Source organism: Lolium perenne, chromosome 4, assembly GCF_019359855.2.
Source record: "Lolium perenne isolate Kyuss_39 chromosome 4, Kyuss_2.0, whole genome shotgun sequence".
Lineage (NCBI taxonomy): Eukaryota > Viridiplantae > Streptophyta > Magnoliopsida > Poales > Poaceae > Lolium > Lolium perenne.
Genome location: NC_067247.2, coordinates 300,155,908 through 300,227,996, shown reverse-complemented (window position 1 = coordinate 300,227,996; position 72,089 = coordinate 300,155,908). Strand labels below are relative to the sequence as shown.

The 72,089-nt window shown below is 44.8% G+C and overlaps 3 protein-coding genes across 3 annotated transcripts in view; 1 reads left to right on the top strand and 2 right to left on the bottom strand.

The window, feature by feature from the left end:
- Positions 1-1,990: 1,990 nt before the first annotated feature.
- On the bottom strand, positions 1,991-2,968 carry LOC127347757 (uncharacterized mitochondrial protein AtMg00810-like). The gene has a single exon (XM_051373915.1). The coding sequence runs from the start codon at positions 2,966-2,968 to the stop codon at positions 1,991-1,993; it is 978 nt and encodes a 325-aa protein (XP_051229875.1).
- Positions 2,969-33,932: 30,964 nt separating this feature from the next.
- Positions 33,933-39,089, top strand: LOC127295916 (protein SIEL). The gene is made up of 8 exons (XM_051325924.2): positions 33,933-35,063; positions 35,163-35,243; positions 35,697-35,921; positions 36,009-36,200; positions 36,329-36,469; positions 36,640-36,726; positions 37,488-37,939; positions 38,033-39,089. The coding sequence occupies exons 1-8, from the start codon at positions 34,764-34,766 to the stop codon at positions 38,952-38,954; spliced, it is 2,400 nt and encodes a 799-aa protein (XP_051181884.1). The 5' UTR covers positions 33,933-34,763; the 3' UTR covers positions 38,955-39,089.
- A 32,475-nt stretch (positions 39,090-71,564) lies between these two features.
- The window catches only part of LOC139830196 (uncharacterized), an 815-nt gene continuing 290 nt past the window's right edge, over positions 71,565-72,089 (bottom strand). The window contains exons 2-3 of the mRNA XM_071818201.1: positions 72,078-72,089; positions 71,565-71,976 (exon numbers count right to left, since the gene is read on the bottom strand). The exon at positions 72,078-72,089 is cut by the window's right edge and continues 137 nt beyond it. Coding sequence (XP_071674302.1) covers positions 71,565-71,976; positions 72,078-72,089 — 424 coding nt within the window. The remainder of the gene's footprint in view (positions 71,977-72,077) is intronic.

Sequence of the window (72,089 nt, the reverse complement as noted above, 5' to 3'; positions counted from 1 at the left end):
TTACATCTTTATTTACAGTAGCACTTACAGTGGTATTTACAGCTGAATACTTGGTTGTAGATAGCTAGCTTGCTTTTTTTTGGTGCTACAACTGAATACTTGGCTGCAACATAGCTGAATACCTAGCTTCAGAAATGCTATTGTAAATAAAGATTGTTCATATCCTAAAAGAATTTAAATTCAAAATTTGTGTAAATTCAGAAATTGTTGAAATTTGGAAATATTCAAATTGAAAACTATTCAAATTTGAAAATATTCACCACCGGGCCGGACTTCCTCAGGCAGCAGGCCGTCACCGACCTCACCAAGTGGGACTGCCTCTGGATCACCGTCGCATGGGGATTCCTCTTCCGCATCCTCTTCTACATCGCACTCGTGCTCGGGAGCAGGAACAAGAGGAGGTAATTCAAACGCCGTGCCCCGCCCTGCCGTCATCACTTTCTTGGATCCGGCTTAATCTGTTGGCGCAAACGATGTGGGACGCGCGGCTATCTCTCGAACGGCCTTGTCTTGTTATTTTTTCTTAATTTCTTGATTTTTCTTCGATTCAACCGCTTGTGGATTAAGATGGAACGGGAGCTAGCTGTTTGGTTCGTGTAAATTTGCTTGTAACTTGTACGTTATCATGCCAAGTTCAAACTGTAATCAGAGACCATATGATATGATTTTTTTTTCCTTCGAGGTTTCTTCTTACTCATTTTAACTTGTAACCCAACATGGACTCTCTGAGATTTCAGAAAAAAACAGAGTCGTCGTTAAGCTTCTCAAAGTCTATCGGAAATATATGACTACTAAACTCGTAACATCATCAGAGGAACTATCAGAAATGCAGACGTGTTTGGTGAGCAGAAATTCAGCTTACCAAGGAAGAAAATTAAATGAATCCTACCAACACGAGTGCATGTGGAATAAACGAGTTACACGCATGTTAGTTTTTGGTAGTTGTAGTTAGTTGGACGTTGATCCTATCAGAGGGCATGTACAATGCGGATGTTAAACCCAAGACCTACCGTAAAAATCCTTGCAGTTATGAGTTACGGTTTTGCTATGTGCAACTGAGATTTTTGTAAGTCTAAGTCACTTACAAAAATATGCCTTAAGTTGCATTTTTCTGTTAAAAAAATGCAATTGCACTTTTCTGATAGAAATGTGCAACTGAATCGAGTTGCACTTTTCTTTAAACTGTAGTTGCACTTCTCTGAGTTGACTGAGACTTAAGAAAATCTCAGTCAACTGAGACGTAGGCACACCCTATGAGTTATGCCCGATTCCCACCCGAGTCTGGGATCTTGGCTAGCGTCGACTCAACCTCTGGCATCGGGAGAGCCTGTAGATTCTTTTTGGGACAGTCTATTTGATATCTCAGTTGTTCTTCTTTACCCCCAACAGTGGAAAACATTAGATCGATAAAATTGTTGCCCCCCTTCCCATCGCTTCACAGATTTCCTGTTAGTTTTGAACGAAAAACTAGACAACTAGAAAACGGCCAGGATTTTACTAGGACTTTTTTTTGAAATCATATCTCAATAAATAAAACACACCAGCAAACCGCCTCATTAAAAACCTTCTGATCCCCTTAGGTACCCTGGTATGAAAAAGAGTGCGTCAAGAACTTGCTAGGTCCAAATCAATGTATTGTTACATCATCTACGAGGGTAGACAAAATAAAGCTAGGGGGATCATCGTCCCAATTACAATAGATTTTATCAATATAACCCTTCCTCGCTAGCTCGTGAGCCACTTTATTTGCTTCCCTCGGGCAGTGGACATAGGATACTTCACCTATAGATAATCCTAGATCAATACAATCTGCATAAATTGCTACCGAATTTGTCCACCACTGTTAAACGTAGAGACACAGGATGTTTGGGTGGGATTGGCTCAACGCTCTGGGGCGTGGCCTGCCTCAATATATATATGGGTACCAAAGGGTACGTACAGGTTACAAAATACATATACAGAATATACAGTCTAACACCCTCCCTCAATCTTAACTGTGATCTGAAGTATTCAGTAAGTTAGGATTGCGTCTACATCCTGTGAACAACGGAAGCGACAATGGTTTGGTGAAGATATCAGCAAGTTGATCTTTGGATGAGATAAACCTGATCTGGAGGAGCTTCTTGGTAACTCGTTCTCTCACAAAGTGATAATCAACTTCAATGTGTTTCGTTCGAGCATGAAAGACTGGGTTTGAGGACAAGTATGTAGCACCGATGTTGTCACACCAAAGAACATGTGGCTGTCTCTGGGCAATCCTCAACTCACACAGCAGAGATTGGACCCAAATGAGCTCCGCGGTGGCATTAGCAGCAGCCTTGTACTCAGCTTCGGTTATACTCCGAGACACTGTAGCTTGCTTGCGTGCACTCCAGATGATCAAGTTAGGACCAAAGAAGACTGCATGGCCCCCCGTTGATCGTCGGTCATCTGGGTTACCAGCCCAATCCGCATCACTGAAGGCCGAGAGCACAGCTGAAGGTGCCGGCCTCAGGTGAAGTCCAAATGTGAGAGTGGAACGAACATAGCGCAGGATGCGCTTGACAGCAGACCAATGAGTATCCCGTGGTGAATGAAGGTACTGACAGACACGGTTAACTGCATAGGAGACATCAGGCCGAGTGATGGTGAGGTACTGAAGACCCCCGACAACACTCCGATACTCAGTAGCATCAGCAGCAGACAGCAGAGTACCATCAGTAGCAGACAGAGTGTCAGTGGAAGACATAGGCGTAGTAGCAGCCTTGCATTCAAGCATGCCAGCACGCCGTAACAGATCCTGAGAGTACTTCTGCTGTGAAAGAGCAAGGCCATCACCCGGATAAGTGACCTCGAGCCCAAGGAAATAGTGTAGCTTGCCAAGATCCTTGATAGCAAAATCAGAACCAAGAGCCACAATGAGACGATCCGTAGCTGCAGCAGAGGAGCTAACCAGAATGATATCATCAACATAGACCAGAAGATACATGGTGACCTCTGGACGCTGAAGGAGGATCGGTGAAGTATCATCTGTAGATGGCACAAACCCATGTGAGTGAAGTGCAGCCGTGCATGCCATGCACGAGGAGCCTGCTTCAGGCCATAGAGTGCCTTGACCAAGCGACAGAGATGCTGTGGACGAGCAGAATCAACAAAACCAGGAGGCTGGCGCATGTATACCTCTTCCTCCAAGACGCCATGAAGAAAAGCATTCTGAACATCCATCTGACGAAGATCCCAACCTCGAGTAACCGCAAGTGAGAGAAGCAGCCGAATAGTGGTGGGTTTTACTACAAGACTGAACGTATCCTCATAGTCAAGCCCATACCGTTGCTTGAAGCCTTTTGCAACCAGCCGAGCCTTTATCGTTCAATAGAGCCATCAACATGCTTCTTGACTTTAAATATCCACTTGGAGTCAATAACGTTGACACCAGAACGAGGAGGAACCAGCTGCCAGGTACCATTCTTACGAAGAGCCTGAAACTCAAGGTCCATGGCAGCACGTCAGTGCGGGATGCTCATCGCAGCCTGGTAGTGACGGGGCTCAGCAGTTGGATCAGACTGCGCTTGAGCCAAGCAGGCAGCAATCCATGCTACAGTATCGTCAGTACGTTCCTTGGGCCGATGAATACCACTGCGACTGCGAGTGTGGGTACGCAGCGCAGCAGTGACAGGAGGCGGTGGAGGAGCGGAGCTTGACGTCGACGGTGATGACGACGTAGCTGAATGCTAGGAATCAGCGTCAGACTGCGATGCATAGCACGCGGGCGACGCCAGTGGCGGCCCAGGTGAAGACGGCCCAGCTATAGCGGAGGGCGTAGGCGACACACAAGGCGATGCGCAAGGCGGCTCAGGCCAAGCTGGGGTTGGCGAGGCGGGTGGTGAGCCAGGCGGGGGCGACGCAGGGGGCGGCCCATCCGCAGGAGGTGAGGGAGGCCGCACGGGCGACGGTGGCCTGGACGCCAGAGGCGGCGACGGAGGTGCCTCTGGGCGCGAAGCGGGTGCATGCGCCATGCACCGATCGACGTGAGCGTCGACTGGGGCATCCAGGACCTCCAGACGAGCGCCGCGAGCAGTACCTGCACCGTGGTTAGGCAATAATACAGGAGAATATGCAGCATCATCAAATTGGCCAGGACTAACAGGAGTGGAGTTTGTGGGTGGCACAGAATAAGATGATGGCATATTTGAGAAGGGAAATAGATTTTCATCGAAGACAACGTCACGAGAGATATAAACACGATTACTAGGAACGTGTAGGCACTTGTAGCCTTTGTGAAGCGCACTGTACCCAAGAAAGACACACTTTTTGGAACGAAATTCAAGCTTACAGTTATTATAAGACCTAAGATGAGGCCAACAAGCACAACCAAAAACTTTAAAGAACGTATAATCAGGGATTTCCTTAAACAATAGTTCAAGGGGTGTCTTCATGTGTAGGCTTCTAGTGGGAGTTCTGTTGATCAAGAAGCAAGCAGTGGAAAAAGCATCACTCCAAAAACGAAAAGGTACAGATCCATGAGCAAGAAGAGTTAGGCCAGTTTCAACTATGTGACGATGCTTGCGTTCCACCGCACCATTCTGCTGATGTGTATGAGGACAAGAAACACGATGTGAAATCCCAAGTTTGTTAAAGAAGGTGTTGAGATTGCGATATTCGCCCCCCCCCCCCCCCCCCAATCTGACTGAACATGAATGATCTTATGCTTGAGAAGGCGCTCTACATGCAATTGAAATTGCAAGAAAACAGTAAACACATCAGCTTTGCTCTTAAGTAAATACAACCAAGTAAATCGACTGTAGGCATCAATGAAACTGACATAATACTTATGACCACTAACAGAGGTTTGGGCAGGGCCCCATACATCCGAATAAACAAGTTCAAGTGGGTACTTAACGGTACGAGTGGAAGAAACAAAAGGTTGTGATGACTCTTTCCCTGCTGACAAGCATCGCAGACTGCTAAGATTTTATTACTAGATGATGTAGGAAGCTCATGACGACGTAGTACATGGCTGACTGTGGGGGATGCAGGATGACCAAGTCGCGCATGCCAATGAGCCGGCGATACGCGCACACCACTGAAGACCTCCGGGTCGGGCGACCCCGACGATGGCGCCTCCAGCGCATGTAGGCCCTGATGGACCCGACCTCTAAGCAGAACCTCCCGTGTGGCTCGGTCCTTAATGAGAAGATGAAAGGGATGAAACTCACAAAAAACATCATTATCATAAGTAAACTTACGAACAGATAATAAATTGTGAGTAACATGTGGAACACAAAGAACATTACGAAGGTGGAGTCTACGGGAGGTGCTAGAAAGGAGAGATGCCTGGCCAACATGAGTGATGGGCATACCTGAACCATCGGCGGTGCGGACCTTTTCATGCCACGGTAGGGCTCCTGCGAGTTGAGCTTGGCCATCTCACTAGTCATGTGATCCGTTGCACCGGTGTCGAAGTACCAGGTGGGGTCAACTGAGTAGGATGGCGTGTAGCCCGTGTAGTTGCCCGAGTAGCTATCGGCGATGGCGGCCTGCTTCTCGTTACCACGGCCGTCGTTGCCGATGCCGAGGAAGTCGCGTTTGAAGCGACGGTGGCACTTGGACGCCATATGTCCCTGGATGCCGCACAACTGGCAGGTGGGGCGAGGTCGACTGCCGCCATTAGTTGGCGGAGCAGGGGCGCGCGGCAGCCACTGGCCACCACCTCCAGCGGGCGGACCAGAGGGCGGGCGAGGCGCGGGCGCGCGGCTGCCACTGGGGGCGCCATGGTGCGCCGCGTGTGCAACAGCATGGTCCATGACCGGAGTTGAACAGCGCTCCTCGACGCGACGCTCGGTGTAGATGAGGCGGGAGTAGAGGTCCCGCTGCGGTATGGGCGTGTCCCGGCCGTTGACGTGCTCGACAAGGTTGTCGTAGTCGCTGTCGAGGCCGTGAAGGACTTACTCCGTGAACTCCTCATCACGAAGCGGCTGCCCAATGGATGTCATAGTGTCCGAGAGTGTCTTCACCTTGTTGAAGTAGTCATGCGCGGAGGAGTCGAGTTTCTTACAATCACCGAGTTGACGCCGAAGAGCCGTGCCGCGAGCGGTGGACTGCTGTGAGAACGTGTGCTCGAGCGTGCTCCATATGTCGAAGGAGGACGAGGCGAAGAGAACCGGGCCGACAACGCTCTCCGTCAATGACGACTGCAACGCGGAGACAATGGCCTGGTCCTGGGCAACCCAGGTACGGTGAAGGGGGTTTGGCACAACCACCCTCGTTCCATCCGCGAGGTACGCCGCGAACAAGCGCGATGGGCAGGGGAAGCCCCCATCCACATAGCTGTCAAGATAGCGGCTGCGGAGAAGCGGCGGAATCTGAGCACGTCAGTACAGATAGTTGTCCTGCGTGAGGCGCACGATGATGAGGTTCGCCAGTTGTAGAGCAGTCGGTGCAGCAGCAGCATCGGCGAGGGCCGGGGAGTCAGGCACCGCGGTGGCATGGGGCAGGACCGGAGCCTCCTGAGGCGCCGCGGCAACCCCAGCAGCTGCGGGATCGGCGGGCCAGAGAGGTTGGTCGGAAGTGCCGTGTACGGCACCATGGGCGCCGAAGGCGCAAACGACGGTGGCGGAGGCGGGAAGGATGGCGGCGTCACCGGTGTAGCCGGCGGCGGCGGGAAGAACCCACCAGAGAACGCCGCAGTACCAAGGTGCAGAGGGCGCGAGGAGAGCGCCGGAGCCATCTGGCTGGTGGCGGTAGCGGCAAGCAGAGCCGCCAGCGACGGTGGGATGAGCGGGGCCGTCGCGGCAGTGATGGTAGCGGGTAACGCAGGGAGGAGGAGGCCGATGCCCCGGGCTCAGTCATGATGGCGGCCGGAGAGGGTGAGCGGCAGCGGCGGTAGATGTGAGGGGCGGCGGCTAGGGTAGGATTTTTTGACCTAGTCTGATACACTGTTAAACGTAGAGACACAGGATGTTTGTAATATCCCAAGTAATGGGGTTACAAAAATAGTGGAAACAGATGTGTGCATTGCATTCATGCATAGAAAATCCGGGGAATTTTCACGCTTTAAAGTAAAACAGTCACATTAACTGAAGTTTCACTTGACCTTGGTGGAATTGAAGTAGCTCATCAAGTCAAGCGCTATAAATCTCAATGTGACTTTGTTTAAAACCTTGTTTTGGGTAGAGATGATTTGATCTAAAGGGTTAGATCAAATGGAACTAAAACCAACACAATAACATATTAATCAAGGATCAATTACTTGATCTTATTAAAGATCATAATATGGTATTATTTGCCATAACATATGAACATATATTCAATGGTAAATCAAGTAACAATAAAATGAAGAAACCATTCTTCACTTATCTTTTTCATGTCTTAAAACTAATCCATGATCCTACCATGCAACCTCATGGTATTCATTACACTTCAACATTGGAATTATAACAAGGAGATCCACTCAAGAAGTATATATTCTTCTCTATTCCAAATAGTTTTACATCAAACCTAAAGAGGTGAGAGTCCTATTTTGTTTAGGGAAGCAATGACAAACCTTGAGGCAAACCTTGGATATAAATATCCATATGATCACAACATTATCTTCAAGAGGAACCCTAGAGTATTATTCAAGACATTCCTTAGAGAGAGAAACCATTTATGTGAAACATAGATAATGGTGATCATATCAATCTCTATGGAGCCTAACCATAGGATAGTAATACAATCCTTTCCAAATGAGAGAGACTATCCATATCAATCCTAGCTTTAATTACTTAGGAATAAATTACCACCATTGAACTAAAGTATTAGGGTGTAAACCATTTCCCCTTGGAGTGGTGAGACAACCTAATATCACATGGAATAATACCATATCCATGAATTGATAAAGTAAGGAAGAGATTAATTCAACCAAGATAGCCAAGTGGAGTTTTAGACTTGATACCTATTGAGATATTGTGAGTACACCATAAACCCTAGAATAATTATCCCTATGAAAGAGAGCTCAAGCTATGGTGCTACACTCAAGTTAGTTGAGGCAACACTTGAATTTGAGGGAGAGAACTATCCATATACCAGATGATTATATCATCATTGTTTAAGTAGAACCCTAACAGAATATCTCAGGTATTCTCCTTGGATATAAATTATTGAGGCAACCATAGAAGTCCCATCCAAGAAAGTAAAATAGAAGTGCTATATCCTAGATGATCAAGACAATGCTTGATCATGGGAGTGAGAACCCATTCCATGAGAAATAACTTAGGAAGCCAAACCTTGATCATTATAAATTAAGTAATGATCATAAACCCTTAGAAATTGAGGTAGAAGATATTAAGACCAAGTTGATCATGCTTAAACCATGATCATGCTCTTGAGGTATAGTTAAATCCTAATAGGATAAGTAGATATAATTCACCACATGAAGTCATAGGGAGGTAACAAGTAAGCAACCCTAGGCTTATATCCCAACCTTAACTTGTGAACCACTTGGTGATCATAAGTAGAATATTATCACATCTATATTCCACTTATTCCTCAATAAAAGAACATAAGAAAACCTTAGAGTAAACTCTATATTTTATATGGTGAGAAACCATTCATCCATATAACCAAAGTTAACTATAAAAGAACCATAATCACTTTAGTTACTTTAATGACAAATTGAGGATAGTAATAGAAGTCATTGGTAGAAAATAAAACCAATTCTGAAGTCCTTAGTAACTAAAGGAGAACATCAACTATTAAGGAAGTAACCACCTTATCATGCATAGGGGAGACTAAAACCTAGAACATATTTGATAATTAAACCATGTATGGTGATCAACCACTTATCTTTATAACCAAGGTCCAACCATGAGGAGAGTAATGTCTACTCTAGGTAATTCAAAGTGTTATTAAAATATAATACTAGTGCTTGATACGTCTCCGACGTATCGATAATTTCTTATGTTCCATGCCACATTATTGATGTTATCTACATGTTTTATGCACACTTTATGTCATATTCGTGCATTTTCTGGAACTAACCTATTAACAAGATGCCGAAGTGCCGCTTCTTTTTTCTGTTTTTGGTTTCAGAAATCCTAGTAAGGAAATATTCTCGGAATTGGACGAAATCAAAGCCCAGGGGCCTATTTTTCCACGAAGCTTCCAGAAGTCCGAAGGAGAGACGAAGAGGGGCCACGAGGGGGCCACACCCTAGGGCGGCGCGGCCCCCCCCTTGGCCGCGCGGCCCTATGGTGTGGGGCCCCCGTGCCGCCTCTTGACCTGCCCTTCCGCCTACAAATAGCCTCCGTGACGAAACCCCCAGTACCGAGAGCCACGATACGGAAAACCTTCCAGAGACGCCGCCGCCGCCGATCCCATCTCGGGGGATCCAGGAGATCGCCTCCGGCACCCTGCCGGAGAGGGGAATCATCTCCCGGAGGACTCTACGCCGCCATGGTCGCCTCCGGTGTGATGTGTGAGTAGTCTACCCTTGGACTATGGGTCCATAGCAGTAGCTAGATGGTTGTCTTCTCTCCATTGTGCTATCATTGTCGGATCTTGTGAGCTGCCTAACATGATCAAGATCATCTATCTGTAATTCTATATGTTGCGTTTGTTGGGATCCGATGAATAGAGAATACTTGTTATGTTGATTATCAAAGTTATATCTACGTGTTGTTTATGATCTTGCATGCTTTCCGTTACTAGTAGATGCTCTGGCCAAGTAGATGCTTGTAACTCCAAGAGGGAGTACTTATGCTCGATAGTGGGTTCATGCCGCATTGACACCTGGGACAGGTGACAGAAAGTTCTAAGGTTGTGTTGTCTTTGTTGCCACTAGGGATAAAACATTGATGCTATGTCTAAGGATGTAGTTGTTGATTACATTACGCACCATACTTAATGCAATTGTCTGTTGCTTTGCAACTTAATACTGGAGGGGGTTCGGATGATAACCTGAAGGTGGACTTTTTAGGCATAGATGCAGTTGGATGGCGGTCTATGTACTTTGTCGTAATGCCCAATTAAATCTCACTATACTCATCATGATATGTATGTGCATGGTCATGCCCTCTTTATTTGTCAATTGCCCAACTGTAATTTGTTCACCCAACATGCTGTTTGTCTTATGGGAGAGACACCTCTAGTGAACTGTGGACCCCGGTCCAATTCTCTTTACTGAAATACAATCTACTGCAATACTTGTTCTACTGTTTTCTGCAAACAATCATCTTCCACACAATACGGTTAATCCTTTGTTACAGCAAGCCGGTGAGATTGACAACCTCACTGTTTCGTTGGGGCAAAGTACTTTGGTTGTGTTGTGCAGGTTCCACGTTGGCGCCGGAATCCCTGGTGTTGCGCCGCACTACATCCCGCCGCCATCAACCTTCAACGTGCTTCTTGGCTCCTCCTGGTTCGATAAACCTTGGTTTCTTTCTGAGGGAAAACTTGCTGCTGTGCGCATCATACCTTCCTCTTGGGGTTCCCAACGAACGTGTGAGTTACACGCCATCAAGCATATTTTCTGGCGCCGTTGCCGGGGAGATCAAGACACACTGCAAGGGGAGTCTCCACTTCTCAATCTCTTTACTTTGTTTTTGTCTTGCTTAGTTTTATTTACTACTTTGTTTGCTGCACTAAATCAAGACACAAAAAAATTAGTTGCTAGTTTTACTTTACTTGCTATCTTGTTTGCTATATCAAAAACACAAAAAAATTAGTTTACTTGCATTTACTTTATCTAGTTTGCTTTATTTACTGTTGCTAAAATGGCCAACCCTGAAAATACTAAGTTGTGTGACTTCACAACCACAAATAATAATGATTTTTTATGCACACCTATTGCTCCACCTGCTACTACAGCAGAATTCTTTGAAATTAAACCTGAATCTTGTTATGCGAGAGCAATTTTCTGGTGTTAGTTCTGATGATGCTGCTGCCCATCTTAATAATTTTGTTGAACTATGTGAAATGCAAAAATATAAAGATGTAGATGGTGATATTATTAAACTAAAATTGTTCCCTTTCTCATTAAGAGGAAGAGCTAAAGATTGGTTGCTATCTCTGCCTAAGAATAGTATTGATTCATGGACTAAATGCAAGGATGCTTTTATTGGTAGATATTATCCCCCTGCTAAAATTATATCTTTGAGGAGTAGCATAATGAATTTTAAACAATTAGATACTGAACATGTTGCTCAAGCTTGGGAAAGAATGAAATCTCTGGTTAAAAATTGCCCAACCCATGGACTGACTACTTGGATGATCATCCAAACCTTCTATGCAGGACTAAATTTTTCTTCGCGGAATTTATTGGATTCAGCTGCTGGAGGTACCTTTATGTCCATCACTCTTGGTGAAGCAACAAAGCTTCTTGATAATATGATGATCAACTACTCTGAATGGCACACGGAAAGAGCTCCACAAGGTAAGAAGGTAAATTCTGTCGAAGAAACCTCTTCCTTGAGTGATAAGATTGATGCTATTATGTCTATGCTTGTGAATGATAGGACTAATATTGATCCTAATAATGTTCCATTAGCTTCATTGGTTGCACAAGAAGAACATGTTGATGTGAACTTCATTAAAAATAATAATTTCAACAACAATGCTTACCGGAACAATTCTAGTAACAACTATAGGCCATATCCTTATAATAATGGCAACGGCTACGGTAATTCTTATGGGAATTCTTACAACAATAATAGGAATTCACCCCCTAGACTTGAAGCCATGCTTAAAGAATTTATTAGTACACAAACTGTTTTTAACAAATCTGTTGAAGAAAAGCTTGGGAAAATTGATATACTTGCTTCTAAAGTTGATAGTCTTGCTGCTGATGTTGATCTTTTGAAATCAAAAGTTATGCCTAATGAGAATCATCATAATAAAATTGTTACTACAGCAAATGCCATCCAAGTTAGAATTAATGAGAATATAAGATTAATGGCTGAACTGCGTGCTAGGTGGGATAGAGAAGAAAATGAAAAACTAGCTAAAGAGAAGAATGTAGCTAAAGTTTGGACTATTACCACCACTAGTAATGCTAATGCTACACATGTTGCTGCACCTCCTACTAATACTAATAAAAGAATTGGTGTTAGCAATGTTTCCACTTCTAATGCAAAGCGCGAGAAACTGCTAAATCTAAAATCTGAAACTGCCTGTGATAAAGCTGCTGAAATTTTTTCCAACATTGGGGATGATGATCCCATTGCTTTAGAATATAATGGTTTGAATTTTGATGATTGCCACATCTCTGAAGTTATAAAGTTCTTGCAAAAACTTGCTAAAAGTCCTAATGATAGTGCTATAAATTTGGCTTTCACGCATCATATTACAAATGCTCTCATAAAAGCTAGAGAAGAGAAACTAGAGCGTGAAGCCTCTATTCCTAAAAAACTAGAGGATGGTTGGGAGCCCATCATTAAGATGAAGATTAAAGATTTTGATTGTAATGCTTTATGTGATCTTGGTGCAAGTATTTCTGTTATGCCTAAGAAAATTTATGATATGCTTGACTTGCCACCGCTGAAAAATTGTTATTTGGATGTTAATCTTGCTGATCATTCTACAAAGAAACCTTTGGGTAAAGTTGATAATGTTCGCATTACCGTTAACAATAACCTTGTTCCCGTTGATTTTGTTGTCTTGGATATTGAATGCAATGCATCTTGTCCCATTATATTGGGAAGACCTTTTCTTCGAACTGTTGGTGCTATCATTGATATGAAGGAAGGTAATATAAAATATCAATTTCCTCTCAAGAAAGGTATGGAACACTTCCCTAGAAAGAGAATGAAGTTACCTTTTGATTCTATTATGAGAACAAATTATGATGTTGACACTTCGTCTCTTGATAATACTTGATGCACACTTTCTGCGCCTAGCTGAAAGGCGTTAAAGAAAAGCGCTTATGGGAGACAACCCATGTTTTTACCTACAGTACTTTGTTTTTATTTTGTGTCTTGGAAGTTGTTTACTACTGTAGCAACCTCTCCTTATCTTAGTTTTGTGTTTTGTTGTGCCAAGTTAAGCCGTTGATAGAAAAGTAAGTACTAGATTTGGATTACTGCACAGTTCCAGATTTCTTTGCTGTCACAAATCTGGGTCTACTTCCCTGTAGGTAGCTCAGAAAATTAAGCCAATTTACGTGCATGATCCTCAGATATGTACGCAACTTTCATTCAATTTGAGCATTTTCATTTGAGCAAGTCTGGTGCCATTTTAAAATTCGTCAATACGAACTGTTCTGTTTTGACAGATTCTGCCTTTTATTTCGCATTGCCTCTTTTGCTATGTTGGATGAATTTCTTTGATCCACTAATGTCCAGTAGCATTATGCAATGTCCAGAAGTGTTAAGAATGATTGTGTCACCTCTGAATATGTTAATTTTTATTGTGCACTAACCCTCTAATGAGTTGTTTCGAGTTTGGTGTGGAGGAAGTTTTCAAGGATCAAGAGAGGAGTATGATGCAACATGATCAAGGAGAGTGAAAGCTCTAAGCTTGGGGATGCCCCGGTGGTTCACCCCTGCATATTATAAGAAGACTCAAGCGTCTAAGCTTGGGGATTCCCAAGGCATCCCCTTCTTCATCGACAACATTATCAGGTTCCTCCCCTGAAACTATATTTTTATTCCATCACATCTTATGTGCTTTTTCTTGGAGCGTCGGTTTGTTTTTGTTTTTGTTTTGTTTGAATAAAATGGATCCTAGCATTCACTTTATGGGAGAGAGACACGCTCCGCTGTAGCATATGGACAAGTATGTCCTTGGTTTCTACTCATAGTATTCATGGCGAAGTTTCTCCTTCGTTAAATTGTTATATGGTTGGAATTGGAAAATGATACATGTAGTAATTGCTATAAATGTCTTGGGTAATGTGATACTTGGCAATTGTTGTGCTCATGTTTAAGCTCTTGCATCATATGCTTTGCACCCATTAATGAAGAAATACATAGAGCATGCTAAAATTTGGTTTGCATATTTGGTTTCTCTAAGGTCTAGATAATTTCTAGTATTGAGTTTGAACAACAAGGAAGACGGTGTAGAGTCTTATAATGTTTTCAATATGTATTTTGTGTGAGTTTTGCTGCACCGGTTCATCCTTGTGTTTGTTTCAAATAACCTTGCTAGCCTAAACTTTGTATCGAGAGGGAATACTTCTCATGCATCCAAATACTTGAGCCAACCACTATGCCATTTGTGTCCACCATACCTACCTACTACATGGTATTTTCCGTCATTCTAAAGTAAATTGCTTGAGTGCTACCTTTAAAATTCCATCATTCACCTTTGCAATATATAGCTCATGGGACAAATAGCTTAAAAACTATTGTGGTATTGAATATGTAATTATGCACTTTATCTCTTATTAAGTTGCTTGTTGTGCGATAACCATGTTCACTGGGGACGCCATCAACTATTCATTGTTGAATTTCATGTGAGTTGCTATGCATGTCCGTCTTGTCTGAAGTAAGAGAGATCTACCACCTTATGGTTAAGCATGCATATGTTAGAGAAGAACATTGGGCCGCTAACTAAAGCCATGATCCATGGTGGAAGTTTCAGTTTTGGACATATATCCTCAATCTCAAATGAGAAAATTATTAATTGTTGTTACATGCTTATGCATAAAAGAGGAGTCCATTATCTGTTGTCTATGTTGTCCCGGTATGGATGTCTAAGTTGAAGAATAATCAATAGCGAGAAATCCAATGCGAGCTTTCTCCTTAGACCTTTGTACAGGCGGCATAGAGGTACCCCTTTGTGACACTTGGTTAAAACATGTGCATTGTGATGATCCGGTAGTCCAAGCTAATTAGGACAAGGTGCGGGCACTATTAGTACACTATGCATGAGGCTTGCAACTTATAAGATATAATTTACATGATGCATATGCTTTATTACTACCGTTGACAAAATTGTTTCATGTTTTCAAAATCAAAGCTCTAGCACAAATATAGCAATCGATGCTTTTCCTCTATGGAGGACCATTCTTTTACTTTCAATGTTGAGTCAGTTCACCTATTTCTCTCCACCTCAAGAAGCAAACACTTGTGTGAACTGTGCATTGATTCCTACATATTTGCATATTGCACTTATTATATTACTCTATGTTGACAATATCCATGAGATATACATGTTACAAGTTGAAAGCAACCGCTGAAACTTAATCTTCTTTTGTGTTGCTTCAATGCCTTTACTTTGAATTATTGCTTTATGAGTTAACTCTTATGCAAGACTTATTGATGCTTGTCTTGAAGTGCTATTCATGAAAAGTCTTTGCTTTATGATTCACTTGTTTACTCATGTCATATACATTGTTTTGATCGCTGCATTCACTACATATGCTTTACAAATAGTATGATCAAGATTATGATGGCATGTCACTCCGAAATTATCTGTGTTATCATTTTACCTGCTCGGGCGAAGCAGAACTAAGCTTGGGGATGCTGATACGTCTCCGACGTATCGATAATTTCTTATGTTTCATGCCACATTATTGATGTTATCTACATGTTTTATGCACACTTTATGTCATATTCGTGCATTTTCTGGAACTAACCTATTAACAAGATGCCGAAGTGCCAGTTGTTGTTTTCTGCTGTTTTTGGTTTCAGAAATCCTAGTAAGGAAATATTCTCGGAATTGGACGAAATCAAAGCCCAGGGGCCTATTTTTCCACGAAGCTTCCAGAAGTACGAAGGAGAGACGAAGAGGGGCCACGAGGGGCCACACCCTAGGCGGCGCGGCCCCCCTTGGCCGCGCGGCCCTATGGTGTGGGGCCCCGTGCCGCCTCTTGACCTGCCCTTCCGCCTACAAATAGCCTCCGTGGACGAAACCCCCGGCACGAGAGCCACGATATGGAAAACCTTCCGGAGACGCCGCCGCCGCCGATCCCATCTCGGGATCCAGAGATCACCTCCGGCACCACTGCCGGAGAGGGGAATCATCTCCCGGAGGACTCTACGCCGCCATGGTCGCCTCCGGTGTGATGTGTGAGTAGTCTACCCCTGGACTATGGGTCCATAGCAGTAGCTAGATGGTTGTCTTCTCCCCATTGTGCTATCATTGTCGGATCTTGTGAGCTGCCTAACATGATCAAGATCATCTATCTGTAATTCTATATGTTGCGTTTGTTGGGATCCGATGAATAGAGAATACTTATTATGTTGATTATCAAAGTTATATCTACGTGTTGTTTATGATCTTGCATGCTTTCCGTTACTAGTAGATGCTCTGGCCAAGTAGATGCTTGTAACTCCAAGAGGGAGTACTTATGCTCGATAGTGGGTTCATGCCTCGCATTGACACACAGGACGATGACAGAAAGTTCTAAGGTTGTGTTGTGCTGTTGCCACTAGGGATAAAACATTGATGCTATGTCTAAGGATGTAGTTGTTGATTACATTACGCACCATACTTAATGCAATTGTCTGTTGCTTTGCAACTTAATACTGGAGGGGGTTCGGATGATAACCTGAAGGTGGACTTTTTAGGCATAGATGCAGTTGGATGGCGGTCTATGTACTTTGTCGTAATGCCCAATTAAATCTCACTATACTCATCATGATATGTATGTGCATGGTCATGCCCTCTTTATTTGTCAATTGCCCAACTGTAATTTGTTCACCCAACATGCTGTTTGTCTTATGGGAGAGACACCTCTAGTGAACTGTGGACCCCGGTCCAATTCTCTTTACTGAAATACAATCTACTGCAATACTTGTTCTCTTGTTTCTGCAAACAATCATCTTCCACACAATACTGTTAATCCTTTGTTACAGCAAGCCGGTGAGATTGACAACCTCACTGTTTCGTTGGGGCAAAGTACTTTGGTTGTGTTGTGCAGGTTCCACGTTGGCGCCGGAATCCCTGGTGTTGCGCCGCACTACATCCCGCCGCCATCAACCTTCAACGTGCTTCTTGGCTCCTCCTGGTTCGATAAACCTTGGTTTCTTTCTGAGGGAAAACTTGCTGCTGTGCGCATCATACATTCCTCTTGGGGTTCCCAACGAACGTGTGAGTTACACGCCATCAGTGCTAACCTTGACATAGAGTGATAATCAAAATTACAAGATCTTAATAAATAAGGGTTCACATAAAATCATATGTAAGTCATCCACTCCTCAAATAAGAAAAACAAGTCCTAATAACAACCTCTGAGATACTTTGAGTTGAAAGTATCAACTCTAATTCAAATAGATTGATTCACAAGAAAAACATAAAAGGAAAATTAATACATAAACTCATGTCTAATTGAAATTTGGAATAAAGCTTCCAAGCATACAAATAGAATCATATATTTGTTCCCAAACAATCCAGTGACATTGTGATTCTTCGAAATAGCCTTAATGGGATTTAAATAACCAGATACCTGCAAATTCATGTTGAATTTAAATCAACAAAACATGAAATGGAATTCAAAATAGAAAATAAAAATGGAAAAAAGAAAAGAAGAGAGAAGGGGGCTCACCTGTCCACCACAGCAGCCAACGAAGCCCAGTAGCAGTCCACCAACGAGGCCCAGCCCAAGACTAAAGCCGACCCAAACTCCATACCGATTCTCCGAGGAAGAAAATCGTGGTCGTCTTCTTCCCCGAGGGCGACACGGCGGCGAGCAGCTCCTCGTCTCGTCATCGATTCGGATAACGTCGAAGCCACGTGATCCTCTGGACGTGAACCGCAAGGCACCCTCTCCATCCTCATCCAAATAGGAAGTGATTCGTGCAGAAAACCTAGCCGTCGTCTCTGCAGTATCCCGACCATTGGTGAAGGATTGTCGTTGATTTCGTGCCCGCCTTGAGCTATAAAGCCACACCGAGGAGCGTTGTGATGCACTTGATCTCCAAATCCTCCACCCACACTCTCGGGTTCTCTCTATTTCGCGAAATCCACCAACGGGCATCGCCGGCGTTCATCATGTTGCCGTCGATGGAGGCCACCCCGGCGTCTAATAAGTGGCCATGGAGATGCACTCGAACATTGTGAGCATCTGTGCGAGAGGAATTGGTCTGGGGCGAACTCAGCTGCGAGTATTTCATCGATTTCGTCCGCAGGAGCCCGCCGAAATCCATGACCGAGAGCTCGTCTCCGGTCATCACTGCCTCCGGCGACCACACCATCAACACCATTGCGAGCTTGCGCTTCTCTGGAATCTTAAATCACGTTGTTTCATCAACCGTAGCCCTAGATAGCCATTTGGCCGGAGTTGCTCCGCCGCGGAGAAGCTTACAGGCGATGCTCCGGTGATTCGTTTGGAAAACCAACACCACCAATCTGTTCAGCATGTCGGGGGGAGTCCGTAGATACTAATTTTGCGTCCGGGGAGCCCTTAAATCGGCGGCGCCGTCCTCGACAGTCCGCCGGCGTTGAGCCGCCGGCAAGGCCGACGTGGCCATGGGGCCATTTAACGTTCTTTGACCGGTCGTTGCCTGCATGGCAACTGACCTGGTCAAAGACCCCACCAGTCAGCCCCTGTAGATAGATTTGAACCGGTATATTTAGCCTTTTCCATTTAATTGAAAATCCAGAAAATAGTTTAAGCTTTACAAATGTAGGATAACGTTGCATAGAAAACAAAAAATTTCCTACCGCGAACACGCAATCCAAGCCAAGATGCAATCTAGAAGACGGTAGCAACGAGGGGATTATCGAGTCTCACCCTTGAAGAGATTCCAAAGCCTACAAGATGAGGCTCTTGTTGCTGCGGTAGACGTTCACTTGCCGCTTGCAAAAGCGCGTAGAAGATCTTGATCACGGCGCCACGAACGGGCAGCACCTCCGTACCCGGTCACACGTTCGGTTGTTGATGAAGACGACGTCCACCTCCCGTTCCAGCGGGCAGCGGAAGTAGTAGCTCCTCTTGAATCCGACAGCACGACGGCGTGGTGTCGGTGGTGGTGGAGAAATCCGGCGGAGCTTCGCTAAGCGTGCGGGATGTGGTGGAGGAAAGAGAGCCGCTAGGGTTTGGGAGAGGGGGGCGCCGGCCACTAGGGGTGCGGCCACCTTGGTGGTTCTTGGGGTGGCCGGCCCCCTCCCCTTGGCCCTCATTATATAGGTGGAAGCCCCAAGTGTTGGACTACAAGTCTCCGAATAAGACCCGAACCCAAAACCTTCCATGTGATAGGGAAACCTACCCAAGGTGGGAATCCCACTTGAGGTGGGATTCCCCCCTTCCATGTGGGGGGTGGCCGGCCCCCATAGGGGGAGTCCACTTGGGACTCCTCCCCCTCTAGGGTTGGCCGGCCATGGAGGTGGAGTCCCTCCGGGACTCCACCTTCCTTGGTGGTTTCTTCCGGACTTTTCTAGAACCTTCTAGAACCTTCCATAGAACCTTCCGGATCATTTTAAATCTTATAAAATGACTTCCTATATATGCATCTTATTCTCCGGACCATTCCGGAACTCCTCGTGATGTCCGGGATCTCATCCGGGATTCCGAACAAATATTTGAACTCCATTCCATATTCAAGTTCTACCATTTCAACATCCAACTTTAAGTGTGTCACCCTACGGTTCGCGAACTATGCGGACATGGTTGAGTACTCACTCCGACCAATAACCAATAGCGGGATCTGGAGATCCATAATGGCTCCCACATATTCAACGATGACTTTAGTGATCGAATGAACCATTCACATACGATACCAATTCCCTTTGTCACGCGATATTTTACTTGTCCGAGGTTTGATCATCGGTATCACTCTATACCTTGTTCAACCTCGTCTCCTGACAAGTACTCTTTACTCGTACCGTGGTATGTGGTCTCTTATGAACTTATTCATATGCTTGCAAGACATTAGACGACATTCCACCGAGAGGGCCCAGAGTATATCTATCCGTCATCGGGATGGACAAATCCCACTGTTGATCCATATGCCTCAACTCATACTTTCCGGATACTTAATCCCACCTTTATAACCACCCATTTACGCAGTGGCGTTTGGTGTAATCAAAGTACCTTTCCGGTATAAGTGATTTATATGATCTCATGGTCATAAGGATTAGGTAACTATGTATCGAAAGCTTATAGCAAATAACTTAATGACGTGATCTTATGCTACGCTTAATTGGGTGTGTCCATTACATCATTCATATAATGATATAACCTTGTTATTAATAACATCCAATGTTCATGATTATGAAACTAATCATCCATTAATCAACAAGCTAGTTAAGAGGCATACTAGGGACTTCTTTGTTGTTTACATATCACACATGTATCAATGTTTCGGTTAATACAATTATAGCATGGTATATAAACATTTATCATAAACATAAAGATATATAATAATAACCACTTTATTATTGCCTCTAGGGCATATCTCCTTCAGTCTCCCACTTGCACTAGAGTCAATAATCTAGATTACATTGTAATATACCTAACACCCATGGCATTCTGGTGTTGGTCATACTTTGCCCTAGGGAGAGCTTTAGTCAACGGATCTGCTACATTCAGATCAGTATGTACTTTGCAAATCTTTACTTCTCCATCTTCGATGTACTCGCGAATCGAGTGGTAACGCAGCTTGATATGCTTCAGCCTCTTGTGTGACCTTGGCTCTTGTGCATTGGCGATGGCACCCATGTTATCACAGTAGATGATTAATGGGTCCAATGCACTAGGAACCACACCGAGCTCTACAATGAACCTCTTCATCCATACCGCTTCTGATGAAGCCTCCGAAGCCGCTTATGTACTCGATTCTGTTGAAGACTTCACCACCGTGCACCTTTCGAGCTTGCCCAGCTTCGCAGCACCATTCAATATAAACACGTACCTGCATCGTGACTTAGAGTCATCAGGATCAGTGTTCCAACTTGCATCGGTGTAACCATTTATAACGAGCTCTTGGTCACCTCCATAACAAAGAAACATATCCTTAGTTCTTTTCAAGTACTTCAGGATATTCTTGACCGCTGTCCAGTGTTCCATTCCTGGATCACTTTGATATCTGCTAGCCAAACTAACAGCATGCGCTATATCCGATCTAGTACATAGCATGGCATACATGATAGATCCTACTGCCGAGGCATAGGGGATATTACTCATCCTTTCTCTTTCTTCTGCCGTAGCCGGTCCTTGAGTCTTACTCAAGACCTTGCCTGGTAACATAGGTAAGAACCCTTTCTTGCTTTCGTCCATTCTAAACTTCTTTAGAATCTTGTCCAGGTATGTACTCTGTGATAGCCCTATTAGGCGTCTTGATCTATCTCTATAAATCTTGATGCCTAATATATACGATGCTTCACCAAGGTCTTTCATTGAAAAACTATTATTCAAATAACCTTTTACACTGCTTAATAGTTCTATATCATTCCCAATCAATAATATGTCATCTACATATAATATCAGGAATGCTACAGAGCTCCCACTCACTTTCTTGTAAATACAGGCCTCTCCATGACACTGTATAAACCCGAAGTCTTTGATCACCTTATCAAAGCGTCGGTTCCAACTTCTTGATGCTTGCTTCAGTCCATAGATTGAACGCTGAAGTTTGCATACTTTGTCAGCATTTTTAGGATCGACAAAACCTTTGGGTTGTACCATATACAACTCTTCCTCAATGTCTCCATTAAGGAACGCCGTTTTGACATCCATCTGCCAAATTTCATAATCGAAAAATGCAGCTATTGCTAACAAAATCCTCACAGATTTTAGCTTCGCTACAGGTGAGAAAGTCTCATCGTAGTCAACTCCTTGAATTTGTCGGAAACCCTTTGCGACAAGTCGAGCTTTATAGACAGTAATATTACCATCAGCATCTGTTTTTCTCTTGAAGATCCATTTATTTTCGACAGCCTTTCGGCTATCAGGTAAGTCTACCAAAGTCCATACTTTGTTATCATACATGGATCCCATTTCGGATTTCATGGCTTCTTGCCATTTGTTGGAATTTGGGCTCATCATCGCTTCTTCATACGTCGCAGGATCCTCATCATTGTTATCCACAATCATGACATTTAGACAAGGATCATACCAATCAGGAGTGGCACGTTCCCTTGTCGATCTGCGAGGTTCAGTAGTTTCCTCATTTGAAGTTTCATGATCATTATCATTAGCTTCCTCTATTGCCGGTGCAGGCGGTACAGAACGCTTCCGATCTTTGCGCTACTCTGATCAACGAGTATAGATTCATCAATCTCATCGAGTTCTACTTTTCTTCCAGTCACTTCTTTAGTGAGAAATTCTTTCTCAAGAAAGGTTCTGTTCTTAGCAACAAAGATTTTGCCTTCGGATTTGTGATAGAAAGTGTACCCTATAGTTTCCTTAGGGTATCCTATGAAGACGCATTTCTCCGCTTTGGGTTCTAGCTTGTCCGGTTGTAACTTCTTTACATAGGCTTCGCAACCCCAAACTTTAAGGAACGACAGCTTAGGTTTCTTATTAAACCATAATTCATACGGTGTCGTTTCTATGGATTTTGATGGTGCTCTATTTAAAGTGAATGCGGCTGTCTCTAATGCATAACTCCAAAATGATAACGGCAAATCAGTAAGAGACATCATAGAACGAACCATATCTAAGAGATTTCGATTACGACGTTCGGACACACCGTTTCGTTGTGGTGTTCCCGGCGGTGTCAATTGTGAAAGTATTCCGCATTTCTTTAAATGCATGCCAAACTCATAACTCAGATATTCACCTCCACGATCAGATCGTAGAAATTTAATCTTCTTGTTACGTTGATTTTCTACTTCACTTTGGAATTCCTTAAACTTCTCGAAAGTTTCGGATTTATGTTTCATAGAATAGATATACCCATATCTACTCAGATCATCTGTGAAGGTTAGAACATAACGATAACCACCGCGCGATGCTACACTCATTGGTCCGCACACATCGGTATGTATGATTTCCAATAAGTCAGTAGCTTGCTCCATCATACCAGAAAATGGAGTCTTAGTCATTTTTCCCATTAGACATGCTTCGCATCTATCAAGTGACTCAAGGTCAAGTGATTCAAGTAATCCATCAGTATGGAGTTTCTTCATGCGTTTCACTCCAATATGACCAAGACGACAGTGCCACATATAAGTAGAATTATCATTTAATTTAATTCACTTAGCATCAATGTTATGTATATGCGTATCACTACTATCGAGATCTAAAAGAAATAAGCCATTCTTTTCAGGTGCTCGACCATAAAAGATATTATTCATAAAAATAGAACAACCATTATTCTCAGACTTGAATGAATAACCGTCTTGCATTAAACAAGATCCAGATATAATGTTCATGCTCAACGCGGGTACAAAATAACAATTATTTAGGCTTAAAACTAATCCCGAAGGTAGATGTAGAGGAAGTGTGCCGACAGCGATCACATCGACTTTGGATCCGTTTCCAACGCGCATCGTCACTTCATCTTTTAGTAGTCTTCGTTTATTCTTTAGTTCCTGTTTCGAGTTACAAATATGAGCAACCGAACCAGTATCAAATACCCAGGTACTAGAACGAGAACCAGTGAGATAAACATCTATAACATGTATATCGCTTATACCTTCTTTCTTCTTCTTGACAAGGCCGCTCTTCGGATCAGCCAGATACTTGGAGCAATTACGCTTCCAGTGTCCCTTCTCCTTGCAGTAATAGCACTCAACATCAGGCTTAGGGCCGTTCTTAGGTTTCATAGGAGGCGTGGCAGCTTTCTTGCCACCCTTCTTGAATTTTCCCTTAGACTTGCCCTGTTTCTTGAAACTGGTGGTCTTGTTGACCATCAACACTTGGTGCTCTTTCTTGATCTCAATCTCAGCAGCTTTTAGCATGCCAAAGAGTTCAGGTAACTCCTTGTTCATGTTCTGCATATTGTAGTTCATCACAAAGTTCTTGTAACTTGGTGGCAGTGATTGAAGGACACGATTAATCCCCAGTCTGTTAGGAATCACTATTCCCAAGTCACTGAGTTTCTTTGCATGCCCGGTCATGGCGAGCATGTGCTCACTAACGGAGCTGCCTTCTTCCATCATACAGCTGAAGAAATGTTTCGATGCTTCATAGCATTCCACGGCCGCATGAGTCTCAAAAATAGCTTTCAGCTCTTTCATCAACTCATGAGGATCGTGGTGCTCAAAACGTTTTTGAAGATCGGATTCCAGACTGCACAGGATGGCACACTGAACTTGAGAGTACTGAGTTTTCCGAGCCTCGTAAACAGCTTTTACTTCATCGGTTTCAGTTTCTGCAGGAGGGTCACCTAGCGGTGCATCAAGCACATATTGCAGATTTCTGCCAGAGAGGAAGATCCTCACATGACGGAACCAGTCGGTGAAGTTGTTACCGTTGCTCTTAAGTTTTTCTTTCTCTAGGAACTGGTTAAAATTGATTGGGGACGCCATCTCTACAACATATATTTGCAAAAGTTTAGACTAAGTTTATGACAAATTGAGTTCAAATTTTAATTCAACATAATTAAAAATCTAGATGAACTCCCACTCAAAACAATATCCCTCGCATTGTCTTAGTGATCACACGAACCAAATCCACCGCACCTAAGTCCGATCATCACGAGACAAGGTGTGATTTCAGTGGCGAACACTCAAAGTGTTCATCATATCAACCATATGATTCATGCTCTACCTTTCGGTATGACGTGTTCCGAGACCATGTCTGTACATGCTAGGCTCGTCAAGGCCACCTTAGTATCCGCATGTGCAAAACTGTCTTGCACCCGTTGTATGCACTTGTTGATTCTATCACACCCGATCATCACGAGATGCTTCGAAACGACAAGTCTTGGCAACGGTGCTACTAAGGATGAACACTTTATTATCTTGAGATTTTAGTGAGGGATCATCTTATAATGCTACCGTCGCGATCTAAGCAAAATAAGATGCATAAAAGGATTAACATCACATGCAGTTCATATGTGATATGATATGGCCATTTTGTCTTTGCGCCTTTGATCTTCATCTCCAAAGCACGGACATGATCTCCATCATCTTCGGGCATGATCTCCATCATCGTCGGCGTAGCGTCAAGGTCAATGGCGCCGTCTTCATGATTGTCCTCCATGTAGCAACTATTACAACTACTTTGAAATACTACTCAACATGAAATTTAAAGACAACCATAAGGCTCCTGCCGGTTGCCACAATACAATAATGATCATCTCATACATATTCATCATCACATTATGGCCATATCACATCACCAAACCCCTGCAAAAACAAGTTAGACGTCTCTAATTTGGTTTGCATATTTTACGTGGTTTAGGGTTTTCGAGAGAGATCTAATCTACCTACGAACATGAACCACAACGTTGATACTAATGTTTTCAATAGAAGAGTAAATTGAATCTTCACTATAGTAGGAGAGACAGACACCCGCAAAGCCTCTTATGCAATACAAGTTGCATGTCGAACGAGGAACAAGTCTCATGAACGCGGTCATGTAAAGTTAGTCCGAGCCGCTTCATCCCACTATGCCACAAAGATGCAAAGTACTCAAACTAAAGATAACAAGAGCATCAACGCCCACAAAACCATTGTGTTCTACTCGTGCAACCATCTATGCATAGACACGGCTCTGATACCACTGTAGGATAACGTTGCATAGAAAACAAAAAAATTCCTACCGCGAACACGCAATCCAAGCCAAGATGCAATCTAGAAGACGGTAGCAACGAGGGGATTATCGAGTCTCACCCTTGAAGAGATTCCAAAGCCTACAAGATGAGGCTCTTGTTGCTGCGGTAGACGTTCACTTGCCGCTTGCAAAAGCGCGTAGAAGATCTTGATCACGGCGCCACGAACGGGCAGCACCTCCGTACCCGGTCACACGTTCGGTTGTTGATGAAGACGACGTCCACCTCCCGTTCCAGCGGGCAGCGGAAGTAGTAGCTCCTCTTGAATCCGACAGCACGACGGCGTGGTGTCGGTGGTGGTGGAGAAATCCGGCGGAGCTTCGCTAAGCGTGCGGGATGTGGTGGAGGAGAGAGAGCCGCTAGGGTTTGGGAGAGGGGGGCGCCGGCCACTAGGGGTGCGGCCACCTTGGTGGTTCTTGGGGTGGCCGGCCCCCTCCCCTTGGCCCTCATTATATAGGTGGAAGCCCCAAGTGTTGGACTACAAGTCTCCGAATAAGACCCGAACCCAAAACCTTCCATGTGATAGGGAAACCTACCCAAGGTGGGAATCCCACTCCCCCCTTCCATGTGGGGGGGGTGGCCGGCCCCCATAGGGGGGGTCCACTTGGGACTCCTCCCCCTCTAGGGTTGGCCGGCCATGGAGGTGGAGTCCCTCCGGGACTCCACCTTCCTTGGTGGTTTCTTCCGGACTTTTCTAGAACCTTCTAGAACCTTCCATAGAACCTTCCGGATCATTTTAAATCTTATAAAATGACTTCCTATATATGCATCTTATTCTCCGGACCATTCCGGAACTCCTCGTGATGTCCGGGATCTCATCCGGGATTCCGAACAAATATTTGAACTCCATTCCATATTCAAGTTCTACCATTTCAACATCCAACTTTAAGTGTGTCACCCTACGGTTCGCGAACTATGCGGACATGGTTGAGTACTCACTCCGACCAATAACCAATAGCGGGATCTGGAGATCCATAATGGCTCCCACATATTCAACGATGACTTTAGTGATCGAATGAACCATTCACATACGATACCAATTCCCTTTGTCACACGATATTTTACTTGTCCGAGGTTTGATCATCGGTATCACTCTATACCTTGTTCAACCTCGTCTCCTGACAAGTACTCTTTACTCGTACCGTGGTATGTGGTCTCTTATGAACTTATTCATATGCTTGCAAGACATTAGACGACATTCCACCGAGAGGGCCCAGAGTATATCTATCCGTCATCGGGATGGACAAATCCCACTGTTGATCCATATGCATCAACTCATACTTTCCGGATACTTAATCCCACCTTTATAACCACCCATTTACGCAGTGGCGTTTGGTGTAATCAAAGTACCTTTCCGGTATAAGTGATTTATATGATCTCATGGTCATAAGGATTAGGTAACTATGTATCGAAAGCTTATAGCAAATAACTTAATGACGTGATCTTATGCTACGCTTAATTGGGTGTGTCCATTACATCATTCATATAATGATATAACCTTGTTATTAATAACATCCAATGTTCATGATTATGAAACTAATCATCCATTAATCAACAAGCTAGTTAAGAGGCATACTAGGGACTTCTTTGTTGTTTACATATCACACATGTATCAATGTTTCGGTTAATACAATTATAGCATGGTATACAAACATTTATCATAAACATAAAGATATATAATAATAACCACTTTATTATTGCCTCTAGGGCATATCTCCTTCAACAAATTCATAGAAAATTCATTTTAACACAGAAAATTACAAATGAGATATCAAAATGTTCCTAAAAATAAAATCTATCCAAGAAAAATAATATGGAATTTTTATTTTTAATAAAAATTTAATTATTTTAAACTCATTATTTAAGCCTTTTCTTTTATTCGAAATGCAATTAAAATTCAATAATTAGGAAAAAATTCCAAATTAAATAAAAACCATTAAATAAATAAATAAAAAATTAAAACTAATTTTATTTATTTGTTAAATCATTATCAAAGAGATTTAAACCCTGATTAATAATTACCCTAATTATGAGTTGTTTAAAAATAATAAAATGTCAAATTCAATATTATTTTTATTCCTAAGTTATTAATAACTTCAACTTTATAATAAAGTTATTAATGTAAGAACTATATAGTAATTAGGAAACCATAGTTCCTTTATACATAAAGTAGTGGTTCCATCAATTTATGCGGAACCCTAAAAACCCTAATCCATTCAGGAACCCTAGGTCCACTATTTCATGTGAACCTCAATTTGTTTCTAAACCTAAACCTTAGGTTAGAACATGTGATCATGATACTTTGATTTCATTCATAGCTCCATAGTAGCAACTAAACAATTGCCATGTCTTCATAAAATAATAGAGACCCATCTCTAATACATTGGTATTACATGTGTTCATCTTCATCAATAATTCAGTATTCCATGTATGCATACCTATCCTACCTAGATGATCATATTAGGATCAACCAAGTCTAAAACCCTAGTTTCTAATGCCAAAACCATCATCCTTATTCATCCATGCTTAGCATCATACCATTATGATGAACTCCAATAGCAACCATGCCAATATTGTGCATCCTATTCCATACACACTAAACCCTATTAGGGTGAGATAATTATTAATCATCCTATTTAGGAAACCACCATTCCTTACTTAGTAAATCCAATAGGAAACTATAGACAACCTCAACCCTAATTGCAATACTTCTTATTACTTAAGAAGTATGTTCTTCAAAAGTTATTCTTTTGAAATAAATAGGAAGTAGTCGTCAACCTTGCCTAACAGGACCTATAAATCCTAGCTATCTATTACCACTAAGATATATCACCATGATAGTAACCAATAATTGCTTAAGATACTTATGCTTTACTAAAACCATATGATCTCTAGCTATTGATGAATCCAACTCTGTTGTGATCCATCTAAAACTTACCTAGAAACTAGTTGAAAACCATAGTAAACCCTAGAAACCACAAACCTAATTATTATACTTGTTCTTCATTAAAGAACATGTTCTTCAAAAGTTATTCTTTTGAATGATATAATAAGTAATCATCAACCATGCACTATAGGACTTAGAAGTGACAAACTTCTCTTTACTTAGTATACAACTACTATTCTTTCGTGTGTATGATTGTTACTTTGCATTATACCACTTGTTTATGATTCTAAGACAACAAAATCATAATAAGAACCTTGTTTGTGGAATCACTCTAAAAGTGCAACACACCCTAAGCAAATCATTTCAACTAACTAATCCTAAATCATCGGGGTTAGGTCACGCTTAGAGCGATTGCATCTCATACTTATGCATTATTGCATCCTTGCCAATCTTTTAAACATCGTCCTTACCGGATGATGATGCTATTTCAGAATATGGAGTTATTGCAAATCGATGACCTTGTCTGCATAATCTTGCAGTCAAGAAAGGCAAGTTCATCACTTGCTCATGTCATTTGAGTATTTTTACCAAATTACTTGCAAAGTACTATGTTTATCACTATTGCATAAAAAGCAATATTTTCATAACTATGAATATGACTATGTGGTGGGCAATGGAACCATGGATTGTGTTGATATGGTGGAGGTTCCATTGCAATGGGTTTATATCCATCTAGGATTAAACAACAAATGTCGTCCATTAATTCTTGTGCCGTAAAACTCGTGTTAACCATAAGATCTGGAGTGGGACGGAGTAGTCAATTGTATTTCCACCTCTCGTACATCAACGTATGCGCTTACCGTAGACACTTGACCCAGGTTGGGCAAGCGGTGGGGTGGGGATCCCATTCTAATTCCCCACGGTAATGCGGTCTATGATGGGTTGCATCTACCGACGAAGGAGTTTGGTTCGATCCCAGACTGTCGTCGTGGTCGGGGGCCGTCCTTAATTGGTATAAGAGCACCGGCGAGGACCCAGGGTCGGGGAATTGCAACAAAGGGTGGGTGTGCGAGGTAGCGGAGGAATATGATTTGGCTATGACCTTATACCGGGCCTCACACCAAAGGAAGTGTGGACGGGGAAATTGCCCGATTGGCACCAAAGGTTAAGATCTCTTATGGGTAAAGCAACACACCTCTGCAGAGTGTAATGAATCGTGACCTGTCACTCCCTGTTCCGGGTTTGGAACTGCGAACGCGGCCGGAAAGGAACTCCATGAAGTTCTAGTAAACCGGTGAAGGCTGACGGACATAGTTCTTCTGAATAAAAACAACCTTTTGAAGAAATGGTTATGAAAACCTGCATTGGTATTAGAATTTCTGGTCTAATGCTGTAGCTAGTGCATCAAACACCTCTTCCCTATAATGAACTTGTTGAGTACGCTCGTACTCATCTCACTCTTAAATCCCCTGCTTAGATATGGAGGCATCTGAAGGAAGATCTACAGTGCAACTCGAAGACCGAGAAGTCAACAACTACTTCAGGGGACAAGACCCTGTCAGAAGAGTCAAATACCACATCCAACAAGGAGAAAACCTAGATTAGCCATAGAAGGGAACTAACTTCCTAAACCTAGCTCCTATTTAGCTAGAATCTATCCATAGCCTCTATAGCTAGTTAAATACTCTACAAATAGAGTTCGTGATAAGACTAGACTACGAGTTGTTCTTCTGGAGTTATTTGCAGTTTTACCTCATTGTAAAGTAGGAGGCTGTGATGATCTTATGTAACAGAGTCAATGTTGTAATTCTATAGACATGCCTTGGACCCGTATATGTTTCCGTTGTACCACTCCGAGCGATATAATACTAGTGGAACGGTGTTTCATTGGTGTTATATCAGACTTGCATACTACACCATGCAGTGGTATGCTGGGTCACCACAATGTTTGGGTGGGATTGGCTCAACGCTATGGGGCGTGGCCTGCCTCAATATATATATATAGGTACCAAAGGGTACGTACAGGTTACAAAATACATATACAGAATATACAGTCTAACAACCACCTACTTGAACCATTAAGAGCTTCAATATTTTCTAGAGAATCTGACTCAGCAACAATAGCACAACACCCATATCTGGCAGATAGTAAGAACCCCTCTTTAATCGCCAACGCTTCCGCCATGGATGCTGAACCAACATTAGGGAAAAACTTTGTGGCTGCAGATATGAAGTGGCCCTGGTAATCACGAAGAACTGCGCCTGTCGCACCCTCACCTGACTCCTCAATAAAGGAGGCATCCACATTAAGTTTCACCCATTTAGGACAAGGTTTGGTCCAAGCAGTAGCCGGGGGGTTTGCCACAGTCATAGTATTCTTAGCATTAGCAGTAATAGAAATTATAGATAGCTTACATCTGAACATCCTCATCATGTGTTCTCCTCCTTCTAATCCACCATAGGTACCAACACGCAACCATCATTACCTCTTTAAGACCAATATCAAAATTCTGGAAACTCATATCCTCTTTACATAATAGGTGTTCAATGATAGTTGAACCAGAACGATCACTTAGCAAGGCATCATCCACAACGCTAGTTAGACCAAGGGCCACCCAGATTTCTTTCGCGCTAGGGTAGACAAATAGGAGATGTGCAATATCCTCCGGACCTGTAGCACAAATAGGGCATTGGTCCGACGTTTCAATATGGCGATTTACCAGAATACTTTTTAGAGGGAGGATACCATGTAATGATCGCCATACAAAAATCTTTATTTTGCTTGGCATAATTCATGTGCCAAAACAAATGCTGACAAAAGGAAGCAAAGCAGAAAATGAAGTAACCGCCTTTTTCTTAGGCCATTTTTTTTTCTGACATATCTAGGGCCGATTGAAAACCAGAAACTTGTCCTTGCACTCACCTATACAGCTATACCGTACTTGCAAAAAATAACTAAAAGGAAGAGCAAAATTAGTCCTTACGTATTTACATCCTTGCATCTCCTTGTGTATCTTCAAATTGTTTTTTACAATAATATGTACATTTAATGATGCAAAAAAAAAAACTCTTTATACAATGGTACTTAAATTGGTATTTACAAAAAAAATGCATGTGTTGTATTTACAATAGTATTTAAAAAGTTTAAATTTATAAAGAAAACTCATGCATGTATTTACAGTAGCACTTACAATGTTATTTACAAAAATATATGTATTTACAACAAAAAAATATTTTATAAAGTGGTACTATTTACCTGAAAATGTTTTTACTGGGTATATTATATAGCCCTTACAAAGTTACAATGAAATTTACAGAAGCACATGTATTTCCAGCAGTATTTATAAAGAGGAACTCGTGTATTCACAGTGGTAGTTAGGTGAGATTAATGGAAAATACGTGTACTTACATTTCTATTGCAGTGGTATTTACCGGAAAACTCATGCATTTACATCTTTATTTACAGTAGCACTTACAGTGGTATTTACAGCTGAATACTTGGCTGTAGATAGCTAGCTTGCTTTTTTTGGTGCTACAGCTGAATACTTGGCTGCAACATAGCTGAATACCTAGCTTCAGAAATGCTACTGTAAATAAAGATTGCTCATATCCTAAAAGAATTCAAATTCAAAATTTGTGTAAATTCAGAAATTGTTCAAATTTGGAAATATTCAAATTGAAAAACTATTCAAATTTGAAAATATTCAAATTCAAATTATTCAAATTTCAAAAATAACAGAGAAGAAATGGAAAGAAAACTTGAGAAACAAAAAACTGGACCGGCCTAAGATCCCCCGACTAGGTGTGCGGCGGCCCGTCCATGCCGACCAGGTCGGCGGACACGACCTTCCTGTATCCTTTTCTCCTCCCTCATTACCACCTTGCTTAGAGCATCTCCACCGACCTGACGCATTTTGGACGCTAAATGTGATTGCGCGCATTCGTTTGCGTCGGTCCATGGAAGCAAAATTGGCCTTCGGGTCACGACTGTCGTTTGCGTCTGGGGGTGCCCCTAGCGACACGACGCATTTTAATGTTAAATTATTTTTTCATTTATAATACAAGCATTTACATAGTGACGAAAATAAGTAAAAAGGCAATATAATAGCCGTAGCTAACAATGGCGCCCTCCATGGATGCCTAGTTGTCCTCATCGTCGTCGTCGACGACGAGGTCGATGAAGACCAAAGGTGCCCAAGGACACGACCAATGCACATGTTGTTGATGCGCTCGAGGCGGGCAGGTGACAAGGGTTCAACTCGGCAAATTTCCAGGGTTATGGACTTAGGTTTTAGAGAAATGGGACGATGAAGATTCCGGGAGTGAGATGGCAACGACATACCCAGGTTCACGTTAGTCGTAGACAAAGGGATTGTATCTAGTCTAATCTTATGCAATATCAGAATATGAACTAAGGGGCTCCCTTGTCTTTTTTTATATGCAACCAGGATAGAGTTTACGAGAGTCCTAATTGACTACGTATTGAAGTTTCCTTTTTTTTAATCTTTTCCTTGATTACATGGAGGCCTGCAATTGGAAAACGAAGCCATCCCATTGACCGATGTCGTCGAGCTAGTTGTTCGCAACGACCATCTCCATGGCCTCGTCCTCCGCGAGGTTCGGTGGCTAGAGTTCCTCCTCCTCCTCTTCTTCTGCGCCCCCTCCTCATCTGCATATTCCTCGTCGTCGTCGTTGAAGCGAGTGCGGCGCTCCTCGATGAAGAAGTCCACGTTACCGAGGTAATCCACGCGATGGCACGGGGCGAACTCTCACCTCCCGAAGGTGGACCAGGTGTTGGAGTCGAGGACGAAGACCTAATCATCGCGTAGATCCAACAAGAGGATGAATTTACGGCGGTGGATCTCCTGCTGATGTTGTCGTCGCTTGTGCGACATCGGAGGCACCGAGACACGTCGGCGGTTGAGGTACCAGCCAACCCTTTGGCCAACCCTTTGGCCTCGGCGTCGTGCTTCGTCTTGCGGAACGGCCAACCCTTTGGCCAACCCTTTCCCTTGGTGATGTCGGTACCAGTTGGATGTAGGCGAGGTGCGGGCAGACTGTCCCTCTTTAAAGACTGGGCGCCGCCTTCAACTAGCGGGAGCTCAAGCGCCACCCGCTCCAACAATGGCGGCGTGGAGGTGGGACCGCGCCATCGACGTGGCCCGAGGAACCGGACCATCGCCAAAGCTTGTACTTGCACACGAAAGACGAAACATGTGCGGTCGCTGCCAGGCGGGCCTAGAGGGCAACGATCTGTTTTTCCGCTACATAGCCCGAACAACACCAATATCAGCCTCCGCGAAGATACATTCACGGCGTAAATTTGGACCGTGGTTTGCGTCTGTGGGGGAGAGACGGATCATTATGCGGCCTTTTTTTTCTGTCCGCGCGGACTTTGCTTTCTTACATTTGCGACACTTGGAATTTTTCATTTTGGATTTCGGTAGAGTCGCTAAACGAGTCAACATCCGAAGAAAATCCCATCTGGGCCGGCCCACCTCGCACGTGAATCGTCTTCAACCTCCATCCTCTTCGTCCTCTATTTCCGTCTGCCGCCCTTGCTGCTCCGTCGAATGCCCCCGCCGCCACCTCCGGCCGTAACCGCCTTCCTCCCGCCTCCCGCGCACGGACCCATTCTCTCGTCGCCTCAGCGCCCCACCCTGCTCGAGCCGCGGCTGCCGCCGGTCTACCGTCGCCCCGGGCTTCCCTGTAAACCCCCCACCCACCTTCTTCTCCGTCGCCGGCCACCCCACCCGCACCCTAAGCCCTAAGCCCTAAGCGCCGGCCATCCACCCGCACAGCACCCTAAGCCCTAAGATTCCCCCCTCGCCTCCACCTGCGCCGCCGCGGCGTCGCCGGCGACGGTTAGGTCTTTCTCGTTTCTCTCCCTGTATTCTCCGGTGGCCGGCCACCGCCTCACCTCCACTGTCTTCCTCTTCTCCGGCCGCCGCCGCTCTAACAGGCCCAGCCCAAACACTGTAGCGGGGTACGCGTCCGTACGCTAACGGACGCAATAGGCGTCAAATAGGGTTTGCCGCCAAACACCACCACGGTCCACGGCGCCGGCTCCTCACAGCCGGCTGCCTCCCTTCTACCCCGCGGACATCAGCTGCGTCGCGCCTTCTCTCTTCGCGTCTGCTGGCTGCTGGGCCACTAACAGCATTACAGCCGCCGCTGCCGCCGGTGCCCGCGACGGCAAGCCAGTATCTGCCCCTCTCCCCATCAGAACCCGGCTCACAATTGATTGCCAGCTTCCCCACTTCCCGGCAGTAGACAGCCCTCTCCCACCGGCCACCTCCTAAAGCTACCCTGACCTCATGGACATGGACGAAGACCTACCAGCGTCCGAACCATGCTCAACTTTCGCCAAACTTGCTAGTTTCACGGGGCCGTCCGCGTCAACCAGCTCGTACGCCGGCCCAGAGGTGGAGGTCCGAGCGCTCGCCTCGATGGCCACCGCGCTCTATCCGTTGGCACGGGCGGAGGGGCTCCATGGCCTTGCTGCCGTCCTCGAGAAGGGGAATGCCGGTAGCGAAGTTGCGGAGTACTGCTACAGCTATGCGGCGGCATTGCTGAGGGATGAGGACGAGGGTATCAGGCTGGGCGCCGTGCGATTGGTGAGCTTTCGCCGATATTCGCTATTTCTCCTTGTGAATTTATATTTTCAAGTGTCACATCTGAAGAATTGAGGAGAATTTTCTGTCTTCGGTGGATAGGCTGGCATTTGTGTGGAGAAGATTGCTATGAGAGAGGAATTGAGTGGTGATGCTGACCAAATCGACCTGATTTTCCTACAGGTATGGTTTGCACTTAGCGCTGGATTTGGTCTAGGAGTGACTACCTGAGTTTGTGACCTAATGTTAATTTATATTGAAATTTGGATTTAGCCTAATACCACTTCTGTTCATATATGTAAGTTCTACATAGGCTACTAAGGTTTTCAATGAATAGTTGTACGATCTGCCAACAATAAATTGATACTGGGAAGGGATGCTTCTGTTTTTTGACTTACAACAACACCTATTTAAGAAATTTACCATTGCATTCTTACCACTAGAAATCTTTTTAATAAGGTGTAAGTACTCATGTGAAACGAGATTTATTAGTGCAATATACAGTTTGTGATGTTTACAGCAAGAAAGAAATGCATTTAATCATGCTTGTCATTTAACATTTGCAACTTGCAAGTTTTACTCTGCTGATCCACCGTTATCTAACTGCTTTGTTTCCCGTCTTGATTCTCTATGCAGCTTAGCTCCATGGCTAGGGACATGTGTGCAAAAGTAAGAATTGAAGCATTCAACGCACTTGCCAAAATGCAGAGAGTATCCGATGGTGTGTTGCTTCAGTCCTTGTCTAAGAAGATGATAAAAACTGACACCGGAGGTGCCACAGGGAAAAAAATATCACCTAAATTAGTATTTCCCTGTGCTGCTGGCATATTTGCACATGGGATTGAAGATGAATTTTATCAGGTCACGTCATTTCTGTTATACCAGTTAATTCCCCTTAACTCTTCCATCTGTTTCTTTTGTTTTATTGTTCTTATTTTCTCACTACAGGTGAGAGCAGCTGCCTGTAAAGCTTTGGGAGAACTTGCAAAGTTTTCAAACCAATATGCACAGAAGGCCTTAGACCTGTTGATGGACATGATGAATGATGATACAGAAGCAGTTAGACTGCAAACTTTGCGGACACTACTCGATATGGCAACATATGGACATTTGAGTGTCCAGGAGAAGCACATGCATATGGTACTAAACTTCTAATTAGTACTCTAATGTGCCTCGTGTAAGCTCGATGTATGAATTTGTTCTTTATTTGTAGCTAATCATGCTAAATGCTAAATTTGGCAACCTTATGCCTGATTGTTCTTCTGCAGTTCCTTGGCATATTGATGGATGCCAATGTTATAGTACGAAATGCAGCACGCAAGATCCTAGGGTTGGTGAAACTGCCTAAGCTTCAGATGTTTAAATCTGCACTTGATGGTCTCATTGCAGGTCTGGAGAAAGATCCGGAGGTATGTTAGCGTTAAATACTATTAGTTTGAACATTTTCCAAATCAATAGTTTGTGTAGTCCATGAAACACAAACTCTTAATTATCCTGCTAAATCTAGAATGTAGCTTAATCTAAATGTTTGAGGCTTTACAATTTCTTCCATTGGTGTAACTGTGTTCATTATGTGCAGGATCAAGAAATATTTGGTGTTCTGTTTTCCATTGGCAAGAATCATGGGAGCTTTTCAGCCAATATAGCTAAGCATTTAGCCAAAGAGGTGTTTCTCCATATCTTACTTTCAATTGTATTTGCCTGCTAATATTAAATTCTACTCCCTCTGATCCATAATAAGTGTCGCTGATTTAATACAAAGTTGTACTATATCAGAAGTTATTATGGATCAGGGTGAGTATATAAAATGTCAGTTTTCACCTGCACTGACTCTTTCTGCCTTACGGTTTTTTTTTGCCAGACAGTTCTCTCAAGTTCAGTATGTATAGATTTTGACCTTGCTTGTTAATTAAGCAGTGCACATAACCATGAACTCCCATGTTTCAGTAAATCAAATTATCTTCCCTCTTAACTGTCCCATTTTTTCTACAGTATTCTCATACTTATTGGATCATAAAGTTCATAGCTATACTTAATTCCCTTTTCCATACTTTTCTCTTCTCGTGTCCTCTGGCGATGTTACTTTCAACATCCATTTCTTCGTCTTCATTAAGATTTGCCAAGTAGCACTTTTTCTACAATGTAAAAGGTCATCCTTAAGGTTTGCCAGATATGCCTTATGGACAACCTTTTTACACATATGTTCTACTTGCAAGTATGGCCTCCACACACACTTAGAGGTGCTTTCTCTAAAGCCGCATGGCATGGTCTTTGTAGTTTCTTCAGTGTTTCTTTATTATTATGATGTTTGACCTTTCTTGTATGAAGTATGAAGTACTAACTCAAGTTTATAGGTATAGTTACTTTTTGGGAGGATTTTTTTATGATTTTTTTTTGCCTCTTAATGTTGCATTGTCTATGGCATAGATCAGTATGGCATCTGATGGAGAGCTGATATTGGACAAACCTAGGATCAAAGCATTGTTAATAGTGTCTATTTTGGCACCTTGTTCTGTTGATAAAGAAAAAGAACTGGATATACCTGCAGTTATATTTTCACATGCAATTCCCCTACTTGGGACGATCTCGTGTGCACTAGGAGAAGATACACAAGATTCGCTCTTATCCCACTTGTTTCATCGATGTGGATTGCCATTTTGGGGTAAGAGGTTAGTGTCTTCAGAAGGTAAAGATTCTGAATGCTTCAGTGTTGAAACTGCGGATGGAACTCATGCACAGATAGAAAAAACTGCAATGTCAACGAATTGCTTAGATGAAGTCGTGATAATGCAATCGGTGAGGCTCATACTAGAAACAGTTCAAGGCGCCTGGGCTATGAGGAAGTCATGCATTATAGGAGAAGTTCAAAGTACTCTGAGGTATGACTTATGTTCCTTTTCTCGCATGCAATGAATCTGTCATGCTATTTTTTTGGTGAATTATTTAAGTGCCTTTTATTTTCTTGATTGCAGGACATGCAAAGAAGAAGTCAATATATTAGCTGTAAATTCTTCAGGACCAGCTTATGGGTTCTTGAGCTTTGTAAGCGACTATATTGATGCAGTACAGCTCATTGTTGAAATGTGGCATTTCGTTCAATCGGAGAATTCTTATGCTTTTGGCCCAACATCACAAGATATTTTGCTAGAGAAGTTGGATACATCTGTGAGAAGGATGAAATGTTGTTATGTCGGATTGCATAGAGAACTGGAGGTTCAGGTCTTGGAGCTTGCTTTGTTAGCTATTCTATTTAGACTGTCTGAGCTAGCAATATGTTCAGAATTAGTGTTGGACAAGCTGCATTGGATAATTAATCACTTAGATGGTCTATGTGCCGATGGATCATATGAGCTTTCTGACTTCAGCCAAGAAGTTAAGAAATCATTTGATGCTAACTGTATTGACTGCAATCCTGCTGTCAATATTTGCAGTTTTCTTGAAATCTTTGATCTAAAGCCAGCGACCAGTTTTGGAATGGTTAATGCTAGAAGTGCCGTGTTGAAAGTATGTGATACTGATACTGAAAATCCGTTATCATGTGTCCGTGGATTGCCTGTGGGTGTAAGCTTTGACGTATCTCTTCAAAATATTGCTAGCCACGATAGAATATGGCTCCGCATGATTGCTGGTGAGTCCATCCAACATGTCTTCTTAGACTTGTCTTGTTTTGGGGGCGATGATAAGGTGAAGAGCTGCTCTACCGTCATTCCTTTCTATGCTACTCCAATGGCATGTTCATTTGTTCTGAGGGCATGTTTGGTAATGGAATGTCCATTTGGAAGCATCGGCGATCATCAGGAAGGACATGGAGGACCAAGAGATTGTGTAGTCCAACTCTGTGATGAATTGGATGTCTACTTTGTTAGTGCTGATATGAGCAAAGGCGGTGGTTAGAATGATAGTGATCATATGTTCCTTCTTTGGTATGTACTCTTTGATCGATGTTACACTGCTGTCTTCTAACAGCAACTGTGGTTAAATGATGCAAATATGAGTTGTTTGATCATGCACAAACAATTAAAAACATCAGTAGTGAGGAGTTTCATGCGATGCACTGTGTATTACCTGAGTAAACTGATTATAAGTTGTTTTGAAGAATGGAGAATTCTGTGGACTATGGAGCATACGAACTCTTGTATAACTGTAGTGACAGCAGGAACTCTGAATAAAGAGTTCTGTTGCAAAGTGGTTCATCCACCATCCCCTGGAGCGGTGATTCATGACGAGCAAGGCCTCTTCGTCACGTGATAACTGAATTTGTTTCGAAGGTGTCCGCACCCATGCACGCTGATGAATTCCTGGACTCGACCTCTGGCCCCTTGGCCCTTGCTGCTGGTTAGACGAAGCATCAGAGCAACATCAAACGATCAAGGAAAAACAAATGCACTGAAAATTTATTTTTTCTAAGTTGATTAAAACTGTACACTTAAACCAAGAGTTACATAAAAATTCACTTGCCTCTTTTGGTGTTAAAATGTGAAACTGCCTAGTTACACTTTTCGAACACTAAAGTTCAACATAGTTTTGGAAATGTGTAGCTTCGTTATGCTGGATAAAAAATCAATGGTTGAGATCGTTATCTTCAGAAATTCCAAAAGCAATACAACCTGGCGTTCTTGTCCCCAACCTATCTTGGAACGTTCGAGCATGCTTTGCGATTCATGCAACCCCCTTCTTCTACACATTACAAAAAAAAAATACCATATCTATATTTCATGTCACTAATCCCCTCCTCTTTTGCATAATAGACCTCTCATTCTTTTCATATTAAATATTTTTAGGCTTGGATCAGTTTTTTTACAGCTAGGTTTGGGCCATGGCCATTGCATTATTCTCGATGCATTATCAAGCATCATTCTTATAAAAAAAACTGCTTTTTTGTTTTCAGGATAACCATTGCATAACAACAATTCAAAGCATCACTATTAAGCACTAAAATCAACAAGAATTTTGGATCCAAAATTTTACTCCACCCATTCTAATGAATAAGGCGCGTGGGTATTTCGAAGTTTGTCTTTGACCAAGAATTAGTCCAAATATACAAAGATTATTGATAAAATATCCACATCATTAGAAAGTATTTTTAATAGGAATCTAATGATATTAATTATGTCTCTGATTGATATATAAGCAATATTTTGTTATTCATTTTTTGGTTAAAGTTCGACTTCAACTACTAGTGCGTTTTATAGGAAGGGAGGTACTCCTCCATCTAAAAATAGTTGTCTCAACATTATCTAGACATGGATGTCTTAAGCGAGAAAACAACGAGTACACGGATACGCCCATGCGCCCAATCGAGGATAAGGTGAAAATTTCAAAACAAAGTTAAGATTAGTATGAAGTAGGAACAGAACTTCAGTGCTACGATGAACTGAACAATGAATTTCCTTAGTACACGAAACTTCGGATTACAATTTACAGCTGAGGACAAAGCTAAGAAGTAAGAACCGAACATGATCGGCCGATCTATCTATCTAGCTCCTGTCTGCCACGTCGTCCGCGTCAGCCGGTGCAACAAGTCTTCGCCGCGGCGGGCGCGCGAAGCCGAGAACAGAACGAAAGAACATGACGCATTCCTCCTCCTCGCCGTGCTGCACCGACGGCGTCCTTCTCACTTCCGTCGGCAACGAATTTGAAGCTCTGCAACATTTCCCGGCGCATGGCATTGTAGCCCTCGTCGCCGCGGCGGCATCCCCACGGGTTCTTCTCGATGACCGGCTTCATCGAGGACTCGGCGTCGACCAAGCCCGGACCGTTCGCCGTGGGCACCGCCACCGTCCGTTCAATCTCCGCCTGACCAGGCTCTTGTGGTTTCCTCTTTTCCGGCACGATCTTCTCCTCCGCCTCTTACCCCGTCCGAAGGAGCCAAAAGTTCCTCGTCGCGCATGGAGATGGCCGTGCCACGCCGGCGCCGGCCTTCTCACTTTCGTCGGTAACGAATTTGAAACTCTGCAATACTTCCCGGCGTCTGGCATAGTACTCCTCGCTGCGGCGACGGCCTCCCTGCTGGTTCGTGTGGGTGGCCGACTTCATCAAGAACTCGGCGTCGACCGACTCCGGACCGTCGTTCGCCGGCAGCACGGGCACCGACCGGTCGACCTCCGCGTCATCATCAGGCTCTGTTCGTCTCTTCTCCTCCTCGGGCATGTTCTCCTCCTCCTTCTGAAACGGGCAGTAGTTCCTCAGGTAGCTCTGCTGCCGGCGTTTGTGTGCATCGTCCCTCTCCGAGTCTCCGACCAGGACCGGCCGAAGTCGCTGGCCACTCCTCCGCCGCTCTTCTTGTCGTCGAGTACGCACTTCAGGAACGCCGCGTCGGATCCCGGACCAAACCGGTCGGCGTACGTGACGCACGGCCGCTTCGCCGGGTCGCCGGCCGTCTCGGTAGACACCACGGGCACGGGGTGAACCTGGCGACGGCGCCAAGCTTCCTCGATGGCCGATAGCCGCCTCGCCCGCGCGATCGATCGCTTGTGCTCGGCCATCCACCGTCTCTTCTTGATCTCGAAAGCCGGCAGCTCCTCTATCACCGCCGTGCGCCCCTTGCGTCTGTCGTCCTTGCCGCCGTTGTCGTCCCACCGGGGATCTGGGCCGCCTGCCCGCTGCATCGCCTCCGCGATCAGTCTCTTCTGCTCGTTGATCCACTGCCTCTTCTCGGTTTCGTAAGCCAATGCTTCGCGCAAATCCGGTGGTTCGCGTGAGCGCGACGCCGATGCAGCTCTCAGCTCCGCGATCAGCTGCTCGTGCTCTTCTTCCACGGGCCGCCGCGTCTCGGTCCCGCGAGCTTCCTGCGGCGACGGAGCGTACTTGCGGCGGCGTAACCAGCTCGGGAGCAGAGACGACGACTTGCGCGACGCCATGCCCATGCAGACTCGCTCGATCTACCCGATCCGATAATTTGGTTAGGTTTCTTCAATGCGCTCGGCGCTCGCCTTATATGGGACCTGGTCAGGCAAAGCCGTCTTGCGGACTTCCATTCGGTCGGGTGCCGTGTTGGAATCAGACGAGAAACCAACAAGAAGACGGTCTTTCTTTTGGGCGGGCGCATGCCAGAGTGAGCGCCCGAGCACGCGTACTATAGGACAACCGACGCCCCACGCACGTGTCGCCAGTTCCGCCCCAAATCACGCCTCTAGCGCGCCGCCACGCCCATCTCCCCCGCCATGCCGGTTGCGGCCCCTCTGCTCCTCCCGCACCGACCGGAGGCCGCGCGCCGCCCCTATCCTCTCCCACCGGAGCAAGTCCACCACCGCCCCTGCATCTCCCCCGCCAGCGCGAGGCTACCGCCGCTCCAGCTCCTTCCCAATCGACCGGAGACCGCCGCCGCCCCTGCGTTCGAGGCACCGCCACGGAAGGCCCCGAGGCGCGTCGCTCCCTTCCCCGCCGTTGACTTCCTCCGCAGCGGCGTGGAGACCACCACCCGCCTCAACCACATGCGGTTCCCCTCCCGGAGTCCCGTCGCCACAGTCAGTGGAGGGAGCAACTTCGGGCCGCACGGAGCAATTTTGGTACCATGCACAGGAACTTTGGTACCCGATGATGTAACTTAGCAAATTTGTTGCCTTGCGGAGCAATTCTGATACTCGACGGAGCAATTTTGGTACCCTATAGAACAACTTTGGTGCCCGGAGACGTAACTTTGGTGCCTGTCAGAGCAAATTTAATGCATAATGGTGCAATTTCGGTGCCCAATAAAGCAACTTTGGTGCTTAACGGCACAACTTTGGTGTCCGATAGAGCAAATTTTGTGCCAACGGGAAAATTTCGGGGCCAACCACATCGGCATCCGGACATTGCTTCATGTTGTTGTGAAATTGTCTACCGTTGAATGAAGTTGTTTTTTTGTTGTTGCATAGTTGTCTACAGCTGCACCAAAGTTGTCTCGTACTGCTTTGAAGTTTCCTGTCGTTGGTGTGAAGTTGTCTAACCCTATGCGAAGTCGCCTACCGTTGTACCAAAGTTTCCTATTGCTGCAAAAGTTGACTACTGTGGTTACTTTGCCGAAGTTGATTTTTTTCATGTACTTTGGTGCCGGACAACACAACTTTGGTGCCTGAAGGCATAACTTTCGGTGCCCGGCGGAGCAAATTTGGTTCCGACAAACCAACTTCGGTGCCCGGCGGCAAAATATTGGTGCCTGATAGAGCAATTTTGATGCCCGACAAAGCAAATTTGAGGTCCCACGGAACAACTTTAGTGTGTGACAAAGCAATTTTGATGCCCCATAGAGCAACTTTGGTCCACGGGAGAGCAACTTTGGAGCCCGACGGTGCCATTCTGGTGCACAACTTTGTATCCAACTACCCCGCAACTGTAGACAACTTCGCTTCATCTGTAGGCAATTTTTGGCTCAATGGTAGAACACTTCGTAACAATAGTAGGTCATGGTGTTCTAGACGTGTGTCTCGTTGGTGAGAGAAATGGGTTGTCATACTCTTGCTGCATCCGGTCAAGATTAAGTTGATTTTTAGTTGTTATGAACTTCCTATTGCTCTTGCGAAGTTGCCCAATATCGATGTGAATCTACCTTTTTCGTCATGCACCAAAGTTGCTTTGTTGCGAATGAAAGTTACTCCGTCAAATATCAAAGTTGCTTCTTAACAAATTTCATCGGAACATGTAGAAATGAGAACTAGTTTCGAAGATTTTATCGTCAAGATCGCGAAAGTGAAATCGGATCATAATTTCGAGATTCGACACAAAAGTTATAGCTTTTTGAATTTATTTTGGAAAGTAATCATTAGGCATCCCGTGCATCCGGTTCAGCCAGGCTATTTTTTTTCTTTGCGCTGTTGTGACCATGTGCGTTGGAGTTTTCTCTTTTGACTTTTGTAAAACTCAATCGTACAAGATATTACCATAAATAGGAGTATGTCAGATTCTACTAACGGGCACGCGTGGCTACCTAGACAATTGGTCCAAGACTCAACAAGGTTTCAAAGCCTGCCGCTCCTAGTACGTCAACCAGGGCATTTCGGACTCGGACACGAGAACGGATTTTGCACGGATCCGCCATCTGCTATTTTGGTGACCTGCTTTTTAAGCTGGTCATATCTGAGTAGGACCGACTTTGTATACTTGAGGCACAACTTTGTATTACTAGCAAAGAGCCCATGCCTTGCTACGGCACTGAAACAATATTATACTCTCACCGTTTAAAAATATGTGTCTCAACTTTTCTACATGAATGTATCTATAACTAAGATGGGTTTAGATACATCTATACCTAGACAAAACTAAGACAACTATCTTTTAACGCACTGCGGTAGTAACGGCGTACGCCGACGGCCCCGCACCGTCGGCACAACACAATCAACCGTCGGCACCATCTGTTTGGTAGGTCGGTGTAAGAGCAAAATTCATACCCCAAGTTTTGTGTGTTTGATGACAACACTTGAGTAATCACACTGTGTGCCTTGAGTATCATTGTTAGATTTGCAAGTACACGGTGACCTCGCCGGACGCGTCAAGATCAGAAGACTGAAGCGTAGTTGATAGGTTTTCCGGTTTTGTGTGCGTTTAGCGAGGTAACAAAGTTGGAGAGAAAAAGGGAAGAAAACCAGTTTTAGCCAGGCCGGTACTACCGGTACCTGTAGCGGTAGTACCGCTACCCCTATAGGTACCGCCCTCGGTACCGCTCTGTGTTCTGCGCTGATTTCGTCCCCCAGAACGAGTTGCGGTACCCCTGCAGTACCTGGGGCGGTAGTACCGCTCACGAGCGGTAGTACCGCTCAAGGTACCGCTTGAGGTACCGTAACGAGTTACGGTTGTACCGCTCCGGTACCGCCCTGGTACCGCTCTGGATCCAGTAAGCTCTGGACCCCATTGCGGTACCACGAGCGGTACCGCGGGCGGTAGTACCGCTCTGGGTCCTTTGACCAGATCTGGGGTGATTTCGAACTCAGGGCGGTAGTACCGCTTGCCCCAAAGCGGTAGTACCGCTTAGGCCAAAACTGGGTGTAACAGTTGGATTTGGAGGAGCCTATTTAAGGGCCCCTTCTTCCCCACCCGATTTTATCTCTTCCCCTTCTCTCTCCTCCATTGTTGCTGAGCTTAATCCTTGTGGATCTCCTTCCCCCTCCAACCAATCTTGCCCTAATTTTGAGGATAGGTGGAGGAGACACCGATCTATAGTTCTACCAAGAGAGATTTCACAAATACTAGCTATTCCTTAGTGGATCTTGGTGGTAGGGTTCCTTTGGTGGATCTTGGAGAAGAGTTCCTTTGGTGGAGCATTGGGGAGTTCCTTTGGTGGAGCCTTGGAGAGTTTCTTGGTGGAGCCTTGGAGAGTTTCTTGGTGGAGCATTGGAAGAGTTCCTTTGGTGGAGCATTGGTGATGGGTTCCTATGGTGGAGCATTGGAGATGTGCAGCTATGGAGTCTAGCTTGGTGATGTACTAGCTCCATAGGGTGTTGGGAGCATCCTTGTGTGTGTGGAGCTCGCCCCAACCTTGTGAAGGAATCACCGCCTCGACCGGTGCCTTAGTGGAAGAGGGAGAGCACCTCCGTGGAGCTCTCTCGAGGAAGAGGGTGAGGCCTTCCTTCATGGTGTGGCCGCCTAGTCTCTTGGGTGAGACTAGCACCTCCTCAACGCAGACGTACCTCCTTTAGTGGAGGGGACTGCGGGAAACAAACCTCGACTCGCCTCGCGCCCGCCCGGTTGTCTCGCTCCTCACTTTGTTTATCTTGTTGATTCCTTTACTTGTTGCACATGCTCTACCTTCATTGTAGGATCACCCCCATTGCTAAAAGTCACACCTTTACCTTCCGTTGCATAAAACTTGAAAAAGACTAAAAATTGCTGTAGCGCCATTCACCCCCCTCTTGTTCGCTACGATCCGTTCAAGTGGTATCAGAGCAAGGTTTTCTTGCTCGGGCTTTACCGCCTAAGAAATGGCCGAACAAGAGACGGTTGTGAATGGGTCACCTTCCCTTGAGCCACCCGCTCCATCATCGCCCATCGATTCCACGACGGCCACGTTGGATGACCTCAAGAAATTGGAGTCATCCATCGTTGCCCAAATGAAGGCGATGATGATGGAGTTGGTGGTTCAAAAACCAAACCCTCCACCGATAGCAAGTGCCGAGGATCCGCCACCAAAAGCTAACACCCTTCCTCTTGTTGATTTTGTCGCGGAAGCGACAAAAGATACACTAAAGGAAGGGGTTGGGGATACCGGCACTTCAACAAAAGGGAAGGACGATGACACACCGGTTGCGGAACGTCAAGGGGGTTATCATGCGGTGCCACCACCAAATGATTACACCATTAACGTTCCGATACCGATGCCGCATATCTTGTCGCATGGTTCACCACCGTTACTCGAGTCAAAGAACTTTGAGAATTGGCAATTCTTAATGCATTCACATGTGCGCAGCGCTTCTACCGAGCTTTGGCGTATCATTGAGGAGGGCTATTCACCACGAGATCCCAAGAAGATGACTAGAAGAGATGTGGTGGATGACCAACTCAACGCCACCGCCATCAACATGATTCATATGGCCATCTCCCCCAAGGACCGCGCTCATATCCGCTCGCTCAAGGCCGCCAAGGAAGCATGGGACAAACTTGAGAAGCTCTTCCTCGGCAATGCAAGCATCCAAAGCTCTCGCTTTGATGAAGTGAACAACATGGCCGACAACTTCGTCATGATTGAAGGAGAGACCCCCAAAGAAATGTACCGACGCCTCATCGCTCTTGCCGTGCAAATGCAAGATCTTGGAGCAACGTTCGTGGATGACTATTGGATCAAGCGCAAGTTCTACAACGCTCTCCTCCCTTATGAGGAAGTGAAGTTGACAGCCATCCGCCAAAATGCCTCCTTCCGTACTATGACATCCGATGAAGTCCTTAGCGAAGTCATCGCTATGGACATCTCCAAGAAGAATGCGGAGGATCTTGTTGCTCGCGCCCACAACTCCCGCAAGCCCAACCTTGCATTGAAGATGAAGGTGCATGAAGCTAGTGAAAGTGATGAGGATCCCGTTGAGTGGGGTTCGGATGATCTCAAGCTCAACTACCATGAGCACATGGCTCTCGCCGCCAAGAAGTTTTGGGATGGAAACATGACCCAAAACACAAGACCAAGAAGATCACGTGATTCTCCAAGAAGACCCTCCAAGAGCCCAAGAGAAAGGACAAGGGGGAGAACATGCTACAATTGCGGTGACAAGAATCATTTTGTCGCGGATTGTACATTTGAGAGAAGAGAAGATCATGGTGGAAAGCTTATCCCAAAGGATAGGTACAAGCCACACTCCAAGGGATTCTCCAAGTTCTCCCCAAGGTCCGATGACGACAAGGTCTCCTCCAACAAGAAGCCTAGAGCCTTCATCATCCGTGAAGAGTACACCTCCGATGAAGATGGGGAGCATGAGGACAAGCACTCCAACAAGGAAGGAGAGGGAGTGGCCGCCATCGCCATTACCACTCCCTCTACCTCCCTCTTCGACTCTCCAAATGAGAACCTCTCCACCAAAAATGCACGGTGTCTCATGGCAAAGGTATCCACGGAGGTAAAATCCCCTTCCAAACCATCATCCTCTACTAATGCCTCATATATTGATGATGCCACTAGTCTCACCGTTAAACGTGAGATTATGGGTTTGGATTCCTTGGATTCTTTTCTCACTAACATGAAGGGGGACACCAAGATTCATGTTGGGGCTCTCTTAGCCCAACTTGGTGCGGCACAAGATCTTATTGAGAAGAGGGAGAAGTTGGAGAGGGAAGCGTCCTATGAGCTTGCCAATCTCAAGGAGGAGCTTGATGATGAAAGGAGTCTTCGCATGTGTCTTGAAGCTAGTGTCATTGTGCTTGAAGACAAGAATGAAGCTATTGTTTCACGCCTCACCAAGGATCGAGACCATGCTCTTGAGTTGGTTGGTGACCTCAAGAAAAAGATGCTCTTGCTCGAGGAAGCCAACAAAGCAAAAGACGATGAAGACCCCAATTCTTCCCATGATGAGCTTGTGGATCAAGTTACTTCCTTGAGGAGGCACAATGCCCTCCTCTTGGAAGTCAATGCTCTTCAAGAAGAAGCCTTGGATGAGTACTATCGCTTGTTCAAGGAGAAGACCTCATGTTGCAACCATGAAGAAGAAATTGCCGCTCTTGAGATCACCAAGGCCAAGCTATTGAGTTTGAGTAGCAAGCAAGAAGAGTCGTTGGAGGAGTGTCTCCGTATGAGCAAGGAGAAGGATACATGTTGTGATCATGAGGAGCAAATTGCCGCCTTGAAGAGAAGGGAAGCCAAGCTCATGGAGATCAACTCCATGCAAGAAGAAACATTGAAGGAGTACTTTCCCTTGAGCAAGGACCGTGCATGTTGCACTCATGAAAGCGACATTGCCAAGATGGAAAATGACAAGCGCTTGCTCATGAAATTGAACGCTCTCCAAGAAGAAGCTTTGATGGAACACTTCCGGGTGAACAAGGCAAAGGAGGTCCAAGTGTTTGATATTTGCCATCCACACCCGGAGCATGAAGATGAAGTCAATCGCTTGAAGGCCAAGGTTGATAGACTCCAAGTTCAAGCCAAGTACTTGGAAGGAATCATTGAAGCCAAAGATGGAGCCAAAGAGGGCTCTTGCAATGAAGGAGGAGTGGCTACCAAGCCAAAGAGAAAGAGGAAGAGGAGGACCAAGAAGAAGATGGACAAGAAGAACATGGAGACCAACCGTGAAGGGAGCAATGCTAGCTCAAGAAGGGATGGAGTGTCCAACTCCACCTCGACGGGTTTCGCCGGCTCTAACAACCCTTCTCATGTTCTTTTTGTTGATTACTATGGACATATTCGTGCTCGCTTTATTGGTCCTCCAAAGGACAATGTTGATTGGACTATTTGGGTTCCCAAACCCCTTGTTACTAACATGCTAGGACCCATTGAAAAATGGGTACCTAAATCCAAGACTTGATTCCTTGTAGGACTATGCTTCCGGTGGCGCTAAATGGGTGGTTGATAGTGGAGCCACAAGTCATATGACCGGAAGCAAGGATATTGTTGTCGACCTCATGCCTTCACTCTCTACCGTTTCTTATGGCGACAACACGTGCTCAAAGGTATTGGGTCTTGGCAAGGTGGTGGTAACACCCGACATCTCACTTGTGAATGTCCTCCTTGTCGAGACTCTTGGTTACAACTTACTCTCCGTTCATCAAATTGCTCGTATGGGACTATGCACATTCTTTGATGAACATATGGTGGTCCTCTTGTGGAGCAAGACACTCAATGTAGCTTTTGTTGGATATGTAGAGAACGGTTTGTATGTTGTCGACTTCTCCGGAAAGACAACATCTTCCGCTCTTTGCTTATTCGCCAAAGGTGACAAGGGTTGGTTATGGCATCGCCGACTAGCCCATGTCAACATGAGGACTTTGCAAAGTCCCCACAAGGGTGGCCACATTCTCGGACTAAAAGAAGATGTCTCTTTTTGCAAGGATCGTGTTTGTAGGGCTTGCGTACAAGGAAAGATGCATGGAGCTCCTCACAAGGCCAAGACTATCATCTCTACCACAAGATGCTTGGAGCTCCTACATGTTGATCTCTTTGGGCCACCGTCTCATGAAAGTCTTGGAGGAAAGAAGTATTGCCTCGTCATCGTTGATGACTATTCACGCTATTGTTGGGTATTCTTCTTCAAGTACAAGAGTGAGACTCAACGGACCATGATGGAGTTTGCCAACCAAGTTCAACGCAAGTACGACAACAAGATTCTCGCAATTAGGAGCGACAATGGAACGGAGTTCAAGAACTACACATTGGATGAATTCCTCGGCGAGGAAGGAATCGAACACCAATACTCCACGCCATATACTCCCCAACAAAATGGGGTCGCGGAAAGGAAGAATCGAACCTTGATCGAAGCCGCTCGAACCATGATGATGGAATACAAGTCCAATTACAATTTTTGGGCGGAAGCTATCTCTACCGCTTGCCATGGTACTAATCGCCTCTACTTCCGCAAAGGTCTTGAGAAGACACCGTATGAGATCCTCACCGGCAACAAGCCTAATGTGTCATACTTCAAGGTCTTCGGATGCAAATGCTACATACTTGTCAAGGACACACGCCTATCCAAGTTTGATTCAAGAGCTCAAGAAGGAATTTTCGTTGGCTATGCTACGGATTCTCACGCCTATAGAGTCTTCAACAAGTCAAGTGGACGTGTTGTAGAATCTTGTGATGTGACTTTCGATGAGGATGATAGATCTTTGGAGGAGCGAAGTGCTTCTTGTGAGAAAGGAGATGCAATTCCCCGGATACCATAGGAAGGATGGGTGTGGGCATTCGCCTACCTCAAACGCTACCTTCTATGAGTACCGGGGAAGGACCAAGTTCCACCCAAGTGGAGCCATCTACACCACAAGGCTAAGCTTCTTCCGTTGATCTAACAAATGCAAGCCAACCTCTACAACGACCTCAAGTTCAACCTCAACCTCAAGATCAACCTTGACATCTACAACAACAATCAAGTCCAAGTTCACCTCAATAAGCTCAAGGACAACATACACCGCAAGCTCGTCTACTTCAACACCCAACATCCTCGAAATAGGCTTTCGCCCCGCTATATTAATATAGCAACGAACTGGTACAAGGTAGCGACCACCGCTGGGGCAAACAGCACATCAAAGCCCAAGAGAAAACAAAAGAAGAAGAAAAAAGAAAGAAAGGATGACAAAGCTGGATCGACGAAAACGCTGATGATCCGCAACCGCTGCGCCCTCCGGAAGATTCCCACCACGAGCCTAGCCCTCTGAAGCGCCGCATACCAAAGCAGCACCTTCAAGAAGGGATGCGACGATGACGACGCTGCTGCCCGGACAAGCCTAGGGTTTCCCCCGGTATGCGGAAGGGCAGTGGGAAGGGGAAACCCCGACGCCCCTCAAGAGGGAATGGTGGCGCCCGCGAGCGTCACCGCGTCGGTGTCGGCCATCGACAAGGATTTCTCCCGTCCCCCAAAGACCCACGGCCCCGGACACTCCGTCATGCTCCGCCAACCTCGCCACCCACCAACTCGTGCTACCACGGTCACGCAACCACCACCGCCGTCTCACCGTGACCCACTGACGAAGACCGACGAAACCGGTAGGAAACACCCCGAGCCGAGGGGGGCCTGGACAGCAGCCACGCGAGAGGACGCCACCTCCACCGCCAGCTGCGGTGACAGACCGGATGCAGCAATAGGAGCAAACCAGACCCCTCTGGCCCGGCCAAGCCCGACGGGCTCGTGAAGCTCCTGTGGCCGCACTGCAGTCCACGCGCCGCCGTCGTAGCCACACTCAGCAGGAGAGTCTCCACCAGCCGCCGGGAGCAGACCTAGGATGCCAGATCTGGCCCGCCCAAGCCCAGATGGGGCCGGGCAGCCCGGATCTGGGTCGAACCGCGCCGCTCGCGCCGCTGCCGACCTCCATGCCGCCCCGCCGCCAAGAGGCTGCGCCGACGCCGCCACATCACCCAGTGCCGCCGCCTCCCGGCAGGAGCGCAGCAGCCGCCGGAACCTTGCCCACCGAGGTGCACCGCCGCCAGCTCCGGGAGATCCCGCGTCTCCCGCCTCGCGCGCGGGTAGGAGCGAGTCCGCCGCCGCCGGCACCGCACGGGACTTTGCCCGGTGGCCTGCGCCGATGGCGGCGAAGGGGAGGAGAGAGGGAAACTGGGCCTGGCGGCGCTAGGTCGTGGGGATCGCCCGTTGATACGTCTCCGACGTATCGATAATTTCTTATGTTCCATGCCACATTATTGATGATATCTACATGTTTTATGCATACTTTATGTCATTATTATGCGTTTTCTGGAACTAACCTATTGACGAGATGCCGAAGGGCCAGTTCCTGTTTTCTGTTGTTTTTGGTTTCAGAAATCCTAGTAAGGAAATATTCTTGGAATCGGACGAAATCAACGCCCAGCATCTTAGAATCCCCGGAAGCATCCAACACCCGAGAGTCGCGCAGTGGACCCACAGGGGGCCCAGGAGGTAGGCCGGCGCGGCCCAGGCCCTGGCCGCGCCGCCTTATGGTGTCACCGCCTCTTCGACCCTCTGACGCCGCCTCTTCGCCTATATAAAGGTCCTCGACCTAAAACCTCGAGACGAAAAAAGCCACGGTACGAGAAACCTTCCAGAGCCGCCGCCATCGCGAAGCCAAGATCTGGGGGACAGAGTCTCTGTTCCGGCACGCCGCCGGGACGGGGAAGTGCCCCCGGAAGGCTCCTCCATCGACACCACCGCCATTTTCTTCACCGCTGCTGTCTCCCATGAGGAGGGAGTAGTTCTCCATCGAGGCTCGGGGCTGTACCGGTAGCTATGTGGTTCATCTCTCTCCCTATGTACTTCAATACAATAATCTCATGAGCTGCCTTACATGATTGAGATTCATATGATGATGCTTGTAATCTAGATGTCATTATGCTAGTCAAGTGGATTTTACTTATGTGATCTCCGGAGACTCCTTGTCCCACGTGTGTAAAGGTGACAGTGTGTGCACCGTGTGGGTCTCTTAGGCTATATTTCACAGAATACTTATTCACTGTTATGAATGGCATAGTGAAGTGCTTATTTATATCTCTTTATGATTGCAATGTGTTTTGTATCACAATTTATCTGTGTGCTACTCTAGTGATGTTATTAAAGTACTCTATTCCTCCTGCACGGTGTAATGGTGACAGTGTGTGCATCGTGTAGTACTTGGCGTAGGCTATGATTGTGATCTCTTGTAGATTATGAAGTTAACTATTGCTATGATGGTATTGATGTGATTTATGCCTCCTTTCGTAGCGTGAAGGTGACAGTGTGCATGCTATGTTAGTACTTGGTTTGGTTGTGTTGATCTATCATGCACTCTAAGGTTATTTAAATATGAACATCGAATATTGTGGAGCTTGTTAACTCCGGCATTGAGGGTTCGTGTAATCCTACACAGTTAGTGGCGTTCATCATCCAACAAGAGAGTGTAGAGTCTAGCATCTATCTATTTATTCTGTTATGTGATCAATGTTGAGAGTGTCTACTAGTGAAAGTATGATCCCTAGGCCTTGTTTCCAATACTGTTATCGCTGCTTGTTTACTGTTCTACTGCATCTGTATTGTCTGCAATATTACCACCATCAACCACACACCAGTCCTGGACAGCAAAGCACTTTTCTGGTGCCGGTGCTACTGCTCATACTTATTCATACCACCTGTATTTCACTATCTCTTCGCCGAACTAGTGCACCTATTAGGTGTGTTGGGGACACAAGAGACTTCTTGCTTTGTGGTTGCAGGGTTGCATGAGAGGGATATCTTTGACCTCTTCCTCCCTGAGTTCGATAAACCTTGGGTGATCCACTTAAGGGAAACTTGCTACTGTTCTACAAACCTCTGCTCTTGGAGGCCCAACACTGTCTACAAGAATAGAAGCACCCGTAGACATCAAGCACTTTTTCAAGCGTCGTTGCTCGGGAGGAAAGGTAAAAGGCACTCATACTCCGGTTCCAGTGTATAAAGATTTTCTCTGGCGCCATTGTGTGTGTGCTCGAAGCTATTTCCTTTAGATCCTGCAATTGCATCTTTTTGTTTCTTGTTTACACTAGTTAGGCATAATGGACAACAATAAGCTTCTTATTATATTTCCTGATTTAAGACATGGATGGTTTGATCCGAAAATTAAAAAACCCATGGAACATATTAGTATGAACACTTTGAATACCATTGTTGCTAATGCTATGGAAAATTCTAAGCTTGGGGAAGCTGGTTTTGATGAGCATGATCTTTTTAGTCCCCCGGGCATGGAGGAGAAAATTTTCTTTGATGATACTTTGCCTCCTATTTATGATGATTATAATGATAGTAGTCTTTTGGTGCCACCTGTTATGGAGGATAAATTTGATTATGATTACAATATGCCTCCTATATTTGATGATGAGAATAATAATGATAGCTACCTTGTTGAATTTGCTCCCACTATTACTAATAGAATTGACTATGCTTATGTGGAGAGTAATAATTTTATGCATATAGCTCATGATAAGAATGTTTCATTTGATAGTTATATTGTTGAATTTGCTCATGATGCTACTGAAAGTTATTATGAGAGAGGAAAATATGGTTGTAGAAATTTTCATGTTACTAAAATACCTCTCTATGTGCTGAAATTTTTGAAGCTACACTTGTTTTATCTTCCTAATCTTGTCACTTTGCTCTTCATGAATTTATTTGTGTACAAGATTCCTTTGCATAGGAAATGGGTTAACTTAAATGTGTTTTGAATTTGCCTCTTGATGCTCTCTTCTGCTTCAAATACTATTTCTTGCGGGTGCATCATTAAAACTGCTGAGCCCATCTTAATGGCTATAAAGAAAGAACTTCTTGGGAGATAACCCATGTGTTATTTTGCTACAGTACTTTGTTTTATATTTGAGTCTTGGAAGTTGTTTACTACTGTAGCAACCTCTCCTTATCTTAGTTTTGTGTTTTGTTGTGCCAAGTAAAGTCTTTGATAGCAAGGTTGATACTAGATTTGGATTACTACGCAGAAATAGATTTCTTTGCTGTCACGAATCTGGGCAAAATTCTCTGTAGGTAACTCAGAAAATTATGCCAATTTACGTGAGTGATCCTCAGATATGTACGCAACTTTCATTCAATTTGAGCATTTTCATTTGAGCAAGTCTGGTGCCTCAATAAAATTCGTCTTTACGGACTGTTCTGTTTTGACAGATTCTGCCTTTTATTTCGCATTGCTTCTTTTGCTATGTGGGATGGATTTCTTTGTTCCATTAACTTCCAGTAGCTTTGGCCAATGTCCAGAAGTGTTAAGAATGATTGTGTCACCTCTGAACATGTGAGTTTTTGATTATGCACTAACCCTCTAATGAGTTTATTTCGAGTTTGGTGTGGAGGAAGTTTTCAAGGGTCAAGAGAGGAGGATGATACAATGTGATCAAGAAGAGTGAAAGCTCTAAGCTTGGGGATGCCCCGGTGGTTCATCCCTGCATATTTCAAGAAGACTCAAGCATCTAAGCTTGGGGATGCCCAAGGCATCCCCTTCTTCATCGACAAATTATCAGGTTCCTTCTCTTGAAACTATATTTTTATTCGGTCACATCTTATGTACTTTACTTGGAGCGTCTGTGTGTTTCTATTTTTGTTTTTGTTTGAATAAATTCATGCTTGTGTGGGAGAGAGACACGCTCCGCTGGTTCATATGAACACATGTGTTCTTAGCTTTTAATATTCACGGCGAAGGTTGAATCTTCTTCGTTAATTTGTTATATGGTTGGAATCGGAAAATGATACATGTAGTAATTGCTAAAATGTCTTGGATAATGTGATACTTGGCAATTGTTGTGCTCATGTTTAAGCTCTTGCATCATATACTTTGCACCTATTAAAGAAGAAATACATAGAGCTTGCTAAAATTTGGTTTGCATAATTGGTCTCTCTAAGGTCTAGATAATTTCTAGTAGAGTGTTTGAACAACAAGGAAGACGGTGTAGAGTCTTATAATGTTTACAATATGTCTTTTATGTGAGTTTTGCTGCACCACTTCATACTTGTGTTTGTTTCAAATAACCTTGCTAGCCTAAGCCTTGTATCGAGAGGGAATACTTCTCATGCATCCAAAATCCTTGAGCCAACCACTATGCCATTTGTGTCCACCATACCTACCTACTACATGGTATTTCTCCACCATTCCAAAGTAAATTGCTTGAGTGCTACCTTTAAACAATTTAAAATTTATTACCTCTGATTTGTGTCAATGTTTTATAGCTCATGAGGAAGTATGTGGTGTTTATCTTTCAATCTTGTTGGGCAACTTTCACCAATGGACTAGTGGCTTCATCCGCTTATCCAATAATTTTGCGAAAAGAGATGGCAATGGGATTCCCAGTCCCAAATTAATTAACCTAAATAGACACTCCTCCATGGTATGTGATTGTTGGACGGCACCCGAAGGATTCGGTTAGCCATGGCTTGAGAAAGCAAAGGTGGGGAGGAGTGTCATCATAATAAAACTAAAATAAAAAGGCACTCCTTCATGGTATGAGATTGTTGGCAGGCACCCGAGGATTCGGTTAGCCATGGTTTGTGAAAGAAAGGTTGGAAGGAGTGCCACCCAAAAAAAAAAAATGGGAGCCGCTCTTTGAAGGTTTATCTGGCAAGGGGGTTAGAGTGCCCATTACCATTCGTTGACAACAACATACACCTCTCAAAACTTTATTTTTATGCTCTCTATATGTTTTCAAAACCAAAGCTCTAGCACAAATATAGCAATCGATGCTTTCCTCTTTGAAGGGCCATTCTTCTACTTTCATGTTGAGTCAGTTCACCTATTTCTCTCCATCTTAAGAAGCAAACACTTGTGTGAACTGTGCATTGATTCCTACATACTTGCATATTGCATTTGTTATATTACTTTATATTGACAATACCCATGAGATATACATGTTATAAGTTGAAAGCAACCGCTGAAACTTAATCTTCCTTTGTGTTGCTTCAATGCCTTTACTTTGAATTATTGCTTTATGAGTTAACTCTTATGCAAGACTTATTGATGCTTGTCTTGAAGTACTATTCATGAAAAGTCTTTGCTATATGATTCATTTGTTTACTCATGTCATTTACATTGTTTTGATCGCTGCATTCATTACATATGCTTACAATAATATGATCAAGGTTATGATGGCATGTCACCTGCAAATTATCTTTGTTATCGTTTACTCGCTCGGACGAGCAAGTAAACTAAGCTTGGGGATGCTGATACGTCTCCGACGTATCGATAATTTCTTATGTTCCATGCCACATTATTGATGATATCTACATGTTTTATGCATACTTTATGTCATTATTATGCGTTTTCCGGAACTAACCTATTGACGAGATGCCGAAGGGCCAGTTCCTGTTTTCTGTTATTTTTGGTTTCAGAAATCCTAGTAAGGAAATATTCTCGGAATCGGACGAAATCAACGCCCAGCATCTTAGAATCCCCGGAAGCATCCAGAACACCCGAGAGTCGCCAGAGTGGACCCACAGGGGGCCCAGGAGGTAGGCCGGCGCGGCCCTGGCCGCGCCGCCTTATGGTGTCACCGCCTCTTCGACCCTCTGACGCCGCCTCTTCGCCTATATAAAGGTCCTCGACCTAAAACCTCGAGACGAAAAAAGCCACGGTATGAGAAACCTTCCAGAGCCGCCGCCATCGCGAAGCCAAGATCTGGGGGACAGGAGTCTCTGTTCCGGCACGCCGCCGGGACGGGGAAGTGCCCCCGGAAGGCTCCTCCATCGACACCACCGCCATCTTCATCACCGCTGCTGTCTCCCATGAGGAGGGAGTAGTTCTCCATCGAGGCTCGGGGCTGTACCGGTAGCTATGTGGTTCATCTCTCTCCCTATGTACTTCAATACAATAATCTCATGAGCTACCTTACATGATTGAGATTCATATGATGATGCTTGTAATCTAGATGTCATTATGCTAGTCAAGTGGATTTTACTTATGTGATCTCCGGAGACTCCTTGTCCCACGTGTGTAAAGGTGACAGTGTGTGCACCGTGTGGGTCTCTTAGGCTATATTTCACAGAATACTTTATTCACTGTTATGAATGACATAGTGAAGTGCTTATTTATATCTCTTTATGATTGCAATGTGTTTTGTATCACAATTTATCTGTGTGCTACTCTAGTGATGATATTAAAGTACTCTATTCCTCCTGCACGGTGTAATGGTGATAGTGTGTGCATCGTGTAGTACTTGGCGTAGGCTATGATTGTGATCTCTTGTAGATTATGAAGTTAACTATTGCTATGATGGTATTGATGTGATTTATGCCTCCTTTTGTAGCGTGAAGGTGACAGTGTGCATGCTATGTTAGTACTTGGTTTGGTTGTGTTGATCTGTCATGCACTCTAAGGCTATTTAAATATGAACATCGAATATTGTGGAGCTTGTTAACTCCGGCATTGAGGGTTCGTGTAATCTTACACAGTTAGTGGTGTTCATCATCCAACAAGAGAGTGTAGAGTCTAGCATCTATCTATTTATTCTGTTATGTGATCAATGTTGAGAGTGTCCACTAGTGAAAGTATGATCCCTAGGCCTTGTTTCCAATACTGTTATCGCTGCTTGTTTACTGTTCTACTGCATCTGTACTGTCTGCAATATTACCACCATCAACCACACACCAGTCCTGGACAGCAAAGCACTTTTCTGGTGCCGTTGCTACTGCTCATACTTATTCATACCACCTGTATTTCACTATCTCTTCGCCGAACTAGTGCACCTATTAGGTGTGTTGGGGACACAAGAGACTTCTTGCTTTGTGGTTGCAGGGTTGCATGAGAGGGATATCTTTGACCTCTTCCTCCCTGAGTTCGATAAACCTTGGGTGATCCACTTAAGGGAAACTTGCTGCTGTTCTACAAACCTCTGCTCTTGGAGGCCCAACACTGTCTACAAGAATAGAAGCACCCGTAGACATCACCCGTCTCCGCCCGCGGGAGAGCGAAGCGGACGAAGCGTTTTCTTTTCCCGATGACACCCATCATCAAGTGACCAAGGTCAAGCTTCAAGTTCTTCTCCGAGTGGTTCGGGGACAATCTTCATGGACAATGATATTCCCTATACCCCCGAGCCATCCGGATCTCATGACAAGGTTGCCGCTTTCAACAACAATGGAGGTCAAGGCGAGGACCTAAACCGTGATGAAGGCCAAGAGGACTCTCAAGAACCATCTCCTCAAGCCGACACTCGCCGTGAAGATTCTACTCCAAGACACTTGCGTCTCAAGTCTCATTCCTTGCATGACATCATTGGTGATCTAAAGAGAAATGTCACCACTCGGAGGCAACTTGCAAACTTTTGTGCGCACCATGCCTTTGTCTCTAGAGTGGAACCACTCAAAGTTGATGATGCTCTCAACGATCCCGATTGGTTGAATGCAATGCAAGAGGAACTCAACAACTTCAAGAGGAATGATGTATGGACTCTTATGAAGCGACCCGATCATTGCCGCAATGTTATCGGCACCAAGTGGATCTTCAAGAACAAGCAAGATGAAAGTGGCACGGTCATCCGCAACAAAGCAAGATTGGTGGCACAAGGCTATTCTCAAGTCGAAGGCGTGGACTTTGGTGAAACCTTTGCACCCGTTGCAAGGCTTGAGTCCATCCGTATCCTTTTGGCCTTTGCCTCACATCATGGCTTTAAGTTGCAACAAATGGATGTTAAGAGTGCTTTTCTTAATGGTCCTCTACATGAGGAAGTGTATGTGAAGCAACCCCCGGGCTTCGAGGATCCCCATTTTCCGGACCATGTCTTCAAGCTCAAAAAGGCCCTATATGGTCTCAAACAAGCTCCTAGAGCTTGGTATGAGCATTGATACGTCTCCAACGTATCGATAATTTCTTATGTTCCATGCCACATTATGGATGATATCTACATGTTTTATGCATACTTTATGTCATATTTATGCATTTTCCGACACTAACCTATTAACGAGATGCCGAAGAGCCAGTTGTTGTTTTCTGCTGTTTTTGGTTTTAGAAATCCTAGTAAGGAAATATTCTCGGAATTGGACGAAATCAACGCCCAAGGGCCTATTTTGCCACGAAGCTTCCAGAAGACCAAAGAGGAGACGAAGTGGGGCCACGAGGTGGCCAGACACTAGGGCGGCGCGGCCCAAGCCCTGGCCGCGCCGGCCTGTCGTCTGGGCCCCTCGTGTGGCCCCCTGACCTGCCCTTCCGCCTACTTATAGCCTTCGTCGCGAAATCCCCAGTACCGAGAGCCACGATACGGAAAACCTTCCAGAGACGCCGCCGCCGCCAATCCCATCTCGGGGGATTCAGGAGATCTCCTCCGGCACCCTGCCGGAGAGGGGATTCATCTCCCGGAGGAATCTACACCGCCATGGTCGCCTCCGGAGTGATGAGTGAGTAGTTCACCCCTGGACTATGGGTCCATAGCAGTAGCTAGATGGTTGTCTCCTCCTCATTATGCTTCATTGTCGGATCTTGTGAGCTGCCTAACATGATCAAGATCATCTATCTGTAATACTATATGTTGTGTTTGTTGGGATCCGATGGGTAGAGAATACTATGTTATGTTGATTATCAATTTATATCTATGTGTTGTTTATGATCTTGCATGCTCTCCGTTATTAGTAGAGGCTTTGGCCAAGTTTTTACTCTTAACTCCAAGAGGGAGTATTTATGCTCGATAGTGGGTTCATGCCTCCGTGAATCTGGGGGAGTGACAGAAACCTCTAAGGTTATGGATGTGCTGTTGCCACTAGGGATAAAACATTGATGCTATGTCCGAGGATGTAGTTATTGATTACATTACGCACCATACTTAATGCAATTGTCTGCTGTTTGCAACTTAATACTGGAAGGGGTTCGGATGATAACCTGAAGGTGGACTTTTTAGGCATAGATGCATGCTGGATAGCGGTCTATGTACTTTGTCGTAATGCCCAATTAAATCTCACAATACTCATCATATCATGTATGTGCATGGTCATGCCCTCTCTATTTGTCAATTGCCCAACTGTAATTTGTTCACCCAACATGCTATTTATCTTATGGGAGAGACACCACTAGTGAACTGTGGACCCCGGTCCATTCTTTTACATCGAATACAATCTACTGCAATACTTGTTCTACTGTTCTCTGCAAACAATCATCATACACACTATACATCTAATCCTTTGTTACAGCAAGCCGGTGAGATTGACAACCTCACTGTTTCGTTGGGGCAAAGTACTTTGGTTGTGTTGTGCAGGTTCCACGTTGGCGCCGGAATCTCTGGTGTTGCGCCGCACTACATCTCGCCGCCATCAACCTTCAACGTGCTTCTTGGCTCCTATTGGTTCGATAAACCTTGGTTTCTTACTGAGGGAAAACTTGCCGCTGTACGCATCACACCTTCCTCTTGGGGTTCCCAACGGACGCGTGCTGTACGCGTATCAAGCAGATTTTCTGGCGCCGTTGCCGGGGACTTGAAGAAAAGTTACACCACAAAGATTTCTAACTCCCACGTCAACTACACGCCAGCAAGCATCTCAAGGAGTTGCTTGAAGACCGTGGTTTCCAAGTGGGGAAAATCGATCCCACTCTTTTTACTAAGAAGGTCAATGGGGAGCTTTTCGTATGCCAACTCTATGTAGATGACATCATATTTGGCTCTACTAACACAAAATTCAACGATGAGTTTGCTATGTTGATGACAAATAGGTTTGAGATGTCAATGATGGGTGAACTCAAGTACTTCCTCGGGTTCGAGATCAAGCAAATGCGACAAGGCACCTTCATCAATCAAGCGAAGTACCTCCAAGACATGCTCAAGCGCTTTGATATGAAGGACGCCAAGGGGATCGGAACTCCGATGCAACTCAAGTGTCAACTCACTCTTGACGAGGGCGGCAAGGCGGTGGATACCAAGCTCTACCGTTCGATGATAGGTTCGCTTCTCTACCTTTGTGCCTCTCGCCCGGATATCATGTTGAGTGTTGGTATGTGTGCACGGTTTCAAGCAAGTCCGAAGGAAAGCCACCTTGTGGCGGTCAAGAGGATCTTTCGATATTTAGTTGATACCCCACACTTCGGACTATGGTACCCAAGGGACACGGACTTTGCTTTGGTTGGTTTCACCGACTCCGATTGGGCGGGCGACAAGATTGATAGGAAGTCTACCTCCGGAGCATGTCACTTTCTTGGAAGATCTTTGGTGTGTTAGTCCTCGAAGAAGCAAAATTGTGTCTCCGTCTCCACCGCGGAAGCCGAGTATATTGCCGCGGCAAGTAGTTGTGCTCAAATCTTATGGATGAGGCAAACCTTGCGGGACTATGGACTCGAGTATAGCAAGGTGCCTCTCTTGTGCGATAATGAGAGCGCAATCAAGATCGCCTACAATCCGGTTCTTCATGGCAAGACGAAGCACATCGAGATACGGAACCACTTCATCCGGGACCACATTGCTCGCGGAGATATTGTACTATCCTATATTGGCACCAAGGAGCAATTGGCGGACATCTTCACGAAGCCCTTGGATGAGAAGTTCTTTATTGAGTTGAGGCATGAGCTAAACATCATTGATCCGTCGAACTTTGCTTGACCGTCGTGCGCACATACCAATCTTATCGTCATATCTAGATGAAAGGCACGCATGGACATAGGGGGAGTGCGGTTTAAATCCATTGAGCTATCACTCCCCCCATAATGCATAAAGAAATCCAAAACATTTGCTATTTGTCAATTAAGTGACTTATGAGCTTCATGTTGAGTTGTAGTCCGTGAGTCCTAGATACATCTACGCGACCCCACAACTACTTTACTCTTACACGGTGGCTTCGGCCACCAACACCCCCTCTTTGCGGGTTTTTCGGTTCTTCATGACCTTGTTTTGTCTTTCTTCTTTGCTTTCTTCTTTTTGTTTTTGAGAACCTCCTCCAAGCTTGTTTTCTCGTGATTTTTGCAAGCTTGGTTGTATGTTCTTTTTCTCCATCTCTCTAGTTTCGTTCCCCTCCTTTTTGGTGTTCCGATGCCAAAGGGGGAGAAGTTCCTAGGTGGATGGAGACCTTTGTTGTTTGTAGCCGTTTGGTTCTAGTTGCTTATCTTGTCTCTCGACTACATCAACAACCCCATGGAGGCATTCTATTGTGAGTTTGGGTATTCTCAAGGCTATGGTATGATAACTTCACCCAAATCTCCGTATATGATCTCATATTGCCTCCATATTGTGCATATGCCTCTTGAACATGTCATCTATCTATGTTGCATATGCGCTTGGTTTGTAAAAACTAGGGGGAGTGATGTCTCTATAACATGTGTATTTGTATTCAAAGACATATTCAAGATATGCACATGTGTAGGGGGAGCTCCGTCTAGTTTTTGCAAATCTAATGTTCTCATCATAATATCATATGTTATTGTCAACTCTTGTGTTGTCATCAAACACCAAAAAGGGGGAGATTGTAAGAGCAAAATTCATACCCCAAGTTTTGTGTGTTTGATGACAACACTTGAGTAATCTCACCGTGTGCCTTGAGTATCATTGTTAGATTTGCAAGTACACGGTGACCTCGCCGGACGCGTCAAGATCGGAAGACTGAAGCGTAGTTGATAGGTTTTCCGGTTTTGTGTGCGTTTAGCGAGGTAACAAAGTTGGAGAGAAAAAGGGAAGAAAACCAGTTTTAGCCAGGCCGGTACTACCGGTACCTGTAGCGGTAGTACCGCTACCCCTATAGGTACCGCCCTCGGTACCGCTCTGTGTTCTGCGCTGATTTCGTCCCCCAGAACGAGTTGCGGTACCCCTGCAGTACCTGGGGCGGTAGTACCGCTCAAGGTACCGTTTGAGGTACAGTAACGAGTTACGGTTGTACCGCTCCGGTACTGCCCTGGTACCGCTCTGGATCTATTAAGCTCTGGACCCCATTGCGGTACCACGAGCGGTACCGCGGGCGGTAGTACCGCTCTGGGTCCTTTGACCAGATATGGGGTGATTTCGAACTCAGGGCGGTAGTACCGCTTGCCCCAAAGCGGTAGTACCGCTTAGGCCAAAACTGGGTGTAACGGTTGGATTTGGAGGAGCCTATTTAAGGGCCCCTTCTTCCCCACCCGATTTTATCTCTTCCCCTTCTCTCTCCTCCATTGTTGCTGAGCTTAATCCTTGTGGATCTCCTTCCCCCTCCAACCAATCTTGCCCTAATTTTGAGGATAGGTGGAGGAGACCCCGATCTATAGTTCTACCAAGAGAGATTTCACAAATACTAGCTATTCCTTAGTGGATCTTGGTGGTAGGGTTCCTTTGGTGGATCTTGGAGAAGAGTTCCTTTGGTGGAGCATTGGGGAGTTCCTTTGGTGGAGCCTTGGAGAGTTTCTTGGTGGAGCCTTGGAGAGTTTCTTGGTGGAGCATTGGAAGAGTTCCTTTGGTGGAGCATTGGTGATGGGTTCCTATGGTGGAGCATTGGAGATGTGCAGCTATGGAGTCTAGCTTGGTGATGTACTAGCTCCATAGGGTGTTGGGAGCATCCTTGTGTGTGTGGAGCTCGCCCCAACCTTGTGAAGGAATCACCGCCTCGACCGGTGCCTTAGTGGAAGAGGGAGAGCACCTCCGTGGAGCTCTCTCGAGGAAGAGGGTGAGGCCTTCCTTCGTGGTGTGGCCGCCTAGTCTCTTGTGTGAGACTAGCACCTCCTCAACGCAGACGTACCTCCTTTAGTGGAGGGAACTGCGGGAAACAAACCTCGACTCGCCTCGCGCCCCCCCGGTTGTCTCGCTCCTCACTTTGTTTATCTTGTTGATTCCTTTACTTGTTGCACATGCTCTAGCTTCATTGTAGGATCACCCCCATTGCTAAAAGTCACACCTTTACCTTCCGTTGCATAAAACTTGAAAAAGACTAAAAATTGCCGTAGCGCCATTCACCCCCCCTCTTGTTCGCTACGATCCGTTCTGTCGGCCCCACACTTGCGCGTCCAGAACGAGCCACGAGCCAAAATTGGCTTGTTGTTTGGTAGATCGGGCTGCATCGGTGATGGCGTGTAACTCACACGTTCGTTGGGAACCCCAAGAGGAAGGTATGATGCGCACAGCAGCAAGTTTTCCCTCAGAAAGAAACCAAGGTTTATCGAACCAGGAGGAGCCAAGAAGCACGTTGAAGGTTGATGGCGGCGGGATTTAGTGCGGCACAACACCAGGGATTCCGGCGCCAACGTGGAACCTGCACAACACAACCAAAGTACTTTGCCCCAACGAAACAGTGAGGTTGTCAATCTCACCGGCTTGCTGTAACAAAGGATTAACCGTATTGTGTGGAAGATGATTGTTTGCGAAAACAAGAGAACAACAGTATTGCGAGATTGTATTTCAAAGAAAGAGAATTGGACCGGGGTCCACAGTTCACTAGAGGTGTCTCTCCCATAAGACGAACAGCATGTTGGGTGAACAAATTACAGTTGGGCAATTGACAAATAAAGAGGGCATGACCATGCACATACATATCATGATGAGTATAGTGAGATTTAATTGGGCATTACGACAAAGTACATAGACCGCCATCCAACTGCATCTATGCCTAAAAAGTCCACCTTCAGGTTATCATCCGAACCCCCTCCAGTATTAAGTTGCAAAGCAACAGACAAGTGCATTAAGTATGGTGCGTAATGTAATCAACAACTACATCCTTAGACATAGCATCAATGTTTTATCCCTAGTGGCAACAGCACAACACAACCTTAGAACTTTCACATCCTTGTCCTGTGTCAATGCAGGCATGAACCCACTATCGAGCATAAGTACTCCCTCTTGGAGTTACAAGCATCTACTTGGCCAGAGCATCTACTAGTAACGGAGAGCATGCAAGATCATAAACAACACGTAGATATAACTTTGATAATCAACATAACAAGTATTCTCTATTCATCGGATCCCAACAAACGCAACATATAGAATTACAGATAGATGATCTTGATCATGTTAGGCAGCTCACAAGATCCGACAATGATAGCTCAATGGGGAGAAGACAACCATCTAGCTACTGCTATGGACCCATAGTCCAGGGGTAGGCTACTCACTCATCACACCGGAGGCGACCATGGCGGCGTAGAGTCCTCCGGGAGATGATTCCCCTCTCCGGCCGGGTGCCGGAGGCGATCTCCGGATCCCCGAGATGGGATCGGCGTTGGCGGCGTCTCTCGAAGGTTTTCCGTATCGTGGCTCTCGGTGACCGGGGTTTCGTCACGGAGGCTTTAAGTAGGCGGAAGGGCAAGTCGGAGGGGGCACAGGGGCCCCAGATGACAGGGCGGCGTGGCCAAGGGGGCCGCGCCGCCCTAGGGTTTGGGCTCTCGTGGCCCCACTTCGCTTCGTCTTCGGACTTCCGGAAGCTTCGTGGAAAAATAGGCCCCCGGGCGTTGATTTCGTCCAATTCCGAGAATATTTCCTTACTAGGATTTCTGAAACCAAAACACGCACAAAACAGCAACGGGCACTTTGGCCTCTTGTGAATAGGTTAGTTCCAGAAAATGCACGAATATGACATAAAGTGTGCATAAAACATGTAGATAACATCAATAATGTGGCATGGAACATAAGAAATTATCGATACGTCGGAGACGTATCAGCATCCCCAAGCTTAGTTCTCGTCGTCCCGAAAGGGTAAAACGATAACACGTATAATTTCTGGAGTGACATGCCATCATAATCTTGATCATACTATTTGTAAAGCATATGTAGTGAATGCAGCGATCAAAACAATGTATATGACATGAGTAAACAAGTGAATCATAAAGCAAAGACTTTTCATGAATAGCACTTCAAGACAAGCATCAATAAGTCTTGCATAAGAGTTAACTCATAAAGCAATAATTCAAAGTAAAAGCATTGAAGCAACACAAAAGAAGATTAAGTTTCAGCGGTTGCTTTCAACTTGTAACATGTATATCTCATGGATATTGTCAACATAGAGTAATATAATAAGTGCAATAAGCAAGTATGTAGGAATCAATGCACAGTTCACACAAGTGTTTGCTTCTTGAGGTGGAGAGAAATAGGTGAACTGACTCAACAATAAAAGTAGAAGAATAGTCCTCCATAGAGGAAAGCATCGATTGCTATATTTGTGCTAGAGCTTCTATTTTGAAAACATAAAGAGAGCATAAAAATAAAGTTTTGAGAGGTGTATGTTGTTGTCAACGAATGGTAGCGGGTACTCTAACCCCCTTGCCAGACAAACCTTCAAAGAGCGGCTCCCATTTTATTTTATTTTTGTGTGGCACTCCTTCCAACCTTTCTTTCACAAACCATGGCTAACCGAATCCTCGGGTGCCTGCCAACAATCTCATACCATGAAGGAGTGCTTTTTTATTTTAGTTTTATTATGATGACACTCCTCCCAACCTTTGCTTACACAAGCCATGGCTAACCGAATCCTTCGGGTGCCGTCCAACAATCACATACCATGGAGGAGTGTCTATTTTTGTTAATTAATTTGGGACTGGGAATCCCATTGCCAGCTCTTTTTGCAAAATTATTGGATAAGCGGATGAAGCCACCAGTCCATTGGTGAAAGTTGCCCAACAAGATTGAAAGATAAACACCACATACTTCCTCATGAGCTATAAAACATTGACACAAATCAGAGGTGATAAATTTTGAATTGTTTAAAGGTATCACTCAAGCAATTTACTTTGGAATGGCGGAGAAATACCATGTAGTAGGTAGGTATGGTGGACACAAATGGCATAGTGGTTGGCTCAAGTATTTGGATGCATGAGAAGTATTTCCTCTCGATACAAGGTTTAGGCTAGCAAGGCTTATTTGAAACAAACACAAGGATGAACCGGTGCAGCAAAACTCACATAAAAGACATATTGAAAACATTATAAGACTCTACACCGTCTTCCTTGTTGTTCAAACTCAATACTAGAAATTATCTAGACCTTAGAGAAACCAAATATGCAAACCAAATTTTAGCATGCTCTATGTATTTCTTCATTAATGGGTGCAAAGTAAATGATGCAAGAGCTTAAACATGAGCACAACAATTGCCAAGTATCACATTACCCAAGACATTAATAGCAATTACTACATGTATCATTTTCCAATTCCAACCATATAACAATTTATCGAAGAAGAAACTTCGCCATGAAAATTAAAAGCTAAGAACACATGTGTTCATATGAACCAGCGGAGCGTGTCTCTCTCCCACAAAAGCATTTATTCAAACAAAAACAAAAACAAAAGCACACAGACGCTCCAAGCAAAGCACATAAGATGTGATGGAATAAAAATATAGTTTCAGGGGAGGAACCTGATAATGTTGTCGATGAAGAAGGGGATGCCTTGGGCATCCCCAAGCTTAGACGCTTGAGTCTTCTTAGAATATGCAGGGGTGAACCACCGGGGCATCCCCAAGCTTAGAGCTTTCACTCTCCTTGATCATGTTGCATCATACTCCTCTCTTGATCCTTGAAAACTTCCTCCACACCAAACTCGAAACAACTCATTAGAGGGTTAGTGCACAATAAAAATTAACATATTCAGAGGTGACACAATCATTCTTAACACTTCTGGACATTGCATAATGCTACTGGACATTAGTGGATCAAAGAAATTCATCCAACATAGCAAAAGAGGCAATGCGAAATAAAAGGCAGAATCTGTCAAAACAGAACAGTTCGTATTGACGAATTTTATTAGGCCACCAGACTTGCTCAAATGAAAATGCTCAAATTGAATGAAAGTTGCGTACATATCTGAGGATCATGCACGTAAATTGGCTTAATTTTCTGAGCTACCTACAGGGAGGTAGACCCAGATTCGTGACAGCAAAGAAATCTGGAACTGCGCAGTAATCCAAATCTAGTACTTACTTTTCTATCAACGGCTTTACTTGGCACAACAAAACACTAAACTAAGATAAGGAGAGGTTGCTACAGTAGTAAACAACTTCCAAGACACAAATATAAAACAAAGTACTGTAGCAAAATAACACATGGGTTATCTCCCAAGAAGTTCTTTCTTTATAGCCATTAAGATGAGCTCAGCAGTTTTAATGATGCACTCGCAAGAAATAGTATTTGAAGCAAAAGAGAGCATCAAGAGGCAAATTCAAAACACATTTAAGTCTAACATGCTTCCTATGCATAGGAATCTTGTAAATAAACAAGTTCATGAAGAGCAAAGTAACAAGCATAGGAAGATAAAACAAGTGTAGCTTCAAAAATTTCAGCACATAGAGAGGTATTTTAGTAACATGAAAATTTCCACAACCATATTTTCCTCTCTCATAATAACTTTCAGTAGCATCATGAGCAAACTCAACAATATAACTATCACATAAAGCATTCTTATCATGAGTCTCATGCATAAAATTATTACTCTCCACATAGGCATAATCAATTTTATTAGTTGTAGTGGGAGCAAATTCAACAAAGTAGCTATCATTATTATTCTCATCATCAAATATAGGAGGCATATTGTAATCATAATCAAATTTATCCTCCATAACAGGCGGTACTAAAAGACCAATATCATTATCATAAATAGGAGGCAAAGTATCATCAAAGTAAATCTTCTCCTCAATGCTTGGGGGAATAAAAAGATCATGAAAACCAGCTTCCCCAAGCTTAGAACTTTCTATATTATTATCAACAATGGTGTTCAAAGCGTTCATACTAATATTACTACCAGCATGCAAATAAGATTCCATAGGTTTTTTAATTTTCGCATCAAACAATCCATGTTTTAAATCAGGAAATAGAAATAGAAGCTCATTCTTGTCCATTATGCCAAACTAGTGTAATAAAAACATGCATGATATTAAGTAAAGTAAAACAAGTAACTAAATTTTTTGTGTTTTTGATATAACAAACAAGATAGCAAATAAAGTAAAACTAGCAACTAATTTTTTTGTATTTTGATTTAGTGCAGCAAACAAAGTAGTAAATAAAACTAAGCAAGACAAAAACAAAGTAAAGAGATTGAGAAGTGGAGACTCCCCTTGCAGCGTGTCTTGATCTCCCTGCAACGGCGCTTTAAAAAGAGCTTGATGGCGTGTAACTCACACGTTCGTTGGGAACCCCAAGAGGAAGGTATGATGCGCACAGCAGCAAGTTTTCCCTCAGAAAGAAACCAAGGTTTATCGAACCAGGAGGAGCCAAGAAGCACGTTGAAGGTTGATGGCGGCGGGATGTAGTGCGGCGCAACACCGTGATTCCGGCGCCAACGTGGAACTCGCACAACACAACCAAAGTACTTTGCCCCAACGAAATGCTGAGGTTGTCAATCTCACCGGCTTGCTGTAACAAAGGATTAACCGTATTGTGTGGAAGATGATTGTTTGCAGAAAACAGTAGAACAATATTGCAGTAGATTGTATTTCAGTAAAGAGAATTGGACCGGGGTCCACAGTTCACTAGAGGTGTCTCTCCCATAAGACGAACAGCATGTTGAGTGAACAAATTACAGTTGGGCAATTGACAAATAAAGAGGGCATGACCATGCACATACATATCATGATGAGTATAGTGAGATTTAATTGGGCATTACGACAAAGTACATACACCGCCATCCAACTGCATCTATGCCTAAAAAGTCCACCTTCAGGTTATCATCCGAACCCCCTCCAGTATTAAGTTGCAAAGCAACAGACAATTGCATTAAGTATGGTGCGTAATGTAATCAACAACTACATCCTTAGACATAGCATCAATGTTTTATCCCTAGTGGCAACAGCACAACACAACCTTAGAACTTTCTGTCATCGTCCTGTGTCAATGCAGGCATGAACCCACTATCGAGCATAAGTACTCCCTCTTGGAGTTACAAGCATCTACTTGGCCAGAGCATCTACTAGTAACGGAGAGCATGCAAGATCATAAACAACATGTAGATATAACTTTGATAATCAACATAACAAGTATTCTCTATTCATCGGATCCCAACAAACGCAACATATAGAATTACAGATAGATGATCTTGATCATGTTAGGCAGCTCACAAGATCCGACAATGATAGCTCAATGGGGAGAAGACAACCATCTAGCTACTGCTATGGACCCATAGTCCAGGGGTAGGCTACTCACTCATCACACCGGAGGCGACCATGGTGGCGTAGAGTCCTCCGGGAGATGATTCCCCTCTCCGGCAGGGTGCCGGAGGCGATCTCCTGGATCCCCCGAGATGGGATCGGCGTTGGCGGCGTCTCTGGAAGGTTTTCCATATCGTGGCTCTCGGTACTGGGGGTTTCGTCACGGAGGCTTTAAGTAGGCGGAAGGGCAAGTCAGGAGGGGGCACAGGGGCCCCAGATGACAGGGGCGGCGCGGCCCAGGGGCCCCAGATGACAGGGCGGCGCGGCCAAGGGGGGGCCGCGCCGCCCTAGGGTTTGGGCTCCCTGTGGCCCCACTTCGTTTCGTCTTCGGACTTCTGGAAGCTTCGTGGAAAAATAGGCCCCTGGGCGTTGATTTCGTCCAATTCCGAGAATATTTCCTTACTAGGATTTCTGAAACCAAAACAAGCAGAAACAAAGAATCGGCACTTCGGCATCTTGTTAATAGGTTAGTTCCAGAAAATGCACGAATATGACATAAAGTGTGCATAAAACATGTAGATAACATCAATAATGTGGCATGGAACATAAGAAATTATCGATACGTCGGAGACGTATCAATCGGCTGGGCCAATTTCTGTTTGTTTACCTGCAACCAAGCCCAAATCCTTGAAGGAGATGATATTAGGCCTGTTTGGTACCATCCAGGCATGTCTACGGTTACCTCTTCTCTACGACGGGTAGCCTTACCATGCTATCACCTCCCATCACACAGAAATCACAGTTCATAATAGTTGCAATCAGTTCACGAAATCATCCGTATCTACTATGAATGGTAGTTCATAACACAATGCTCCCTAGCTACTACGAATTGCAGTTTATCATTAGGGGGATCGAAAAGGGTTCGAGAAACAGGGGATCATATGGGTTCTTCTTCTTCACTTCTTCTTCTTCTTCTTCTTCTTCTTCACTTCTTCTTCACTTCTTCTCAGATGGTGGTGTTGCCTCTGGCTTCCCACATTGCGTCTGCCCACTCTTGCCTCTTCACCTTCCAGGTATCATTGTCGCCTGCTTCCACGCCATGGCCGGTCTCTACTTCATCAAAAGTGATAACCTCTTCGAAGAACTCATCCTTGCCCCAACCTAGGATCCAGTTGTGAAGAATGCAGCAAGCAAGGACCAGATTTACTTGAGTGTCAAACGTGTGGAACGGTTTCTGGTCAATGACCTTGAACCTGTTCTTCAATGCAGCAAAGGCCCTCTCAATGGTGACTATAAGGCTGAGTGTCTGAGGTTGAACAACTCTCTCGCATTCAGAGGTCGGTGCTTCGTAGAGAACTCGTTGATGTGGTACCTTGTTTTCCTGAAGGGAGGTAGAATTCCAGGTCGGCATGCATATCCTGCATCTCCAAGGTAGAACTTACCGTCAGGGATTTGCAACCCATCAGGCCTTGACAAGCTATCGGCCAGGATGCTCGCATCGTGAGCTGAACCCTCTCACCCAGCAAGCACG

Bases quoted from the DNA above. Each gene is read 5' to 3' on its own strand.
- LOC127347757 (XM_051373915.1), bottom strand. From the start codon at position 2,968: ATGTATCTTCTGGTCTATGTTGATGATATCATTCTGGTTAGCTCCTCT.
- LOC127295916 (XM_051325924.2), top strand. From the start codon at position 34,764: ATGGACATGGACGAAGACCTACCAGCGTCCGAACCATGCTCAACTTTC. The intron at 36,470-36,639 runs GTATGTTAGCGT...CATTATGTGCAG, and splicing joins GTCTGGAGAAAGATCCGGAG to GATCAAGAAATATTTGGTGT. The intron at 36,727-37,487 runs GTGTTTCTCCAT...TCTATGGCATAG, and splicing joins CTAAGCATTTAGCCAAAGAG to ATCAGTATGGCATCTGATGG.